Genomic DNA, 72,089 nt, shown 5'->3' with positions numbered 1-72,089 from the left:
TCTGCGCAGGAGTTCTAGGTTATCCCCATGCCTGGTACTTGATTGGAGTATGGGTCTCTGGGAAGACCCCTGTGTTCAACTCTTCTAGTTCTGTTGCTCTCCTTGTGGGGTTCCTCTCCTCTCCAGATCTTACTATTTCCCACTTCTTACATAAGATTCCATGCACTCTGCCCAACAGTTGGCCATAAAGTGTCAGCATCTGCTTTGATAGTCTGCAAGGCAGAGGCTTTCAGAGGCCCTCTGTGGCAGGTTCCTAGGTTGTTTCCTAATTTCTTCTTTTTCTGATATCCATCCTCTTTGCCTTTCGGGATGGGGATTGAGCATTTTAGTCAGGATCCTCTCTCTTGATTAGTTTCTTTAGATGGACAGATTTTAGGTTTATCCTATTAGTCTATATGAGTGAGTATGTACCGTGTGTGTCTTTCTGCTTCTGGGACAGCTCACTCAGGATGATCCTTTCCAGGTCCCAACATTTACCTGCAAATTGCATGATTTGCTTGTTTTTCATTGCAAAGCAATACTCCATTGTGTAGAGGAACCACAATTTCTTCATCCACTCTTCAGTTGAGGGGCATCTGGGCTGTTTCCAGCTTCTGACTATTACAAATAAGGCTGCTACAAACATGGTTGAGCAAATGTCCTTGTTGTGTACTTGAGCCTCTTTTGGATATATGCCTAGGAGTGGTATGGCTGGATCTTGAGGAAGCACTATTCCTAGTTGTCTGAGAAAGCACCAAATTGATTTCCAGAGTGGTTGTACAAGTTTACATTCCCACCAGCAGTGGAGGAGGGTTCCCCTTTCTCCACAACCTCTCCAACATGTATTGTCACTTGAGTTTTTCATCTTGGCCATTCTGATGGGTGTAAGGTGAAATCTCAGGGTTGTTTTGATTTGCATTTCCCTAATGGCTAATGAGGTTGAACATTTCTTCAAGTGTTTCTCTGCCATTCGATTAGAAACAAATAAAACAATTCAAAGAATCAATGAAATCAAGAGCTGGTTCTATGAGAAAATCAACAAGATGGACAAACCCTTAGCAAAGCTAACTATAAAGGCAGAGAGACACCACCCAAATCAACAAAATCAGAAATGAAAAGGGGAACATAACTATAGACACTGAGGAAATCCAAACAATCATTAGGACTTCAAAAGTCTATATGCCAAAAAATTTGAAAATCTAAATGAAATGGACAATTTTCTTGATCGATTTGAATTACCAAAGCTGAATCAGGACCAGGTAAATTAATTAAATAGTCCTATATCCCCCAAGGAAATAGAAGCAGTCATCAAAAATCTCCCATCCAAAAAAAGCCCAGGACCAGATGGTTTCAGCACAGAATTCTACCAAACATTCAAAAAAGAGCTAATTCCAGTTCTCTTCAAACTATTCCACAAAATAGAAACAGATGGAACTCATTCTATGAAGCCACAGTCACCTTGGTACCTAAACCTCACAAAGACTCAACAAAGAAAGAGAATTTCAAGCCAATCTCCCTTATGAACATTGATGTAAAAATACTCAACAAAATACTTGCAAACCGAATCCAAGAACACATCAAAGATATTATCCACTATGACCAAGTAGGCTTCATCCCAGGTATGCAGGGGTGGTTCAATATATGGAAATCCATCAATGTGATCCACCATATTAACAAACTGAAAGAAAAAAACATATGATATTTTCTTTAGATGCTGAAAAAAACATTTGACAAAATCCAACATCCATTCATGTTTAAAGTATTGGAGAGATCAGGGATACAAGGCACATATCTAAACATAGTAAAAGCAATATACAGCAAGCCTATAGTCAACATCAAACTGAATGGGGAGAAACTTAAAGCAATCCCACTGAAATCAGGAACAAGACAAGGCTTCCCACTCTCTCCATATCTCTTCAACATAGTGCTGGAAGTCCTTGCTAGAGCAATAAGACAGTTGAAGTAGATCAAGGGGATACAGATTGGAAAGGAAGAAGTCAAATTATCACTATTTGCAGATGATATGATAGTATACCTGAGTGACCCCAAAAACTCTACCAGGGAACTCCTACAGCTGATAAATACCTTCAGCAAAGTGGCCGGATACAAAATTAACTCAAAAAAATCAGTAGCCCTCCTATATACAAAAGACAAAAGGGCTGAGAAAGAAATTAGAAAAACAACACTCTTCACAATAGCCACAAAGGACATAAAGTACCTTGGTGTAACCCTAACCAAGCAAGTCAAAGACTTGTATGAAAAAAATTTCAAGTCTCTGAAGAAAGAATTAGAAGAAGATATGAGAAGATGGAAAGATCTCCCATGCTCATGGCTTGGCAGGATTAACATAGTAAAAATGGCCATCTTACTAAAGCAATCTACAGATTTAATGCAATTCCCATCAAATTGCCAACACAATTCTTTACAGACCTGGAAAGAAAAATTCTCAACTTCATGTGGAATAACAAGAAACCCAGAATTGCTAAAACAATCCTCTGCAATAAAAGATCTTCTGGAGGTATCTCCATCCCTGATCTTAAGCTGTACTATAGAGCAACAGTTTTAAAAACTGCATGGTACTGGCACTGAAATAGAATGGTGGATCAATGGAACAGAACAGAAGACCCAGAAATAAACCCACACACTTATGGACACCTGATTTTTGACAAAGATGCCAAAACCATACAGGGGAAAAATATTATCTTCAACAAATGGTGCTGGTCCAACTGGATGTCTACATGTAGAAAAATAAAAATAGATCCATACTTATCACCCTGCACAAAACTGGAAAAGGTTCCATGCGGTGCTGAAAAGAAGGTGTACTCTTTTGAGTTTGGGTGAAATGATCTGTAGACGTCTATTAGGTCCATTTGATTTAGGGATTCTGTGAGTGCTTTTATTTCCCTATTTGGTGTCTGTCTAGTTGATCTGTCCCTTGGTGAGAGTGGAGTGTTGAAGTCTCCCACTATTAAGGTATTAGGATCAATGTATGATTTAAGCTTTAATAATGTTTCATTTACGAATGTCGGTGCTCTTGTATTTGGGGCATAGATATTCAAGATTGTGATGTCCTCTTGGTGGATTTTTCCTTTGATGAGAATATAGTGGCCCTCCTTATCTTTTTTGATTAACTTGGGTTGAAAGTCTATTTTATTAGATATTAGGATGGCTGCTCCAGCTTGTTTTCTGGAACCGTTTGCTTGAAAAACAGTTTTCCAGCCCTTTACTCTGAGGTAGTGTTTGTCTTTGTTGCATAGGTGTGTTTCTTGGATGCAACAGAATGTTGGATCCTGTTTCCTTAACCATTCTGTTAGCCTGTGTCTTTTTATTGGTGAGTTGAGTCCATTGATATTGATAGATAATAGTGACCAATGCATGTTAGTTCCTTTTGTAATGGAGTCGATGATCTAACCCTGATTCATTGCTTGTTTTCTTTTCATTTTTGTTGGGACATTATCTGTATGCCCTGTTTTCTTGGGTGAATTTGTTTTCATTGGATTGGAGTTTTCCTTCTATTATCTTCTGTAGGGATGGTTTGCTGTGTAGATATTGTATAAATTTAGTTTTGTCATGGAATATTTTGTTTTCTCCATCTATGTTGATTGAAAGCTTTGCAGGGTATAGTAGTCTGGGTTGACATTTGTGATCTCTTAGAGTCTCCATGATACTTGCCCAGGCCCTTCTGGCTTTCATAGTTTCTGATGAGAAGTCCGGCGTGATTCTGATAGGTCTACCTTCATATGTTACTTGGCCTTTTTCCCTTGCTGCTTTTAATATCTTTTCTTTGTTCTGTAGATTTAGTGTTTTGACTATGATGTGAAGTGATGTGTTTCTTTTCTGGTCTAGTCTATTTGGAGTTCTGTAGGCCTCTTGTATATTTATGGAATGGACATCTCTTTCTTTAAGTTGGGAAAATTTTCTTCTATGATTTTCTTGAAAATATTTTCTGGACCTTGGAGTCTGGAGTCTTCTTTTTCGTGAATTCCTATTATTCTTAGATTTTGTCTTTTCATAGCATCCTTGATTTCTTGGATATTTTGTGATTGGAACTTTTCTGATTTTACTTTTTCTTTGAGAGAAGTATCCATTTCTGCAAGTGTGTCTTCAGCTCCAGAGATTCTCTCTTCCATCTCTTGTATTCTGTTGGTGATGCTTACTTTTGTGGTTCCTGATCTTTTCTCCAAGTTCTCCAGCTCAAGGGTTTTCTCATTTTGTGTTTTCTTTATTGATTCTAATTCTGTTTTCATGCCTTGCACCATTTCTTTCATGTGTTTGAATTTGGATTCCTGTCTCTCTACGATGGCCTCTATTTCTTTTTTCATTTCCTTCTTATATGCCACTAATTTTTCCTCTACTTGTGTATCTATTTGTTTGGCTATGTTTGCCTGTGTTTCTTTAAGGATATTGTCTATTTCTTCTTTCTTTGCCTCCAATTGACTGGCCATCTCTTTGAAAGACTTGTTCATTTCCTCCTTATGAGCCTCAAATAATTGGGCAAGCATGGCTTTAAAATCATTTTCCTGTGCTTCTGCTGAATTGGTGTATCCATCGATTTTGGGGTTTGCTGGTGAAGTCATGATGTCCTGATTTATGTTGGAAGTGTTCTTTCGCCTACCTCTGGCCATTGGCTTATCTGAAACCTTCCCTGTTTGTTTTTGGATTCTGCAGATCAGACTGGTGCTGTCTCTCTCTGGTGTCTGGAGAGTTCTTCAGGAAGCTGAGCACTCTCAGCGTGTGCTGAGGACTAGCTGTACCTGTGGGAGGAAAGTACGCAGGCGCAAACGGGGCAAATGCAAGCGTGTGTGTGTGTGTGCGCGCGCGCGCGCGTGTGTGTCTGTGTGTGTAAGTGTGCGTGGATGAGTTTCTCGAGGGACAGAGTGATGGCTAATGTTGAACCCTTGAGTGTGTGGGAGGGGCTCTGCACTGTATATGTCGCAGGCACTAATGATGATCGCAGCGCAATTTCTGGCATTAACTGTCTTAGCTCCTCAATCAGGCCCACAGGGCAGGAACTTCAATGTCCCTAGTGCCCCTCTGTTTCCCAAAGTGGGTATGTGGGTGGGAGGGGGGTTCGATGCCTGGCTTCTGATTTAGAAGGACCCAGGATCTGGGGAACTGCAGATTCTCAAGGGTGCACTCACTTACAGGCAGGTCTCTTGGCCGAGATCGTGGTATCCGGGGCTCTCTGCTCTCTGGTTTGGCCCTGCTTCTTTGATGTGTTCCGCCAGTTCTGTGCTGCTGTCACTGCCAGGTTCTGAGGTCTTGCTGCAGCTGGAGATTTCAGGGTGTTCACTTCAGCAGGGATGGGGTAACCAGGCTCTCTGTTCTCTGGTTTGGCCCTGGTTAGTCTTAAACTGGAGGGCTGTGGTGCCCCGCCAGTTCAGTGCTGCTCCGCTGCCATGTCCCGCTGTAACTGGAGACTGGGTTGTTAGTCCCAATGCTTTCTGGGAAGTCCTGGGATCTCTTCGTTGTGCTCTCCAAGCTTGGGAGGCCCAGCGCCTGGTGTGTCCAGGTTGTATGACATTTCTGCCTGGTTTCGGTGAGTATATAGCGTATTCTCTGTCACTGTGGGATTGGGCGGGCCGTACCGTCAGTGATGGTGATCCTGCGGAGCTAGTATGGTGTCTAGCAGATTCCCGCCCTGGGAGGATGGTGCAGCCGCTGCGCGAATCTGGGACTCCAGGGCACGTACTGCTGGCTTTTGTCTGCCGCTAAAGTGCTTGGGGCTCCGTCTCAGCGGCTGTATACCCCAGGCAGTTAGGTCTGCACTGAGAAAGATGAGTCCGCTGTGCCGCTGTGCCGAGGAGGAAGGAGGTCTGGGGGAAGGGAGTGCCACAAGATCAAAGGATCGTTTCTCTCCTTCCCCAAGCAAGTCTCCGGGTGACCGGAGGCCGAAGTTTTCACCTCCTGTGATGTTCTCTGGTGTTCAGAAAGCCTCGCTGTGGTTTTCCTGGGTTGGGGGTCCTTCCATTCTCCAACTCAGAAGATCAGGTATCCCACCACTCAGAAACTGTGTGTGCTAGTCGCCATCTTGGCTCCCCTGCACAAAACTGAAGTCCAAGTGGATCAAAGACCTCAACATAAAACCAGACACATTAAATCAGCTAGAAAAAAAAGTGGGGAATACCCTAGAACTCATTGATTTATCATGTGTAACAGGGAGATATCTAAACTATACAGAGTAATTAAATTCTTACCTGTAATCTTTGAAAACACTAATACAGAGGCAGTTAAACTTGTTCCACAGTTTTATGTTCATAGAGAGATTGTGTCAACATTAAATCAGAGGCCGTGATTCTAAAAGAATACAAGGAGTAGTATATGGAAAGGTTTAAAGGGAGGCAAGAGAAGGGGGAAATGTTGAAATTATATTTTTATCTCAAATTATTTAGAAATAAAAATTTATATATAAAAAAGAAACAAAGCCAGTTGCATGCCTATACTCCCATCAGTCAGGGAGGCAGAGGAAGGCAGATCTCTGTGAGTTCAAGTCCAGCCTGGTCTAAAAAGCAAGTTCATGACAGCCAAGGCTACACAGAGAAACCCTCTCTCAGAAACTCACCCCCACCCCAAAAGAAAGAAAGAGAGGAAGGTAGGAAAGAAGGAAGGGAAAGAGGGAGGAAGGGAGGGAGGGAGGGAGAAAGGAAGGAATGAGGAAGAAGGAAGAAATGAGGAAGGAAGGAAGGAAGGCAGGAAGGAAGGAAGGCAGGAAGGAAGGAAGGAAGGAAGGAAGGAAGGAAGGAAGGAAGGAAGGAAGGAAGGAATTTCAGAAAGAAGGTTAAACATCAGTTCTGGCCTTCTGAAGCAACTCAAGATTCTAACAGTATGTTCTGATGAATTCTTTTTTTTCTGCATTTTTAACATATTTATTATTATTACAGTTTATTCACTTCGCATCACAGCTGTAGCCCCACCCTCTTTCCCTCTCAGTCCTACCCTCCCTCCCTCCCTCCCTCATCTTCTCCCATGCCCCTTCCCCAGTACACTAATAAGGGGGACCTCCTCCCGTTCCATCTGATCCTAGCCTATCAGGTCTCATCAGGACTATCTTTCATAGTCTTCCTCTATGGCCTGGTCAGGCTGTTCCTTCCTCAGGGTGAGGTGATCAAAGAGCCAGCAACTGAGTTCATGTCTGAGACAGCCCCTGCTCCCCTTATTAGGGATCCCATTTGGAGACTGAGTTACCGTGGGCTACCTCTGTGCAGGGGTTCCAAGTTCTCTTCATGAATGGTCCTTGGTCGGAGTATCAGTCTCAGAAAAGACCATGAACAAAGAGCAAGAGATTGACTGTTTCTGAGAACTCTATAACTTTGCATATGTACACACAAAATCTTTATGTGATTTGCAGATGAATAAAAGTAAAGTTCAGGTGTGATATGTGTGTGTGTATGTGTGCACGCTATTTTGCTTATGAAAGTTGAAAGTTGATAGGCATACTAACCTATTTTAAGAATAATTAAAGCATATATTTTCTTGTTTAATGGCAAAGTATTATCTGCTTTGGGGACAGAGTATAACTTACTTCTAAAAATCCTGCGCTTTTAGTCTAATTCTGGTTCTTGAAATTTCAGTATGAAAGTGAAAGCTTTTATTTTATAATTCGGTATTATTAAAAGCACAGACTTGACAGCATTTTTGTAGACCTTTTGACTAATACTGATTTGTTTGACATTTTTCTCTTACTGGTGTTTTGCTTATATAATACAGTTTCCAATATTGTGTTTTTATGCTGTGTGTTTCTTGTTTTTTCTTTATTCTTCAAAAATCTGTTTTCTTTTGTTTTTTCATTGTTTGCCTATTTGTTCTGTAAAGAGAGAAAAAAGAAATAGAATGGTGTGGAAAGGAAGATGACAATAATGTTGGAGGAGTTGGAGAAGAAACCATGTAAAACTTTTTCTTAATAAAAAAGCAACTATTTTTATGTGGATGGCTTTATTCACTAAGAATATATCAAATAGTAGAGGGAATTTAAATAGTGTTTCATTGAAAATCTGAATGTGAATACCATCAAGTCTCCTTTTAGTTGAGCATTAATTTCTTTTTGTACATCTAAAGCATGAGCTACATTGGCTAAAAGATTATTTAGGGTCTGAGCAGTCTGCATAGTATGACTCATGGCTAATGCCGCAGTGGTAGCTCCAACAGCCGCCAATGAGATGGCAGTAACAATGGCGGCTGTAATTCCAAGATCCCTTTTCTGTCTGAAGAGAGTCATAGCGTGAGGGGCATCAACGGGCACAGGCACCCAGCGAGGCATGCAAGTAACCAGAGATCAGACCTCTACTCTTGCCTGATGCATCTAAAACAAAAAGGGGGAACTGTAGAGAGCTGCGTAATGCCGCGCCTTAAAGCGCATTGGAGCTGGTTTTACGCCTTCCACCTTCCCGATGGTGAGTGCTGTCACAAACAACTCCGTATTTGGCTAAGGCTGAGGATCTGGCTTGCTTCCATGTATGTGGACCTATCTGCATTGCCCACGAGGCATGCTGGGGTTTGCTACCTAGAGGCTATTTTAAGCTGTGGGCTTGCTTTCCCCAGGGTCAGAAGATTGTTCAAGGTTCCTGAATAAACTTCATTGAGAAGAACAAAAAAAAAAAAAAAAAAAAGATCAGAAAGAAGGAGAGGAGGACCTCCCTATCAGTGGACTTGGAGAGAGGCATGCATGCAGAAAGGGGGGGAGGGTGGGATCTGGAGGGGAGGAGGGAGGGGCTTATGGGGGGATACAAAAGGAATAAAGTGTAATTAATAAAAGTAAAATAAAAAATTAAAAAAAAAGAAAATCTGAATGTGAGATTGGAGCTGAAAATGCAAGTTTAAGGAAACAATTTGAGAATATTGGATAAATATTGATTTTAAGATTCTTAATTTAGAAGTTTGAAAATTATATGTTCAGTCTTTTTATTTTTAATTTTTATTTTTTACAATTTATTTACCTTCTATTCCAATTGTAGCTCCTAGTCTCATGTCTTCCCATTCCCTTCCTCTCTCCTTATTTTCCCCCTTATCGCCTTCCTCTAGTTCACTGAAACACTATCTGACCCTAGCTTATTAAATCTTATCAGCCTATCTTTTTGTTTCTGGGTTACCACTCAGGATGATCTCTTCCAGTTCCATCCATTTCCCTGCAAATTTCCTGATTTACTTGTTTTTAATTGCTGAGTAGTATTCCATTGTGTAAAGGTATCACAATTTCTGTATCCACTCCTCTGTTGAGGGATATCTAGGTTGTTTCCAGATTCTGGCTATTACGAATAAAGCTGCTATGAACATGGATGAACAAATATCCTTATTGAATGGTGGGGCATCTTTTGGATTTATGCCCAAGAGTGGTATAGCTCGATCTTCAGGCAGTGCTATTCCCGATTTTCTGAGAAAGAGCCAGAATGATTTCCAAAATGGTATACAAGTTTACACTCCTACCTGCAATGGAGGAGGGCTCCCCTTCTTCACATCCTTTCCAGCATATATTGTCACTTGAAGTTTTTATCTTAGCCATTCTGATATGTGTAAGATGGAATCTCAGAGTTGTTTTGAGTGAGATAACCCAGAAACAGAAAGACAGGCATGATACCTACTCACTTACAAGCGGATATTAGCAATATAATACAGGATAGCCATCTACAGACCTAAAGAAGCTAAACAACAAGAAGCAACCTAGTGAGGTTGCTTAAATCTCATTCAAAATGGCAAACAGTATAGACACCAGGATCTGTGGAAGAGAGGAAACAAGATGGAGGCCTACTATAGAGGGTCCGCTGAAAGGATCCACCCAACAGGGGATCAAAGCAGATGCTGAGATTAACAGCCAAACTTTGAACAAAGTGCAGGGAGTCTTATGGAGGAAGAGAGGGGTTGGTATAGAGAGGCATGGAGGAGACAGGAGACCAACAAAGCTAAAGGTTCTGAGCCCAGGGAGTCCTGCAAGATTGATGCAGCATCGGAAAACCATGCATGGAGAGGACCTAGATCCCCTGTTCAGATGTGGTCAAATGTCAGCTCAGTCTCCATGTGGATCTCTGAGTGAGGGGAGCAGGGCTACCTCTATCATGAACTCAGCTGACTGCTCTTTGATCACTTGCTCTTGATGATGCAGGCTTGTCAGGCCACCAAGGTAGAGGACCCAAGCAATCTTGATGTGACTTACAAGCTAAGAGCAGATGGTGATAGTGGAGAATTCTCTTTCAGTGAACTAGGGGTGAGAGAAAGAGGGTGGGAGAGTGGCATGGGAGGGGGGAGTTGAGAGAGGGGAAATATTAAAAAAAATAAATCCATGAATAAAAAATTAAAAAAAAAAAAGAAAAAGAAAAGAAAAGTCTCATCAGGACCACCTAAATCCTCTTCCTCTGAGGCCTAGCAAGGCCACACCACCAGGGGGAAGTGATAGCGCAGGCAACTAAGTTCATGGCAGAGAGGGCCCCAACACCATTTACTCGCAGACCCACATGGAGACTGAGCTGCTTATGGGCTATATCTGAGTAGGGGGTTCACATCCTCTCCATGTAAGTTTTTTTGGTTGGTGCATCAGTCTCTGCAGGACCCCTGGGCCCAGATTTTTGGCTTTCTTGATCTCCTTGTGTAGCTCCTGTCTCCTCTGGATCCTTCTATACTCGCTTTACCATAAGACTGCCTGCTCTCTGCCAGAAGTTTACCTGTGAGTCTCTGCATCTGCTTTGATCCCTTGTTGGGTGGAGTCTTTCAGAGAACTATGTTAGGCACCCATCCTGTTTTCTCACTTCCACAGCTCTGGTGTCTATCCTGTTTGCCACTCTGAATGAGAATTAAGCATCCTCTGTAGGGTCCTCCTTGTTGTTTAGCTTCGGTTACTCCACTCAGGATGATCTTTTCTAGTTCCAGCCATTTGTCTGCAAATTTCAAGATTTCATTGTTTTTAATAGCTGAGTAATATTCCATTTTTTAAATGTCCATAATTTCTGTATCCATTCTTCTGTTGTAGGACATCTACGTTGTTTCCATATTCTGGCTATTATGACTAAAGCTGCTGGGAACATAGATGAGCAAATGTCTTTGTTGAATGGTAGAGCATCTTTCTGGAATATGCCCAGAAAGAGTGGTATAGCTGGATCTTGAGGTAGCACTATTCCAAATTTTCTGAGATAGCACCAAATTGATTTCCAAAGTGGTTGTGCAATTTTGCACTCCCACCCACAATGGAGGAGGGTTATCCTTTCTCCATATCCTTTCTCAACTCTTGATGATTCAGCCTTGTTCAAAATTCTAACAGCCTAACACTATGTATTGTCACCACCTACTACAATTTTTTACAGTTCGTGTAGCAGCAAAATCTTTCAAGTTTTATCATTTTTATTGACTGATAAATCACACTGCTCATACATTTTCTATGGGTTAAAATTAAAATCTTCCTTTGTTAAGGAAGACAATTGGGAAGTTGACTGCAAAACACTAGTCTCAAAATAGTTTAACATTCTCAAATGCTATTGTATATTTCTGACTTAAGTGTACAAAATTATCCGTTGTCATACTTAACTAATGATATCTATGTTAATGACTCTAGAACTTACAAATAAATTCACTGTATTGTTCTGTGAATTCTAGAAGCCTATTATTAAAGAAGGTCATATTTTATACTCTATTTAAAATCACTTGAAGATGTTCTAAATTTAAAGGCATATCATAGAAAAATAAAAAGAATACAGCCATGGGCTAGAAAGATGGCTCAGAGGTTAAGAACACTGGCTGCTCTTCCAGAGGTCCTGAGTTCAATTCTTAGCAAACACAAAACCATCTATAATGAGATTTGGTGCCCTCTTCTGGTGTGTAGGTGTACATGCAGACAGAATGGTATACATAATATACCATTATGTATACAGAATGGTATACATAATCTAAAATATATTCTTATAAAAATAAATTTAAAAAAAGAGCACATATGACATTGAAACTGCTTATATGTTAACCAGAGTTGTTTGTGATTTTTCACTACTTAGAGAATATATAGATTCAGATCAAAGATTGTATTGGACTTTTATAGAATACAAATCTCAATTTGATTCAAGATTTTTTGAAAACCACGTTACATTTTCACAGAATCTTGAAATCTATTACAACTGAACACCATATTTTTATTACTTGAATTATTTGCCTGAAGTAAGTTAAGCCTAGTTAGCACATCAGAATGCATATGGTCAAGAAACTGGTAAAAGATACATCAAAATATAAACTCTTTAATTGTGTCATTTCAGGTGATTTGCATTTTCTTCCTACAGTGAACCATGGGAAAAAGTGGTAACATCACAGCCTTTATTTTGTTGGGACTGTCCCCAAATAAGAATATTGAGGTCCTCTGCTTTGTTTTCTTTTTCTTTTGCTGCATTGCTATTTGGTTGGGCAATGAACTCATAATGGTTTCTATAACATGCACACAGCTCATTGACCAACCCATGTATTTCTTCCTCAACTATCTCTCACTCTCTGACCTCTGCTACACATCCACGGTGACCCCTAAATTAATGAGTGACTTACTGGCAGAAAGGAAAGTCATTTCATATAATAATTGCATGACACAGCTCTTCACAACTCACTTATTTGGAGGAATTGAAATCTTTATTCTCACAGGGATGGCTATGACCGGTATGTGGCTCTCTGCAGATCCCTGCATTACAACGTCATCATGAGCAGGCATAGGTGTAATATAATCATCCTGACTTGTTGTACTGGGGGATCTGTGCATTCAGCCAGGCAGGTTCTTCTCACTGTCTTCTTACCATTTTGTGGCCCAAATGAGACAGATCATTATTTCTGTGATGTGTACCCTTTGTTGAAACTGGGCTGTTCCGATACATACATAATAGGACTCTTAGTCATTGCCAACTATGGCCTAATTGCTTTGGTGACTTTTGTTGTTTTGATGTTGTCTTATTTTTTCATATTATATACCATAAGGATGTACTCTGCAGAAAGCCGGAGCAAAGTTCTTTCTACTTGGAGTTCCCACTTAATGGTTGTAGTCCCGTTTTTTGCACCTGCGCTATTCATTTACATCAGACCAGCCACCACATTCCCAGAAGACAAATTATTTGCTCTTTTCCACACTATCATAGCTCCCATGTTCAACCCTCTGATCCACACACTGAGAAACAGAGATGAAGAATGCACTACGGAAAGTTTGGAGTTATCGAGTGCTTCTAAAACGGAGGTAAATATCTAAACTGTTTCTGCTCTCCACGACTAGTTATAAGAGTCAATACATCTAAGATCCTCCAGTCATTTCTTTTGTTCTTTGGAAATGTAATTGGACAGATGGATATCTGCTCCCTTGAATTATGTTTCTACATGGAGCCTTCATCAATATACTGAGCATTATTCTAATTATTCTAACGTTAAGTCCTCTTGTAAGTTACTTAATCATCAGGACTGTACTCTGTCAATGAAATAAGCTTCTTTTAGATATAATATAATAAATATAATAATATAATATATTTTAATGATTCTTAAATAATTTCATAGAACGTATCTTCACTGTGTCCGAATTTTTCTCTCAAATTCAAAGACCAAATCTCTGGCCTTCTTCCCTATTTATATTTTTTTGATTGTTTGTTTGTTTTAAGAAGAGATTTTCTCACATTGTTTTAGTCATCTGGCTCTTTTAATCTTTCTACACTGTCTTTGTGATGTTCCATGAGATGTAAGTGTTGATGCTGTGCAGGAAATGTATTAGTTGGGGAAGGCACTCCAAGATCTGCTGATTTCTATCATTTCACCATTTATGTCTCTGTAATGGTCTCTCTCTGCTCAAAATAGAAGCTTGCTGGATGAGGGGTGAGAGATACCCTCATTTGTGGATAAAATGATCAGTATTAATAATTCAGTGAGAAATTTACTGATCTAGTAGACCGATAGTAGTGGGTTCTCATCTAGTTTCCATGGTCTCTTGATCTATGAATGGTTGCTAAATTTTCAGTGTCACACATCAGTTCCTCCACTGAGTGGGCCTTAAGTCTACATAGGTGACTGTTAGTTACTGTTAGTGACAGGTGGCACTATTGGAGCTTTCAGAACATCTGGCCATGCTGTCATTTTTGTGGTTCATAGGTATCACAGAAGAAAAGGACTATTTATTGCTGTTTGATGTTGGTAAACTGCATGGCTCTTCCTAAAACTATGAAAGCTAGCCTTGAGTAAGGAGGTTGCCAGGTCAGATACAAATCAATTCCTCCAAATACTGTATAACTATAACGAGTGTAGTGTCTTCAGAAATAGAGTTTTTATCTTCTTTTTCTGGAAATCACCAAGGACAAAAGCAGTAGCCTATATAGTCTTTGGTTTCTTAGACACTCTTGGCCAAAAATTCATTCGGAGATTTTCTATTCCTGGTACTGGGATTTTGTGAAATTGTGTATAGTTTGATGAGGAACATTCTCACACTATCTAGCATACCTTCAAACATTTTATATCTATATAAAATGTAATTTTAAGTAGCCATAAAACATAGTCAGTGGCCAGCTCTTTGATCATCCCCTCCCCCCGGGTTATGCAGCCTTCCAGACCACAGAGGAAGTTGATGTAACCAGCCTTGATGAGACCTGATAAGGTAGGGTCAGATAGAAGGGGAGGGGGTCCTCCCCTATCAGGGGACTAGGGAAAGGGCATAGAGGGTGAAGACAGAGGGTGGGTAGGACTGGGAGGAGATGAATGAGGGGGGCTGCTGAGGTGATACAAAGTAAATAAATTGTAATAAATAAATAAATGAATGAATAAAATTTTAAAAATAAAATAATTTATTTTAAATCATGAAAAGTTTTACATAACATTTTTTGAATGTAATTTTTTATTGTTTATTATTATTAGTTACATTTTATTAACTCTGTATCCCAGCTGTATTCTGCTCCCTCATTCCCTCCCAATCCCACCCTCCCTCCCTCGGCCTCTCCCTACCCCTTTCCAAGTCCACAGATTGGGGAGGACCTCCTCCCCTTTCATCTGGCCCTGTTTTATCAGGTATCTTCGGGGCTGGCTGCAAAGTCCTCCTCTTTAAAAGTTCATTAAAACATATTTTTCGTGTTGTGATAATAACACAAAAAATGATAAATGTAATGTAGTATGATTACTTTTGTTTGGCAATTTATTCTACTGTTCACCTGGGGAAAGGAACCACAGTTGAGAAATTTCCTCCATCAAACTGTCCTGTGCATGTCAAAGAAACATTTTCTTCCATAGTGACTGATGTGATGCCATCCCTATTCAGGTGGCCATGGCTGGTGTGGAAACAGCAAACTGTATACACCTTGGAGAACAACTAAGTAAGCATCATCCCTGTCCATGGTCCCTGCTTCAGTTTCCTCCCTGCTCTCTGACAGATTTCCTGTTCTGGTTCCCTCAAGATGGGCTCTAACCCATAAGATGTAATAAATCTTTCTTTCCAGAATTGCCCTTAGTCATTGTGTCTTTATCACAGCAACACAAAACAAGTTAAAGCAAAAACTTTCACATTTAGAAGGCTATTGAAGACATTAAAGCTATGGAATATAGCACATAAAAATTCATGTGCTGCTTATGAATTTATATACACTGAGTGTAGGTATATAACTGATAAGTAAATTAAGAAACAGGTTACATAAGAAAACTTCTTTCTTCCTCACAACCATTGGTATATTCCAAATGTAATCACTAATTTCATCTACAAAACCAATCTATTTAACATGTTCTTATACATTTCAGACTAAAAATAGCAAAAATTATACTAATTGGATTCTATTATATTATTATAAGATAGTATATGAGAATCATGCCACACAAGTTAGATTTTATCACATTTTTGTTTGATAGTCTGTGAGAATCATTCCATGTGTGTGAATTATCCGTTTGGCTTTCTCACTAATGGATACTAACTTATGATATAAATCCACAATGTCTAATCTTTCCAGTCTCTTGTTACTTGCTATTTGTGCAGTACTCCATTTAGGAATGGTAGATATTATGTATATTAATACTCTTTCTTGATATATCACTGGTGTAAGGTATAATGTATTCAATTAAAAAGACTGAATAATTTGTATAAAAACCTTAGAATGACTAAAGTAGGAGGTTTATACAGATGTAAAGAAATTACCATGTCTATATTTCAGGCAAATGTGTATGGTATATATTAATGAATTAAAACATTGCTGACAAATCTGTGGGGGGTAAAGTAAAGAACTCTAGAAATAGGCACATGTGCATTGGAGATAATAACAAATAAAAAAAAACCCATCCTATCCATAATACAATATACGGCAATGTTTAAAATAATTAACATCTAGATAATCATCACTGGGTAATTTTTATCAAATGCTGTCTTCTCTGCAGCAGAAGTGATCTCTTGTTGGCACAGCAAACCTAGGAAGAGAGCGAGTGAGAAAGAAAGAGTCATGAAGCTAGCACAGCTGTAGGACACAGTCTACCACAATGCTGTTTTGCTATTGTCCTGAAGTTCACTTACGGTTTATGATCTCTGCATGTTGCATTTGTGGGGGACTTTTTATATGTGTTTGTTTATGTTTTTTCTTCTTTTTTATTGTTTGTTATTATTATTTACATTTTATCAACTCTGTATCCCAGCTGCATCCCGCTCCCTCATTCCCTCCCAATCCAACCCTACCTCAACTCAGCTTCTTCCTGCCTCTTTCCAAGTCCACGGACTGGGGAGGACCTCCTCCCCTTTCCTCTGGCCCTCTTTTATCAGGTATCTTCAGGGCTGGCTGCAAAGTCCTCCTTTGTGGCCTAGCAGAACTGCTCCTCCCTTAGGGGGTGGGGGTGGGGGTCAAAGAGCCTACCATTGAGTTCCTGTCAGAGATAGTCCCTTTTCCCCCTACTATAGGAAACCAATTGGTTATTGAGCTACCATGAGCTTTGTCTGAGTAAAGGTTCTAGGTTATATCCATACATGGTCCTTGGTTGGAGAAACAGTTTCAGAAAAAAACCCTGTGCCCAGATATACTTGGTCCTTGTGGGGCTCCTATCCTTTCCCTGTCATATTAACTCCCCTTCTGCCGAAGGTTTGGTTATGAGTCTTAGTGTCTGTTTTGAAACGCTGCTTGGTAGGATCTTTCAGATGCCTTCTGCGGTAGACTCCTGTCATATGTCCTATGCACATCTCATTTGTCTTTCTAAGTGAGGATTGATCATCTTACCTTGTGTCTGCTTTCTTGATTATCTCCTTTAGGTGTATAGACATCATTATGTTTATTATAACTAGTAGGTCTATATAAGTGAGTATATACCATTTGTCTTTCTACTTCTGGTATACTTCACTCAGAATGATCTTTTCTAGATCCCACCATTTGCCTGCAAATTTTATGGTTTCCTCATTTTTGATTGCTGAGTAGTATTCTATTGTGTAAAAATACCACAACTTCTGTATCCATTCCTCCGTTGATGGACATCTGGGTTGTTTCCAGGTTCTGGCTATTACAAATAAAGCTGCTACAAACATGGTTGAGCAAATGTCCTTGTTGTGTACTTGAGCAAATTTTGGGTATATACCTAGCAGTGGTATAGCTGGGTCTTGAGGAAGCTTTATTCCTAATTGTCTGAGTAAATGCCAGATTGACTTCCAAAGTAGTTGTACCAGTTTACATTGCCAAAAGCAATGGAGTAGGGGTCCCCTTTCTCCACAACCTCTCCAGCACTGTTGTCACTTGAGTTTTTCATCTTGGCCATTCTGATGGGTGTAAGGTGAAATCTCAGGGTCGTTTTGATTTGCATTTCCCTGATGGCTAATGAGGTTGAGCATTTCTTTAAGTGTTTCTCTGCCATTCGATATTCCTCTACAGAGAATTCTCTGTTTAGGTCTGTTCCCCATTTGTTAATTGGATTACTTGATTTGTTGCTTTTCAGCATCTTTAGTTCTTTGTATATACTGGATATTAGCCCTCTGTCAGATAAGGGTTGGTGAAGATTTTTTCCCAATCTGTAGGCAGTCGTTTTGTTTTGATGACAGTGTCTTGCTTTACAGAAGCTTTTCAGTTTCATGAGGTCCTATTTATTGATTGTTGCTCTTAGAGCCTGTGCTGTTGGTGTTCTGTTCAGGAAGTTGTCTCCTGTGCCAATGAGTTCTAGGCTGTCCCCACTTTTTTTTCTAACCGATTTAGAGTATCTGGTTTAATGTTGAGGTCTTTGATCCACTTGGACTTTAGTTTTGTGCAGGGTGATAAATATGGATCTATTTTCATTTTCCTGCATGTAGATATCCAGTTGGACCAGCACCATTTGTTGAAGATGCTGTCTTTTTTCCATTGAATGGATTTGTCTCCTTTGTCAAAAAATCAAGTATTCTTAGGTGTGTGGGTTTATTTCTGGATCTTCTATTTGGTTACATTGATCCTCCTTTCTGTTTCTATGCCAATACTATGCAGATTTTATTACTATTGCTCTGTAGTACAGCTTGAGATCGGACATGGAGATACCTCCAGATGATCTGTTGTTATACAGGATTGTTTTGGAGATTCTGGGTTTTTTGTTTCTCCATATGAAGTTGAGAATTTTTTTTTCAAGGTCCATAAAGAATTGAGTTGGTATTTTGATGGGAATTGCATTGACTCTGTAGATTCCTTTTGGCAGGATAGCCATTTTCACAGTGTTAATCCTACCAATCCATGAGCATGGGAGATCTTTCCATCTTCTGATATCTACTTCAATTTCTTTCTTCAGAGGCTTGAAGTTTTTCTCCAACAGGTCTTTCCCTTGCTTGGTTAGTGTCACCCCAGGGTACTTTATGTGGTTAGTGGCTATTGTGAAGGGCGTTGTTTCCCTTATTGCTTTCCTGGACCTTTTGTCTTTGGTATACAGGAGGGCTTCTGATTGTTTTGAGTTGATTTTGTATCCTGCCACTTTGCTGAAGGTGTTTATCAGCTGAAGGAGTTCTCTGGTTGAATTTTTGGGGTCGCTCATGTATACTATCATATCATCTGCAAATAGTGACACTTTGACCTCTTCCTTTCTGATTTGTATCCCCTTGATCTCCTTTAGTTGTCTTATTGCTCTGGCTAGGACTTCAAGTACTATGTTGAAGAGGTATGGAGAGAGTGGGCAGCCTTGTCCCTGAATTCAGTGGGATTGATTTAAGTTTCTCTCCATTGAGTTTGATGTTGGCTATATGTTTGCTGTATATTGCCTTTACTGTGTTTTGATAGGTGCCTTGTATCCCTGATATCTCCAAGACTTTAAACATGAATGGGTGTTGAACTTTGTCAAATGCTTTTTCTGCATCTAAGGAGATTATCATGTGGTTTTTCTCCTTCAATTTGTTTATATGGTGGATTATATTGATGGATTTTCATATGTTGAACCACCCTTGCATGCCTGGGATAAAGCCTACTTGGTCATGGTGGAAGATATCTTTGATGTGTTCTTGGATTTGGTTTGCAAGTGTTTTATTGAGTATTTTTGCATCAATGTTCATTAAAGAGATAGGTCTCAAGTTCTCTTTTTTTGTTGGGTCTTTTTGTAGTTCAGGTATTAAGGTGACTGTGGCTTCATAGAATGAATTTGGTAATGTTCCTTCTGTTTCTATTTTATGGAGTAGTTTGGAGAGAATTGGAGTTAGCCCATCTTTGAAGGCCTCCTAGAATTCTGCACTGAAACCATCTGGCCCAGGACTTTTTTTTGGAAGGGAGACTGTTGGTGACTGCTTTTATTTCCTTGGGGGAAATAGGACTATTCAATCTTTCTACCTGATCTTGACTTAATTTTGGTAAATGGAATCTATCAAGAAAATTGTCCATTTCTTTTAGATTTTTGAATTTTGTGGCATGTAGGCTTTTGTAGTACGACCTCATGATTGTGTGGATTTCCTCAGTGTCTGTAGTTATGTCCACCTTTTCATTTCTGATTTTGCTGATTTGGATAGTTTTTCTCTGCCTTTTGGTTAGTTTGACTAAAGGTTTGTCTATCTTGTTGATTTTTTTCAAAGAACCAGCTCTTGGTTTTATTGATTCTTTGAATAGTTTTATTTGTTTCTAGTTGATTGATTTCTGCCCTGAGTTTGATTATTTCCAGCCATTTGCTCCTCTTGGGTGCATTTGCTTCTTTTTTTTCTAGGGCTTTCAGTTGGGCCATTAAGTTGCTTGTATGAGATGTCACAAATTTTTTCCTGAAAGCATTTAGTGCTATTAATTTTCCTCTGAGCGTTGCTTTCATTGTGTCCCATAAATTAGGGTGTGTTGTACCTTAATTTTCATTGAATTCTAGGAAGTCTTTAATTTCTTTCTTTATTTCTTCCTTAACCCAGCTATCATTGAGCAGCAAGTTGTTCAGTCTCCATGTGCTTGTAGGCTTTTTTCTAATTCCATTGTTGTTGATGTCCTGCTTTATTCCATGGTGGTTAGATAGAATACAGGGGATTATTTCAATCTTCTTGTATCTGTTGAGGCTTGCTTGTGACCAACTATATGGTCTATTTTGGAGAAGGTTCCATGAGGTGCTGAAAAGAGGGTATATTCTTTTACGTTTGGGTGGAAAGTTCTGTAGACATCTATTAGGTCCATTTGATTTAGTACCTCTGTAAGTGCCTTTCTTTCCTTACTTGGTTTCTGTCTAGATGATCTGTCCCTTGGTGAATGTGGAGTGTTGAAGTCTCCCACTATCAAGGTTTTGTGATCGATGTGTGATTTAAGTTTTAGTAATGTTTCGTTTATGAATGTAGGCGCTCTTGTATTTGGGGAGTAGATGTTCAGAATTGTGATATCCCCTTGGTGTATTTTTCCTTTGATAGGAATGAAGTGTCCCTACTCATCTTTTTTGATTAATTTTGGTTGAAAGTCTATTTTATTAGATATTAGGATAGCTACCCCAGCTTGTTTTCTGGGTCCATTTGCTTGAAAGACATTTTTCCAGCCTTTTACTCTGAGGTAGTGTTTATCTTTGTTGCAGAGGTACGTTTCTTGGATGCAGCAGAATGTTGGATCCTGTTTTTGCACCCATTCTGTTAGTCTGTGTCTTTTTATTGGCGAGTTGAGTCCATTGATGTTGATAGATAATATTGACCAATAAATGTTACTTTCTTTTGTATTGGAGTCGGTGATCTTACTGTGTTTCATTGCTTGTTTTCTTTTCATTTTTGTTGGGATATTATCTGTATGCCATGTTTTCTTGGGTGAAGTTGTTTTCATTGGATTGGAGTTTTCCTTCTAGTATCTTCTGTAGGGCTGGTTTGCTGTGTAGATATTGCATAAATTTAGTTTTGTCATGGAATATTTTGTTTTCTCCATCTATGTTGATTGAAAGCTTTGCAGGGTATAGTAATCTGGGTTGGCATTTGTGATCTCTTAGTGTCTCCATGACATGTGCCCAGGCCCTTCTAGCTTTCATAGTTTCTGATGAGACATCCGGTGTGATTCTGATAGGTCTACCTTCATATGTTACTTGGCCTTTTTCCCTTGCTACTTTTAATATCTTTTCTTTGTTCTGTAGATTTAGTGTTTTGACTATGATGTGACATGATGTGTTTCTTTTCTGGTCTAGTCTATTTGGTGTTCGGTAGGCCTCTTGTATATTTATGGACATCTTTTTCTTTAAGTTGGGAAAATTTTCTTCTACGATTTTCTTGAAAATGTTTTCTGGACCTTGGAGCCTGGAGTCTTGCTTTTCATCAATTCCTATTATTCTTAGATTTTTGTCATTTCATGGCGTCCTTGATTTCTTGGATATTTTGTGTTCGGAACTTTTCTGATTTTACTTTCTTTTTGAGAGAAGTATCAATTTCTGCGAGTATATCTTCAGCTCCAGAGATTCTCTCTTCTATCTCTTGTATTCTCTTGGTGATGCTTATCTTTGTGGTTCCTGATCTTTTCTCCAAGTTCTCCAGCTCAAAGGTTTTCTCAGTTTGTGTTTTCTTTATTGAGTCTAATTCCGTTTTCATGCCTTGCACCATTTCCTTCATCTGTTTGATTGTGGATTCCTGTCTCTCTATGGCGGTCTCTATTTTTTTGTTCATTTCCTTTCTATATGCCACTAATTTTATCTCTACATGTGCCTCTATTTTTTTGGCTATGTTTGCCTGTGTTTCTTTAAGAATTTTGTCTATTTCTTCTTTCTTTATCTCCAATTGACTGGCCAAGTCTTTGAAAGATTTGTTCATTTCCTCTTTAACTGACTGAATTTGCATGGCTATTGTTCTGAGAGAGCTGCTTGTTTCCTCTTTATGAGCCTCAAATAGTTGGGTAAGCATAGCTTTAAAGTCATTTTCCTGTGCTTCTGTTGAATTGGAGTATCCATCAATTTTGGGGGTTGCTGGTGAAGTCATGGTGTCCTGCTTTATGTTGGAAGTGTTCTTTCACCTACCCCTGGCCATTGGCTTATCTGAAACCTTCCATGTTTGTTTTTGGGTTCTGCAGTTCACACTGGTACTGTCTCTCTCTGGCGTCTGGAGAGTTCTTTAGGAAGCTGAGAGAGGTTCTGTGTCCTCAGTGTGTGCTGAGGACTAGCTGTACCTGTGGGAGAAAAGTACGCAGGCGCAAAGGGGGCAAATGCATGCGTGCACATGTGTGTGTGTGTGTGTGTGTGTGTGTGTGAAGTGTGCGTGGAAGTTTGTTTATGTTTTTTACCCAGAAAATTATTTCCACTGTCAAAGAATTAATTTTTTCTTACCTTACTCAAGAGTTTTCCTTGCCATGGTGATTGGAAAAAAGCACAAAAAGTTGGATAGTGCCAGAGTTCTTTTGGCACACCTTCCCCTAAGCAAACTCAGAAACAACAGATTTGCCAACAGATCAGATGGCAGGCTCCCTCCTATATGTAGTCCATAGGACTTTGCCAGTAGAAAATAAAGTTCGTTTGCCTAAAACAACTTTTGATACATATATATGACGTAAAATTAATATAAAAGAAATATAAAAAAATTGCCAAGTCATAAGGAGACTGGCTTACATTAAGTCACAGTGAGGTCTTTTAACAAAAGGAAACAAACAAGAAAACAAATGAATAGAACAAGTTAGTCTGCAGCCTGGGAAAACTTTCAAACTTTTAGCTAGGCTAACTCACAAGGTGTATTTTAACCACTATGCTCTGTTCAAGGCTTGAGAGTTATTTAGACCAACTCAGACATTTTCCTATCTGTTTAATGTTTCACTTTTCTGAAGAATAGAATGAAAAAAGTAAAAAATGCTTATTTAGTCTAAAATAATCTAAGATTGATAAGACCTATTCTCTCTGTAACACTTGTCCAGGGACAAAAATGATATGATCTGTATTATTTTTTAAATCATAAGTTTGCCTGCTTTGTGGAACCTTTATGAATAAAGAAGCCTCCTGGTTGCTAGTCAGTCAGAGATGCAAGATTCCCACACTTTTGGTCTCTGATGTATTCTTCCATTACTCCCCTTTGCCTGTTCCTTATATCCTCTGCTAGAACCTGTCTGAATGCTGGGATGCCCCTGGCAGCTTGTGATATTAAAAAACTAAGTCAATTCTGACACAACTCTAAAGAAACCTTTCGTAAGGCTTCCAGTAACAGAAGGAATGAGTCATTATGAAAGCAAACTGAAGGTTCACAATGGTGGTAGACTCACACAGACTCAAATAAGCAAGTGTAACAATGATACCTCAGGACTGAAGGGATGACACAGTGGGTAAAAGTAGCAACCACCAAGTCTATTGACCTGAGTTCTTTTTCTAGACCCCTAGAGTAGAGACATGCAGTTCTCAAAGTTGTCCAATCACGTCTATTTGTACACCCTGACAAGTGCAAATGTTCATACAAACAAGCATACACAACACATCAAACAAATACAGTAAAGTATTCTTTAAAAGTGGAGACAGGACTGTCTCTGACATGGACTCAGTGGCTGGCTCTTTGATCATCTCCCCCTGAAGGGGGGCCAGCCTTACCAGGAAGACAATGCAGACAGTCCTGATGAGACCTGATAGGCTAGGGTCAGAGGGATAGATAATCCTCTATCAGTAGACTGGGGGAGGGGCATGGGAGGAGATGAGGGAGGGAAAGTGGGATTGGGAGGAGATGAGGAAGGGGGCTACAGAGGGGATACAAAGTGAATAAACTGTAATTTATAAAAACAAACAAATTGAAAAAATATATATAATTTTAAAAAATTAAAATGGCATAAGTACCTGGGTGTGGCTCTAATCAAGCATGTGATATACCTGTATGAAAAAAAATCAGGAGCCCAAGATGGCGGCAAAGAGCATGCACTGTATCTGAGGGTCACAGAATCTGAAACTCCGAAATTAGTGCGGAGGTGGGGGGCAGCAAAAGCCACAACATTGACATTGAGGCTTCCTGGGTGAGAGGGGACAACCCGTGAGCTGGGCCAGTTTGAATCCAGGTCACCCATAAATGTCTCCAGGGACTGGGAGTGGCAAATATTCACCCCGCTCCCGCACTTTCCCTTGCCCTAAGCACTGGCCTCCCAGCTCTGCTGAGGAAGCAGTAGTTGCCCCAAGCATAAGTCTCCCTGCTTGGTGACTGAGAGGACAGAGGCAGCAGCAGTGTGGGCTTCCCAGCTGCAGCGGCAGCAGTGTGGGCCTCCCAGGTCTGCAGCTGTGGCTGGAGGAGGCTGCCCCAAGCAGAAGCCTCCATGCTCAGTGAATGAGACAGCAGAGGCAGCTGTCACAAGGATAGATCACCTATACTTTCATTTGCCCCTGCTGGCCAAAATCTGAGACTAGAGAACAGGGGAAACCCCTGTGCTTTCCAATTAGGCCTAATAGCAAGTGAGTGAGCCTTCAAGTGAGTGTGTGCAGAGCTCCACTTCCAAGCACATGCCCGTGCTTGAACACATTCACCTGTGACCTTCCTCCCTTAGCTACAGCTGAAACACCAACGTCCACTCTCAAACTGGTGGTCCTCTCATCTTCCTGAAGAATACTCCAGACACCAGAGACAGATGGGCCCATTATGAAGTACAGACTCCAAGAACAAACAGCAAAGGTTACCAATAAGCAGATGGATAAAGGTCAGCATAAGAACTTATCAAACAAAAAACAGAACATCATGGCTTCACCAGCAACACCAAAATGTAATGGATATTTTAATTCACTGGAAACACAGAAAAATTATCTCAAATCTATGTTTATCCAGTTCTTAGGGGCACATAAAGAGAAAACAAACAAAGCTTTCAAAGAAATACAGACAAACAGAGGCAAAAGTAGAGGCATATAGAGAGGAAACAAACAAAAAAAAAATAGAGGCCATCATGTGAAGACAGGAATACACATTCAAACAGACAAAGGAAATGAAGCAAGGCATGAAGACAGAATTAGAACCAATAAAGAAAACACAGACAGAGAAAACCTTGGAGCTCAAAAACTTATAGAAAAGATCAGGAACCACAAAGGTAAGCATCACCAATAGAATATAAGAGATGGAAGAGAGAATCTCATGTGCTGTAGATACAACTGCAGAAATTGATACATGTAGTAAGGGGATCAGGAAATATTTCTGACATGACCTCAAAGACTTGTTCCTTTACCTCCCCACTCCCCTGAGGGAGGAACAGCCTTGCTAGGCCACAGAGGAGGATATTGCAGCCAGTACTGCAGATACCAGATAAGCTAGGGTCAGATGGAAGGGGAGGAGGACCTCCCTTAGCAGTGGACTTGGAAAGGGACAGGGAGGAGATGAGGGAGGAAGGATGGGATTGGGAGGAAATGAGGGAGGGGGCTACAGCTGGGATATAAAGTAAATAACCTGTGATTAATATTAAAAAAATAAAAGTTAAAAAAAAATAAATGGGACCTCTTAAAAGTGAAAATCTTCTGTAAAGCCAAAACCAGTGTCATCAGAATAAAACAACAGCCTACAGATTGGGAAAGTATCTTTACCAACCCTAGATCTGACAGAAGGCTAATTTCCTAAATATATAAAGAATTAAGAAGTTAAACAACAAACCAAGTAATCCAATTAAAAATGAGGTACAGAGGTAAACAGAGAACCCTCAATAGGGGAACATAGAATGGTAGAGAAACACTTAAATGTTCATTGTCATTAGTCATCAGATAGATGCAAATAAAAACAACTCTGAGATTCCACCTTACACACATCAGAATGACTAAAATAAAAAACTCAAGTGACAATACATTCTTTGGAGGATGTAGAGAAAGGGAAACCCACCTCCATTGCTGGTGGGAATGTAAACTTGCACAACCACTTTGGAAATCAGTCTGGCACTTTCTTAGGAAATTGGGAATAGTACTTTCTCAAGATCCAGCTATACCACTCATAGACATATATCCAAAATATGCTCAACTATTCATCAAGGACATTTGCTGAACTATGATCTTAGCAGTTCTGTTCATAACAGTCAGAAGCTGGAAGCAACCTAGATGTCCCTCAACAGAGGAATGGTTACAGAAATTGTGGTACATTTATGCATGGACTACTACTCAAAAATTGAAAACACGAAAATCATAAAATTTTCAGGAAAGTTGTGGGAACTAGAAAACATCATTGCGAGCAGAAAAACACACATGGTATATACTCACTCCTAAGTGGATATTAGCCATTAAATATAGGATAAACATACTAAAATCTATACTCCTAAAGAAGGTAAACAACAAGGAAGACGATAGGGAATTTGCTAAATATTCATTCAGAAGGCAAATGGGGTAGACATCAGAAGTAGGAGAAGACAGGAAAAGGACAGGATCCTACCACAGACAGTCTATAAAAGACTCTACTGATCAAGGTATCGAAGCAGAAGCCAAGACTCATAGCTAAACTTTGGGCAGAGTGCACAGAATCTTGTGGAAGAAGAGGGAGATAGAAAGACCTGGAGGGGATAAACGCTCCAAAAGGAGACAACAGAGCCATAAAAACAGTGCTGGGGGCCCTGAAGAGAATGATACCCCAACTAAGGACAATGTATAGAGAGGACCTAAAACCCTGCCTCAGATGTTGTCCATAGAGTCAGTCTCCAATGGGGTCCCCAGTAAAGTGACCAAGGATTTTCTCTGGCATGAACTCAGTGGCAGGCTGTCTGATTGCCTCCCCCTATGGGGTGCAGTCTTACCAGGCCACAGAGGAAGAAAATGCAAACAGTTTGGATGAGACCTAAGCTAGGGTCAAATAGAAGGCGAGGAGGAAATCTTCTATTAGTGCACTAGGTGAGGGGCATAGTGGAAGGAGGGTGGGATTTCTGGGAGATGAGGAAGGGGGCCACAGCCAGGAAACAAGTCGAATAAATTTTAGTAAATGATAATAAAAAAGTATGGTCTTATGAAACTTTTTTCTGATTATATATATATATGTGTGTGTGTGTGTGTGTGTGTGTGTGTGTGTGTGTGTGAAATACATGAAGAGTTACATAGCACTTCCTTAGATCCGATAGAAATGAAAGGTATTATAAGGGAGTAGCATAAACAGCTAGACACTATACTGAGAGAATGGTGATACCATGTTTGAGGTTGCTGTAAACAATGGTACAATTTTTTTCACAGTATGAGAATTCTTTAAAAATGAAAGAAAAAAGTATGCAGTTAAAATAAGATGATCAATCCTCACTTAGAAAGACAAATGGTATGGACATTGGATGTAGGAGAAAACAAGTAACAGGACAGGAGCCTACCACAGAGGGCCTCTGAAAGACTCTACCTAGCAGGGTATCAAAGCAGATGCTGCGACTCATAACCAAATCTTCAGAAGAGTGCAGGGAATCATATGAAAGAAGGGAGAGATGGTAAGACCTGGAGAGGACAGGAGTTACACAAGGAGCAAACATATCAGGGTACAGGGGTCTTTCATGAGACTGTTTCTCCAACCAAGGACCATGTATGGATATAATCTAGAATGTCTGCTCAGATGTGGCCCATGGTAGCTCAGTATGCAAGTGGGTGCTCTAGTAAGGGGAACAAGGACTATTTCTAACATGAACTCAATGGCAGGCTCTTCGACACCCCCTTCCCCCTGAGGGAGGAGCAGCCTTGCTAGGCCACAGAAGAGGTCATTGCAGCCAGTCCTGAAGAGACCTGATAAGCTAGGGTCAGGTGGAAGGGGAGGAGGTCCTCCCCTATCAGTGGACTTGGAAAGGGGCATGGAGGAGATGAGGGAGGGAAGTTGGGATTGGGAGGGAATGAGGGAGAGAGCTATGGCTGGGATACAAAGTAAATAACCTGTGATTAATATAAAAATAAGAAAAAATTAAATAAAGAAAAAAACAGAAAAAATAAAATGTAAAGAAAAATAAATAAATAAAATAAGACCCAATATTATATGGCTAATATTCACTCATGCGAGTATATAGCAAGCATATCTTTCTGCTTATGGGTTATGATCTTTTCTAGTTCTGTTCATGATTTTCTTTTTTTAAATACCTGCATAATATTCCATTGCGTAATTAGATAAACATACCAAGATCTACAGACCTAAAGAAGCTAAACAACAAGGATGACCCTAGGGAATATGCTTAGCTCTCATTCAGAAGGGAAAACAGGATAGACACTGGAAGTGGTAGAAAAGAGAGAACAGGACAGGCACCTATCAGAGATCTCCTCTGTTGTAGTAAATTTGAAAAGATGAGTTTGGGGCTATATATTATTTATTATTAGCCCTAAGATTGTCATGTCACTCTTATCTAATCCACTATCACAAGTAGTAAGACACAGACACCTTTTAGATTTTATAGTTGCCTTGTTTACCTTAGGCTGGGCAGATATTCCTACCTATGCTGTCAGAATCATCTCACCATTCATCTCCCAGTCCCCATTCAAAGCCATTCTCCTTAATTATCCTAACTTCCATCCATAATCTTATAAATACTTGCTTTTATTCTTTATCTGGTCCTTTGCATGCCTTTATTAGAGTCCTTCCTTCAGACCCCACATGTTTTTTTCCAGGATAATCCATGATGAAGTCCTCCTTCCTCTCTCTTCCAATTTGTCTCATTCCCATGATTCTCTGTTCTCTACAAGCTATGAGACCTTAGCCACACCTACTCCATTCTTCCCTGCTCAGGTATAGGCGCTTTAATTAACCAATCAGGTATGTTTACATATACATGTTTACACAATACAAATATGTGTTTCCAGATCCTGAGGGCATGTAATATGCATCAGATCAACCTCCAACACTGCTCTAGAAGACTCCACCCAGCAGTGGATAGAATCAGATGCAGAGACTCACAGCCAAACTTTGGACAGAGCACAGGGAGTCTTATAGAAGATGGAAGAAATGAAAGAACATGGAGGGGACATCAACCCCACAACGAGAACAACAAAGCAAAAAATCTGGACTCAGGGACTGCTATAGAGACTGATGCATCAACTAAAGACCATGCATAGAAAGGATTCAGATCCTCTGCTCAGATGTGGCCCATAGACTGCTCAGTGTGTTCCCTAGTAAGGAGAGAAGAGACAGTCTCTGACATGAACTCGGCTGCCTGCTCTTTGATTACTTCTCCCTGGTGGAGTGACCTAGTCATCCCACAGAGGAAAAGGATCCAGACATTTCTGATGGGACCTGATGGGCTGGGGTCAAACAGTAGTCCCTATTAGTGGACTAGGGGAGGAGAGGAGGAAGGAGGGTAGGTGGGACCAGTAGGTGATGAGGAAAGGGTCTACTACTGGGATAAATAGTGCATAAATTGTAAATACAATAGTAATACCCATCAAGAATTATGTCAGTTAAAATTTTTAGTTAATATAGAAAATAGTGAGCTTTAGATGCTGGTGTGATGGCACTGCTTTCAAGATTGAAGACCTGTGTTTCCCAGGACCCAAGTAACAGGAGAGAACCTACTCCTGCAAATTTCACACTGACTCTCACTCTCCTATTGTGCCTTCTTTCACCCTATGCCACTCTAACACAAATTAATGTAATATAATTAAAAGTAAAGAATGGTCTTTTTATGACATTCGCAGATGCATGTATGTATGTATGTATGTATGTATGTGTGATGTATGATTTTACCTTGATCATATAATTCCACCATTATTCTTTCACTATCCCCTCTGCGCTATCTCCCCTTTCTCTTTCAGACATATATATGTGTGTGTGTGTGTGTGTATGTGTATATATATATATGTATGTGTGTGTGTGTATATATATATATATATATATATATATATATATGGTTTTGTGTACAGAGCTAAATCCATAGTATAGATATGTTGACAATGTTTGATATTTTATTTTTCTTCGTTCTATAACTCTATTTTGTTCAATTCTCTCATATCTCTTTAGAGTCTTCCTATGCATAGTTACTTTTCTAGACAGATATATAAGTATATAGATAGATAATAGGTAGGTAGATAGGTAGAGAAAATGTGATTTTTTTCCTCTGTCTGGCTCATTTTTTTTCTTATAATGACAAATAGGAATAGTGCTTCCTCCAGACCCAGCTATACCACTGCTAGGTATATACCCAAAGTTTGTTCAAGTACACAAAAAGGACACTTGCTCAACCATGTTTATAGCAGCTCTATTTGTAATAGCCAGAACCTGGAAACAACCCAGATGTCCATAAACGGTGGAATGGGTACAGAAATTGTGGTATTTTTATACAATGGAATACTACTCAGCAATCAAAAAGGAGGAAGTCATGAAATTTGCAGGCAAATGGTGGGATCTAGAAAAGATCATTCTGAGTGAAATATCCCAGAAGGAGAAAGACAAACATGGGATATACTCACTTATATAGACCTATAAGATATGATAAACATAATGAAATCTATACACCTAAAAAAGATAATCAATTGAGCGGACATGGGGTAAGATGATCAATCCTCATTTAGAATGACAGATGGGATGTGCATTGAACGTATGACAGGAGTCTACTGAGCGCATCTGAAAGACTCTAACTAGCAGTGTTTTCAAAGCAAAGACTCATGACCAAACCTTTGGCAGAGTACAGGGAATCATAAGAAAGAAGGGGAGTTAGTCTGATGGGGAAAGGATAGGAGCTCCACAAGGACCAAATATATCTGGGCACAGGGTCTTTTCTGAGACATTCAACCAAGGACCATGTATGGATATAACCTAGAACCTAGAACCTCCACTCAGATGTAGCCTGTGGTAGCTCAGTGACCAACTGGTTTCCCAAAGTGAGGGGAACAGGGACTATTTCTAACAGGAACTCAAGGACTGGCTCTTTGGTCTCCCCACCCCCGAAGGGAGGAGCAGTCCTGTTAGGCCACAGAGGAGGGCTTTGCAGCCAGTCCTGAAGATACCTGATAAAACAGGGTCAGATGAATGGGGAGGAGGTCCCCCCTATCAGTGGACTTGGAAAGGGGCACGGTGGAGATGAGGAAGGGAGGGAGGGACTGGGAGGGAATGAGGGATCGGGACACGGCTGGGATACAGAGTTAATAAAATGTAACTGATAAAAAAAAACAAAATAAAATTAAAAAAAATAATGATATCCAACATTGTTCCTGCAAATGACACAATTTCATTCTTTTTGTGCTTACATTTCTAGGTTCCTGTGCAAGCGAAGTGGAAATGTATGTGTGCATGAATTGATTATAAATGTTCATGGAAGCATTGTTTATTATAGCCGTAGACTGGGAATACAAGTATCCAAATATCCGCTAGGGAATGACTACAGAACAGAATACTATCCAGTAATAAGCAAGAGCAACTCGCCAATTATGCAGTTCAATGGTAAATTTTCAAAACATTACATTACATTAATAAAATAGACACATAAAACATATCATCTTATTCCAGAAACTTTATTTTATCTTTCTTTATTATTTTTTATTTTGATTTTCTGTCAATGATTTTAATGAACCTTGGATTCTCAACTGTCTGTGGGTACATATGTTCATACGTTTTGGGATGAATTAGCTGCAGCTCATCTCAGTTCAGCTCCAAATCTATCTCCCACCTCCAGGCTTCTTTGTTGTTGTTGTCTTTGTTTGTGTGTGTGTTTGTTTGCTATTTAATGAGAGATAGGATCTCACTATGTAATCTGGCCTGAAACTTTATGTGGAGAGTAGACTGGCCTTAAATTCATAGAGAATCTCATGCCTCTGTCTCCCAAGTGCTAAAATTAAAAGCTTGCACTATAATGCTTGGCCAAGTACTTTTAGAGTGAATATTTCTCTATTTGTTATTTTTTTTTTCATATCTAGATTTTCTAGTTTGTTATAAGGACAGCAATTCAAACCTAGAAAATGAGATAAATCATGTAATGTAATTTAATACTGTAAACACATTATTTAGTATATGAATCAAAGTACATTATTTCAGTAATAAAGTTGTAATGAAAATATTACCTTTATTTTCTTATTTTTTCTAGATTATGGTCATGATATGAGAATTGCTTAACTTTTAAATTTAAAATATTTATTTAGTTTTAAGTTCAAAAGACACTAGAATTATTTTATTTTAGTTTATTTTTTAATTATTAGTTACATTTTGTTAACTCTGTATCCCATCTGTATCTGCTCCCTTATTCCCTCCCAAACCCTCCCTCCCTTCCTCATCTCCTCCCTGCCATTTTCCAAGTCCACTGATTGGGGAAGACCTCCTCCCGTTCATCTGATCCTGTTTTATCAGGTATCTTCAGAACTGGCTGCAAAGTCCTTCTCTGTGGCCAAGCACAGTGCAGGGAATCATATGAAAGAAGGGGGAGTTAGTATGACGTGGAAAGAATAGGCGCTCCACAAGGGCCAAATATATCTGGGCACAGGGGTCTTTTCTGAGACTGACACTCCACCAAGGACCATGTATGGATATAACCTAGAACCTCTGTGCGGATGAAGTCTGTAGTAGGTCAGTAACCAATTGTTTTCCCATAGTAAGGGGAACAGGGACTATTTTTGACAGGAACTGAATGGCAGGCTCTTTGACCTTCCCACCCCCCAAGGGAGGAGCAGTCCTGCTAGGACACAGAGAAGACACTAGAATTTAAAGTTCATTTTAGGCCTGTAATTTTATTTTGACCGTGGAGAAAGATTCTGGGAATACATTTTCCCTAAGGTCATTACCATTTTCTTTCCTCTCCTTAACCAGACTACATAAGAAGTAAAAGAAGCAGCACTTATTGCCAAAGACACAATGACCTGACAGATTTTAGCCGATGAGAGGATGGATGAGAGGATGTGGAACAAGGAAGATTCAGTTCTGCTGCCCTGTGTTTGGGAGACCAAGGATTCTCTGGTATTGGTTATTCATAATTATCTAGGATTTCTACACTATATAAGGAGATGCTAAAAAAATAATTTGAGTTCAAACCCATTTGAAAAATATTGCAGATCTGTTCTTCTCAAACTAAGAAAAGAATGTTGTGGAAATGAGGAGGTGTCTTTTTTTTTCATTTATAATAAAATTTAAATTCCCTGGTTTTCTTAAGAAAAGAAAGTATGGGATTACAAAGACAATGATATGAAGATAAGTTATATATACTATATATAGTATAACTTATGTATACTACCTTGGAGATAGTGAGTCATAAGGGGGAATAAAAAATGCTAGTCATTGGAAAGAACATCATTAAGTCTGAAGTGCTGAAAAAGTAGATGAAGGCTTTTAGATGCACACTGTCTTAGGTGAACACTGTCTTCTGTGCTTTAGATCCTAGAGGAATACTATCAAATGTGTGTGTGAGTATCTTTCTGCTCTAGAAAAACAAATCACATAAGAAATGCTCTAAACTTCTCTGATATGATTTCACTATTGTTCAATAATTTATAATTTAAAAATCAGTAGGGGGCCAAAAGAGTACAAGTTCATAGAGCTATGGGATTGATCTTGATTGAAAATGTGATTAGACTACTGCTGCTTTCTTGGACATTTCCCTATTAATCTGTGATACACAAAAGGAGACAGATCTATTCTGACTTTTATAGAATGCTGGGATACAGACCTGAAATCTCACAACATACATGACTTTCCAGAAGTTCATATTTGGACCCTTCTTTTTTTGGAAAAGACTACCAAAATATAGGATTGTGTGGCTTCAAGAACTAAACACAATAGACCTTGAGAGATGTGTTCCCAAAAGAACAGCCTGCCACTGCAGGGATCATTTATACCCATGTGTTGATTTGGAAAAGAATTTTGAAACCTCTATTTATAATACCTTATCCAAATCTGTTCTCCTATATCAATGACTCCTGAGAATGCCTGAAATTCTACCACTAAAGATACTTCTAGTGAAATTAAACTTGATCCTCTCTTTAGAGTCATTCCCACCCAGTTGAATGATAACCTCTCCCAGAGATATGGAACTCAAAGTTTCCCACACTGTGGTGTGGTGTAGCTAACATGAAGCAGGAAATATGAAAACACATAAAGAAAACATTGCTGTTAAAGTGCAGAGCACTTCCTCTTTTGTTTTGTTTTTCTTTGTTTCATGTGGTCATATTGCTGCATATTCTCTTATCTTTGCCTTTTCTCGGGATTGTGTGGCTATTCTATGCTTATGCAGTGATTTAATTGAATTGTAGAAAGGATATTTAATGACAAACAATACTGACTTAAAACTTTATTATATCACAATTTAAGTAAGAGAGGTCTCATAAAGTTAGATAATTCATTTGAGTTTCAGTGAGATTATTACACAATCAAATATGTCTAATTTAAATCTCTTTCTATAGTACCCCATAGTGATATTGAACCTTTGAGATCAGATGAGAGGCCAGAATTTCACTTCAAGAAGATCCAAGTTTTAGAAGAAGAGAAACCTGCAGAAGTCACTGGGGCTGTGCTGCCTAAGAATTCTGAGCAGATGTGACATCCAGGAAGGAGAGTTTGAAGCGGGGCAAATCTGAACAAATATTCTCATTTCTATATGAAAATGCAGCAATCATTTGCAGATATATAAGTATTAGCATAGCTTTGAACAGGGAAGGCTTTTTGAAATGTAATAGAAATCTTACACAAAATAAAAGTACATTCTTCAAATTTCACAAGACATTGCAAAAATTTTTCTTAAGTCTTTGGACTTCACTTCTCACCTGAATTGAAAAAAATCACACGATATAACATTGAGGTAAGTTGCTCAGAATAAATGCACTTAAACTGAAACCTGAGTATGAAAAATATAAGTGCTCAACTTCAGCCACCAGCCACTATAATTATTTATTTGTTTTAAAATAGAAATGAATGCTAGTGGCTTATTTATTTATTTTTTTAATTTGTTCTGATAGTTTAATGTCCTCTTGGGAATATGGCCTCAAGTACTTTTTCCATGGAAGGAGTAAACAATGTCACTGAATTCATTTTTTGGGGTCTTTCTCAGAACCCAGAGGTTGAAAAAGTATGCTTTGTTGTGTTTACCTTCTTTTACATGGTCATTGTGCTAGGAAACCTCCTCATTATGCTGACAGTTTGCTTTAGCAATCTTTTCAAGTCTCCCATGTATTTTTTCCTCAACTTTCTATCTTTTGTGGACATTTGCTACTCCTCAGCCACAGCACCCAAGATGATTGCTGACCTGCTAGTGAAGAAAAAAACTATTTCCTATGTGGGGTGCATGTTACAACTCTTTGTTGTTCATTTCTTTGGTTGCACTGAGATCTTCATCCTTACTGTCATGGCGTATGATCGATATGTGGCCATCTGTAAACCTCTCCACTACATGACTATCATGGACCGGGAAAGATGCAATAAGATGTTGCTGGGGACATGGGTGGGTGGTTCATACATTCTATTATCCAAGTGGCTCTGGTGGTGCAGCTCCCCTTTTGTGGACCCAATGAAATTGATCACTACTTCTGTGATGTACACCCTGTGCTGAAACTCGCCTGCACTGACACCTACATTATTGGTGTTGTTGTGACGGCCAACAGTGGTACCATTACACTGATAAGTTTTGTCATCTTGCTATTCTCATACACAGTCATTCTCGTATCTCTAAGAAAGCAATCATCCGAAGGAAGACGCAAAGCTCTCTCCACATGTGGATCCCACATTGCCGTGGTCATCATCTTTTTTGGTCCCTGTACTTTCATGTATATGCGGCCTGACACCACCTTTTCAGAGGACAAGATGGTTGCTGTATTTTACACCATTATCACTCCAATGCTGAATCCTCTAATTTACACTCTAAGAAATGCAGAAGTGAAAAATGCAATGAGGAAGCTGTGGACTAGAAAGGTTTCCTGGGAGACTACTGGGAAATAGCAGAACGTAACCACTTAAGTAATAAATCTTCAATTCCTTTAGCCTTGACTAATGACATTTGGAGAAACACTAGAAGCAACATCACAGGATTCAGGTGACAAGTGATGGGGCACTGTGTTATACAGAAGTAAGGTACGATGATCATGGTCATGCAATAATCTATTATGTTCAGGTAATTTTGTGAAATATGAATGACAAATATTTTTCATATAAAAGTCATTACTGTCTCCTCTTCCTTTGTAACTATTGTGAGAACGTACTATTGAAATGCTTAAGGCCATTTCTATTATTTAGGAATATGGTACTTATCTATTAAACTCGATGTACACATATTGCATAAATGATTGCATACATGCAAAGCTCCATATCCATGCTAATGTCTTCTTAACTGAATTTCAGAAAACAAAGTTTATTAAGCCTCATAATGTTAAAACTGGGATAAAACTGGCAAAGAATATTAAAAAAATAATGTATTTTGGAGACAAAAGGTTAGTTTTCATTGCTTGGTTTTGGTAAATAATATTTCCATTCTTTGTTTCACATTTTCTTTTACTCCGGCAATTAAAAGATCAGACTGGCTGAACTGTGAGAATACATCCCATTCATTCTATTCTCATTTATTTATTTAAATATTTATGTATTTATTTATTTTTATTTATTTATTATAATTTATTCATTTTGTATCCAGGTTATAGCACCCCCATGGACTCCTCCTAGTCCCACCTCATTTTGGACATAAATTTCTGAGTCTATTATTTCCCTTAACTGGGATCCATAAGCTGAAATTTCTTGGGTACAAATGTATCTTTATCATTGTTTTATTATGTTTTGTCAAAATCTAATTACCCATGCTACTATTTCTACCTATACTTAGGTTTTGATTATATGAGAGTAAAATATAAGTATTACTTCTGGGAAGGCCTATATTGCCTAAAAATAACACTTTTGCAACCTCATGATTAAATGTTAAAAAAAAACAAACAAAAAAACAAATATTTATTGGATATGACTGAAACCACAGCACTGAAAAGAAGTTTATATGGGTTGGGGATGGTCAGAATGATTTTATAGTCAGCCTTAGTCATATCATAAATCCCAGGGTAGCCTAGAAGAATGAGACCTTGTCTCATCTGTTTCCCTTCACCTTCCTGAATTAGATAATCCTATGAGAAGTTTCTTTCCATGGAAATAAAATTTGAAATGACTAGATCTATCTACTTTCCATTATTCTTTAATCAATATTCTTCTTATAATTTTTAAATTCAATGTATTTTTCAAATAGGGCACATGTATATGTAACTAAGAAATTTAAAAATTCTACTAAAAATTTCTGTATCATTTTTGCAAATGTGTTCCTGTCCTTTAAATGTGGCATCTTTTAAAAAAGAGATGGAGATACATGAAGAGCTTTCAACCCATTTTTCTTTTAGAGTGAGCTGTCCCAGATAATGGGCATCACAAATATCATGTTTGAAAGTCTTAAGATCTTCTACTTAGTATCTGGGCTCTGGTTCATCATCTATTTAGCACAGTGAACCCAGAGATCCTGCTCAGTGCAGCAAAATTCTATGGAGAAATGAAATGAGCTCTATTAGTGTCCTGAAAATTATATTAGCCTACATTCCAGAATAAGTTACTTTCACCTGCTTTATTTTCCTTTCCAATTTTGTTGTATTAATAAAATTATTTTATTTGATGTGTATATATGGTTCAGCATGTGTACAGTATAAAATGCATACTAAAAGCAAATAAATTAGGACATCCATCACCATAGTCATTTTGTGTTCACAATGTGTATAGTTATATTGCCACACGGTCTTCTTTACTCCGTTAAACAGGATAAACCTGTGTGTAGAAAACATTGAAACACCTTAAGAAGCCCAGCAAAAACCTTATTGTTTTCTATGTTCCATGTTCAATAAAGATTAACTAATTGTACCTAAAGAATTGTCATTTCTTCATCTTTTACATTTTCTTAATTTTAGCATATACCACACTGAAGATAACCTATCTGTACATTTTATATTGAAAATAGTTTTTTTAATTTCTATTTTTGTTCTTCACAATTTATTCATTATATATCTCAAGTGAAGCCCCCTCCCTCGACTCCACCAGTCCCACATTCCCTCTCATTTACCTTTATCCTAGTCTACTGAAATGGGGAGTTCTCCACTATTACCATCTACCCATAGCTTGTTAAGTCTCATTAGGACTGCCTGGATCCTCTTCTTCCATGGCGTGGCAAGGCTGCATCACCATGGGCAAGTGATCAAAGAGCAGGCAACTGAGTTCATGATAGAGGCATCCCATGCTTTCCTCACTCAGAGATCCATGTGGAGACTGAGCTGCCCATTGGCCACATCTGAGCAGGTGGTCTAGGACCTCTCCTTGCATGGTACATTTTTAAAAAAGGCAAGACAAACTATGTTTCTTGATTCTTCAACGGTACTATCATTTACAAATCAAGATACAAATATTAATAAATAGAAGTATATCAATAAAAATTAAATATATAGAAGGCATAAACAACAATGTTCATGTTCAAAGATTTTTTTCCTGTGTGCATTACTGGTAAAATAATTGCCTGTAGGTATAAAATTTTGACTTTGAAAGCAGCATATTCTCTGTAGCATTTATAGCTTCTTGTTAAATGAGCTCTTGTTAAAGTTTTTTTTGCTTTTGATTTCTATCAATATAAAAATGTTCATCAGTACTTTTAAAGAATAAAAGAGCACAAAGTTCTCATTGAATTCAGACTATTCAATTTTATTTTATTTTTTTTCAATGCGACTATTCAATTTTAATCTTTATTATTTTTGCATTAAAAAATCTACAGTTTGAAAGACAAATTACTTTGCATGCAGTAATAAAGTTCTGTGCCATTGCTAAATTACAAAGTCTGATGCAGTAAAATCAGGATCATTGAAGTGTCCTAAAACTTGTAACAATCCTCATTAAAATTTTAGGTCATTATTAGTTCTCAACATTTTGTATTTTTTTATGTAAAATATTTATTTTAAATATTTATTTATTTTACTAAATCATAGGCTACATAGCTAGTGTCTGTGCTCAAAATAACAAAGTATATGGAGTAAAAACAATAACATGAATATACACTTAAGCACTCTTGAGGACTTTTAAAATGGGGTTAGGAATAGTCTCCTTTATAAACTTTTAAAAAAGAGTTGTTCATCATCTGATTTGAAATGTTTAATTAGTGGATACATCACTATTAGGGAACTTATAATTAGATACAGTATATTTCAGAGATAATATATGAGTAGGGCAGTTCACATGGAATTACAACTTCAGAAGTATACTTTATTTGTAAAGATTATCATCTGAAACATTCATATTTAAAAAACATAATGCAAGCCTCAAATGAAAGTGCTTGAAACCTCTCTATGTCCGTGGCCAATAATTCAGTAAATATACATGTGCAAGACACAGCTTCATATGTTTTACATTTTGCTTGGTAAGAACATCATTGTGCTCACCGTGCATGGGACCATGAAGGAGCTGAAGCTCAAGGGTGTCAGTGCGAGGTTGAAGATCCTCTAGCATAATTTTCCTGTGTGCAGTCATAAAGAATTAAAGTAATATGACAGTCCATGCTAGATAGCTCCTATCTTCAATAATTACAAGTGGAAAGCTTACCACTATTCTGTGTCAATGCATGGTAGACACTGACTTATTTGCTAGAACAAGATACAGCAAAAAGCTCCGGCAATTTTTCTTGACACTACCCATATTACATGGCATTCATCATGTCTGTATTTCCCAGAGGTTAATTAGGAGTCAGAGCAGGGATAATCATGATATAAGAAAAAGCAAGTGCTTTGTTGTCACAGACAGAACTGACCATAAGGACATAAATGAAGACGGTGGGTAAGAAGAACATAAATGGAGTAATGATGTATGAATCACAGCCGAAGAGAGATTTGAGGAAGACCTCAGACATGCATGTCCTTGGGGTGAACAAGATGATTTAAGAAGTTCTCAGGTCAGCAAAAGTCAGTCTCTCTTACAATGCCTGTATGTCTAATATATATCATGTCTTCTTTGATGCCTCTGGATTATGGCTATAAATGCTTAGTCATGGTTATAAATGCTATACAGTATTTGCAGACCCTTTCTGTATGTGGTCTTCATGAATATGCAGCTGTGATACAAATGATGTACACTGTGTTTGTGCATGGTAACAAAAATAAACTATTTTCATTTCTGCTCCAGACACTCTTTCCTAGTTGCACTGAGAACTCTAAAATACTTCATATCTATGATATAACTATTTCTGTGTTAATAGTAAGAATAGTATGCCATATGCTTATATTGATCTGTTATTATTTTCAAATCTCCTAACAGAGTTTTTCCACTATTAATTTCTAGTCTTCATAAATATTTATATCCGGATAAGAAACACATATATTAGCAATGTTTACCATTATTTTGACACAATGTTGACAGACGAATCGTGAGAAGGAAAAATAATTTTGGTTGATGTATTCAGAACTCTTTCAGTCCAATATATGAGGGAAGGCATGATAACAGAAGCAACTCTATTTTTGGTGTCAGGAGCATTACCCTGCACTTTCACATGGTGTCAGGTAGAGCACATGATTTTGGGGACAGAACCAGAAATGGACATGAACTCAAAGTCTATATATAACCTAATAACATCCTTCCAACAATAAATCAGTTTTGAAACTTTTCAAGAAAGTACTGTATGCTGAAGACTGAGCATTCAATCATGAGCCTGTGGGAGACATTGCACATTCAAAGGATCATTGAGCTACAGAGTTGTCTCAGCAATTATGAACACTCACTGATCATACAAAGGTTTGATTCCCAGCAGTCATGTGATGGTACACAGCCACTCTTAACTCAAAATTAAACCTTAGTATCCCATAATCATATTAATCTTGCATTAAAAAATGATTATAATGCTTATTTTTCAAGATGAAACAATGTTCCCTAAAGTTCAAAAGTTATTATTAAATTTAAAATATGATGTTAGTAAAACATTAAGTAGTAATATTCCTAACCTCAGATGGATTCTGCCAATTCATTATTATGGGGTCTGAGTAATGAAAGACATACACAGTAACCTGTAGAGCATAATCTTAAGACGGTATGGTAAATTATGTAGTATATATATATATATATATTCACATATATTGATGCAAATAATAGGTATTCACACATATCTTTTAGTCATAGCAACAACCACAATAACAATTAATTTTAAAGGTGTTTCCTGGTTAGTTGTTAGTAATAAGAAGTATGTGAAGAAGAACATGTTTATACGTGCCCACAGACACAAACACATACAACACACTTGCTGCACCTTAAAACTTCTATAAATGTGTGAATATGGTACATTCCTTTGATTAAAGAAGAGCAGAATGAAGGCATTATAAAGAAACACAATCACAATCAGAAAGAAAGAAATCAATAATAAAATAGACAGGAGGCCCTACTTACTGATTGTTGATCTTAGAGCTTGTGCTGTTGGTGTTCTCTTCAGGAAGTTGTCTCCTGTGCCAATGAGTTCAAGGCTCTTCCCCACTTTTTCTTCTGACAGGTTTAATGTGTCTGGTTTTATGTTGAGGTCTTTGATCCACTTGGATTTTGTTTTGTGCAGGATGGGAAATATGGATCAATTTGCATTTTCTACTTGTAGACATCCAATTTAAACCAGCACCATTTGTTGAAGATGTTGTCTTTTTTTTCTATTGTATGGTTTTGGTTCTTCTCCACATTCTTTTCCAAAAGAATAATTTGATATATTACTTTAGAATATATTTTTTTGCCCATTCTCTAGAATCAACCAATCTTCCCTTCCTAAGACAGTGCTATCATAAACAAAATTGAAAACTAACATTTTCTTTATTAACATCAACATAAACTTTGATTCCTTATTTATCATCTAAGATTCTTTTGATCCACAACTTTCTCATGGCATTTTTCACCTCTGCATTCCTCAATGTGTAAATCAGAGGGTTTAGAAAAGGTGTACAAATTGTATAAAACACTGATATCATCTTGTCCATAGGGAAGGTGGTTGCAGGGCGTGTATATATGAATATACAAGGCACAAAAAACAAAATGACTACTATGATGTGGGAGACACAAGTGAACAGTGCTTTTCTTCTCCCTTCAGCACTGTGGTTTCTCAAGGAATACAAGATGATGACATAGGAGACCATCAGCATGAGGAAACTCAGTGTACATAGGGTCCCACTATTGGAAACCAGAAGCAGGTTGATCATGTATGTGTCTGAACAGGCAAGTTTCAACAGTGGCTGCAAGTCACAAAAGTAGTGATCAATCTCATTGGGACCACAGAAGGGTAAACTCAAGGCTAGAAATATCTGAACTAAAGAATGAACACAGGATCCTACACAGACTACAGCTACGAGCACTCCACAGACCCGGTGGTTCATTATGGTCATATAGTGCAGGGGCTTACAGATGGCCACGTAGCGGTCAACAGCCATTAAAACGAGGATAAAAATCTCCAGGGAGCCAAATAAATGGAATGTAAAGACTTGGATTATGCACTCATTGAAGGTGATAGAGGCCTCCTTCAGCAGAGAATCCGCAATTGTTCTGGGAGCTACGGTTGTAGAGAAGCAGGTGTCAGACAAGGATAAGTAGAACAGGAAGAAGTACATGGGACTCCCAAGGGCCTGGCTTGTTTTGATGGTAGCAATGATCAGCAGGTTACCTGCTAATGTTCCTATGTAAAAGAACAGGAAAATGGCAAACACTATGTTCTTCCTACTGGGGTCCTGTGTCAAGCCGAGAAAAATGAACTCAGTCACATTGATATTCAGCTTCATGGTTCATGAATCAGAAGGAAAGAGTATGAAATGTGTCATCTGCAAGAGATTAAAAAACCTATTTTACCACATGGTATGATGAATTATTTTAGAAAAAATATTTATTTATCTTAAAAAATTTTCTACTTCTTGATTATTTAACTCTTGTTCCCACTCTCTGCTTGAATTTGAAGATCTTTTTCAGTGTCAAGGAAGTTGATGAAATTGACAACTTCTCCATAGCAATCTCCACCACAACCTATGGTGTTAATTAATTTTGTACATCAATTAGTATAAAATGAAATGTACACTTTTATTATTTACCTTATTTTTTCATGGTAAAAAAATTGGTGGCAATGACTGACTATTGTATTTTTTTCTATTAAAAAAAAATGTAAGTAGCCTTGCCAGTGATGATGTAAATTTGCCTAGCCCTTACATTCTATAAAATTCCTATTTTCCATTTATGTTAGCATATTTATTCCATACATTTAAATTAATACAACACTCATTTCTAGGCATTGTTTCTTGAAAAGAAGAAGAAATGCCAGTAACCTCCAAAAGCCAGTAGTGTCTCCAATCATTCTTCATCATATTTTGTAAATGGTGTGCATAGACAGAAAAAAAATAGTTCCTTGATAGTAACTATTAAAAATCTCAATGGCTAGGTTTCTTCTACTTTTAAAGACCCTCGCTCGCAGTCCCTTCACCACCATGCCAATGTTCCCTGTGAAAACCAATGTTCCCCGCTCCTCCGTGCCAGAGGGTTTCACCCAGCAGCTGGCACAGGCCATCATCAAGACAGCAGAGTACATCTCAATGCACGTGGTCCCTGACCAGCTAATGACTTTCAGCAGCTTGAGCCACCTCTGAGCCTTATGCAGCCTGCACAGCACAGGCAAGAACAGCTGCGCCCAGAACTGCACCTAGAGCAAGCTGCTGTGGGCCTTCTGGTTGATGGCCTTCTGGTTGATGGCCTGCTGGTCAGCTGGACCAGATGTACATCAACTATTACAACATGAATGCAGCCAACGTGGGCTGAACAGTTCCACCTTCACTTGAGTGCTGGTCTGACTTACCTGCGCCTCTGTTCTTGGAGCCTTACTGCACAAAGTGTTCTGTGTTCATCTGCCTGCAATGATGTCCAACTTCCGCTTGGAAGAATTAATGGTTTGAGAGAGAGAGAGAGAGAGAGAGAGAGGGGGGGGAGAATAACTTAGACTATTTATACTGTCTGAGCTTACATTCAAATAAATGGGTATTTTATTATCTACAAGTACATCATTACACAATAAATACCTTCATATCTAGCATAATTTGTTATAGGAGCAGGTGATGGTTGTCATCCCAGTAAAGTAATTTACTATTCAAAAAATCTAAAAATTCTACAGTCTCAGGTCACAGGAATGTTGGAAAAGAAAGGTAAGTATAGCTTTAGAGATGCGGATGGATAGTAGTTTATAATTGGTTTTTCTGTTATTGTTCAACTTATTTTTAGATCTGAAAATTTTTATGATCATATTCAAGCATGAAATATCACTTTTTTCAATAATGTCCTTTTTATAATGATAAAATTTTATAATAGACTTTCAAAGCCAAAACTTTCCTAGCTTTTGCTTATGAAAATATCATCAACACATAGGGACATTTTATGAAAGTAAACTTACAAACAAAACTGTAATTTGTTTATACATATTCTGGAAGGCCCACTAATCCACTGTACTCTTTCTAATCCCGCAGTGGTAAGAGCTGTGAACTGGTTCTTCCAAGTGAAATATTTTATATTACATTTTTAATTCAATAATGCTTATATAATATTGTTAATGTCAGTTATATTATAAATATATTTTCTCATAATTAATTTGTTGTGATTTTTGTCTATCATGTATAGTAATAGCAACTACATTCATAATTTAGAAAGCTAAGACAAAAACCCAACCTTAAAAATAAAACTAGCAGGCCAATCAGTTCATGTCAGAGACAGTCCCTGTTCCTATTACAATGGAACCCACTTGGATACTGAACTGCCATGGGCTACATCTGTGCAGGGGTCTTAGGTTATCTCCATGCATAGTCCTTGGTTGGATTGGCCTGCTCTTTAATTACCTCTCCCCCTGAGGGGGAAGCAGCATTACCAGGCCACAGAAGAAGACAACGCAGCCACTCCTGATGAGACCTAATTGACTAGGATCAGAAGGAAGGAAAAAAAGTCCTCCCCTATCAGTGGACTGGGGGAGGGGCATGCATGCAGAGGGATTGGGGAGAAAGGGAGGGATTGGGATGGGAGGAGGGAGAGAACAACAGGGGGGATACAAAGTGAATAAAGTGTAATCAATAAAGAAAAAAATAAAAAATAAGTAAAAAATAAAATAAAACTGGCATTCTTCAAAATATTTTAATGTGTTTACCATTACTCAGAATAAAAGATCCCATGCTCTGTACAGCATCGTATAACATGAGATGTTGACTTCCATAAGAATGGCTACCTTAGCATTAAAAACTGAGATGTGAATCTTTGATTTTTAAGGCATGCAAAGAGAATATTAAATTTGCCTGTTCTATGAGATTTTGTTTGTTTTGGTTTGGGATTTTTGTTGTTGTTTTGGTTTGGCTTTTATTTCTTATTATTTCTTTTCTTTTAGTTAAGTCTGTAAACCATAGTTCTCCCTGCACCTTTCCAAAAGTTATAATAAATACAATTCTTCAGGTTTTCAACAGGTATTAAAATGTTCTTCAATGTCCTTAAGACAAACAGCACCATAATACAGTGTATCTTCTAGAAACAACTGTACTTACCTTAACCTTTCAAACAAAATGTAGCCACCTTAGGTTGGCTATGTTGGTCAGAAAAATGGTAAAACACACACAGTGTAGGTATTGGAGGTGATGGAGATCTTAATAATAGCAAACCAGTAAAGGCAGAGTTCAGAGGGTGAAAATGAGTATCTGATGGCTCTTTTCAAGAACTGCTGGTGGGAAGAATCTTCTTCTTCTCCAGGATGCTACCTTAAAGAATTGCCTGCTCTGAATTCAGTGAAACTAGCTTTGTTGCTGTTATTTATAGCTTAGCATATTCTGGGAATACTAACCAGTTTCTTTCACCCCAATTTCTTTAGCCTGCAAGAGCTTAAATTAAAGCATTACATAATAAGCCCTCCCCAAGCCTCTCAGACTATGTAACTTAATCTCATGATTAATGCTATCTCAACCAAAAGAGCACTGGAAAATTGCCTGAGCAGAGAAACAGAATCTCACTCAATTTAATACCAGTTAGGTCTACTCTCTGTATCTAGTTTCATCAACTGTCAGGAAGTATGTAATCATTCTTTCTGAGTCTTACTAGACAGAAAGCAGGTACATTGTGAAGGCCTTAAGGCTGATAAGATAATAGCTAACATTTGTGAAGAAGTAGCTACTTGGTGAGATATCAGCAACACCCCATAAAAGTGATTTTTCCTTCAACTTCTTTACATATATTTTACACATCCTCAGTGTCATGGTTGGCCTGAACTTTATATAGGAAGTAGTTTGCAAGTTCTTAAAGTAAATCTCAGATGCAAGTAAAAGATATGTAACATCATTTCAGAAGTATGTAAAGAGTATATACTGTAATATATACTAATCTACACAAGTATTGCTCTTACTCATAAAAAAGCCAACACTTCGCACAAGCTTTGTCAAGATCATTATTCCCGTTTACCCTTTCTCCAAGTTTTACCTAGACACAAAATCTTTTAAGGGTTGGGTGCACATAGATAGTTTTTGCTTAGCTTAATCTTATTTAGCCACTTCGCACGATAATATTTGGATAATGTTTCCATAGTTTGGCACCACCTGAAATAATAAACTTTAATATATTAAATGCATCCTTTTCTTCCCACACAATAATGATGGCCATTTACATATCTATTTCTTAAAAGGAATTCATTGATCTTAGAGAATTGATTTACTCCAAAGATAGTATTTCATATTTACCATAGCAGTAAATCTTTAAAAGTATAGTAGGCTATTAAATTTATACTCTTTATCCAATGGCTAGTAGAGTATTTTAGTCATATACTCACAAAAGTATATGTATCAAATACATTTATCAAATATGTAATGATGTATCTTTTAACTCACAAATAATGTGAATATGATAGTTCTCACCTGCCAGAGGACCAGCTTCATGAGTTGCATCTGTCCAGAACCTTTTGAAAGCAGCTTTCCCACAGGGTACTGAAAGAAAAAAAATATTTCTTTCCTCCAGAGGGACTATGTTCACACATAATGGTACAAGACACTGATGTTGTGGGCAGCATTATCACCTAGAGTTTCCCTTCTTCAGCTAATCAAAAATATTTCAGAGGCTATGATCCATCTAAATTGAGGTCTCTGATTAGACTATAACAATATTAAATGAATCATCCTTGAATTCAGTAACAAAATTAGGTTGTTGTCATTTGTATCAAAGCTGCCAGAAGATAAAAAATAAATGTATAGAAATATAATTAATAAAAGAGATTTCAGATCATGAATCCCTGCTTCAATGAACTACCGTAAATTAGCTATGCTATGTTAAGGAAGGGAGCAGGCAGGGAAGAAGATATTGTAATTCCCATAGAGAACTTGCAAGGTGTTTGTAAATATTACTACGGAGGGAAGTGTTGAATGATGAAACCAAAAGTCTGTTCTAAGAACTATAGAAGATTCCTTTCAAGATTTCAAAATTGTTAATTTTGCTGAGGATTGAAATAAATACCTAGTTTTGAATCCCACATTAAGAAAAAATTATTTCCATTTTTTTTTTTTACTAAAATGTCATTGGAAACAGATGGTCCCTTCCTTTTTCAAGGTTAATCAGTCTTAGATTCTTAGGTAAATTTACTTTTCAATATTTATTTTAAAGTAGATCCATCAAAAATGACAATAAATCAAGTTTGGATCATCCTGCAAACATTCTGACTAATAAACTCAAGGTTTATGTAGAGAGATCCTGTAAGTTGCATAGAAGGTGGGAATGTCATGGGTATTGCAAGGGAGTCACAAAGTCATTACATCCACTATAAAATCATTCACTCTTCCCATCCCTTTCTTACTCAGTATACACCCTGACCTTAAAGGAGAGTCCCTAACCTAACCTAATATTGTTTCTTCTCAGCTAACCTTCACATTTTGACTGTCTGCCTAAGCTCTGATTCTAGTACCCCAGACTTCAGTAGAATTCAGTATGGATAAGCCAATAAAAAGAAATTGAAGTGTGTGGAAACTTACAAGCAAGGAAATAACATTTAAGCTAACCTGGGACTTAAAGCATTAAAGAGAAATGATATTCCATCAGAAATGTTTTGGCTGTCACAATAATTGATGAATGCTGCATTTAGAATCAGGAAAGAGACATCCTGCAGCTTTTGGGACAGTCACAAATAATTCTGAATTAACCTCTTTCTGTCTGATCTTGTAATGTCCTACTGGATTCTCTCCAGAATGTACAGCTTATCAGCTAAGTTGGTGTCTGGCCTCAATAACTTTCAAACCTACTAATTATTTTTTAAAAATATTTTAAATTAATTTTATTTATATATTTATTACAATTTATTCATTTCGTTTCCACCTGAAGCCTGCTCTCTTGTCTCCTTCTGGTCCCACTCACCCACCCTTTTCTCCCCCTAAGCCCTTTCCTTAATCCCCTGATAAGGGAGGTAATCATCCCCTTCTATCTGACCTTGGCTATCAGGTCTCATCAATGCTTGCTGTATCATCTTTCTCTGTGGTCTGGCAAGACTGCACCCCACAGTGGGAAGTGATCAAAGAGGTTGCCACTGAGTTCATGTCAGAGTCAGCCCCTGTTCCCCTTACTAGCAAATCCACTTGGAAACTGAGCAGCCAATGGGATTCCTTTGAACAGGGGTCTAGGTCCTCTCCATGCATGGTCCTTAGTTGGAATATAGGTCTCTACAGCCTTCCTGGGCCTAGGTGTTTGGGTTCTGTTGTTCTCCTTGTTGAGTCCATGTCCCCTATAGTTCTTTCTCTTCTTCCATAAGGATTCCGGCACTCTGCCCAAAGTTTGTCTATGAGTCTCAGTATCTTCTTTGATATCTTGGTGGGTAGAGTTTTTGGAGGTCCTCTGTGGAAGGCTCTGTTCTTTTCTTTGTTTTCTCCTACTTCCAATGTCTATCCTATTTGCCCTTCTGAATAAGGATTAAGCATCTTCCCTAGGGTCTTCCTTGTTCTTTACACAATGGAATACTACACAGAAATTAAAAAAATGAAATCATAAAATTTGTGGGCAAAAAATGGTAACTAGAAAAGATCATCCTGAGTGAGGTAACCCAGAAGCAGAAAGACACAAATGATAGACACTCACTTATAAGTGAATATAATACAGGATAAACATAATAAAATTTATATTCCTAACGAAGCTAAACCTACTAATTTTTAACTAGATATCAGACAATTTCAGTGAAAATACATAAAACTAGCTATGTAGCAATTTCAGTAAAAAGACATTGAAAAACATACTTTTCTTAAAATAACATCCAAAATTTTAAAGTCCTCATACAATAATTGCCCATTTAAATACATTTATCTTTTCACCCATATTGCTAGTCCATGATGACAAAATGACATTTCATTTATTTATTTTTATTTTTATTTTTTAATATTAATCACAGGTTATTTACTTTGTATCCATGCTGTATCCCCCTCCCTCATTCCCTCCCAATCCCACCCTTCTTCCCTCATTTCCTCCTTGTCCCTTTCCAAGTCCACTGCTAGGGGAGGTCCTCCTCCCCTTCCATCTGACCCTATTTTATCAGGTATCTGCAGTACTGGCTGCAATGTCCTCCTCTGTGGCCTAGCAAGGCTGTTCCTCCCTCGGGGGTAGGGGGAGGTAAAGGAGCCTGTCCTTGAGTTCATGTAAGAAATAGTTCCTGTTCCCCTTTCTAGGGAAATCCACTTGGATACTGAGCTACCATGGGCTACATCCAAGAAGGGGATCTAGATTATGTCCATTCATGGTCCTTGGTTACAAAAACAGTCTCATAGAGGCCCCCCGTGCCCTGATATATTTAGTCCTTGTGGAGTTCCTATCCTTTCCCGGTCATATTAACTCCCCTTTTTATCATATGATTCCTTGCACTCTGCTGAAGGTTGGTTGTGAGTCTCAGCATTTGCTTTGATACACGGCAAGGTAGAGTCTTTCAGAGGCCCTCTGTGGTAGGCTCCTGGACAAAGGGATGGACATGAGAAGTAAGAAAAGACATTTCATTTAAAAGAGCCTGAAACTAGGAAAGTTATGGAGATTTTTGTTGAGATACAACTAATCTATTGTCATGTGTAGATGAACACCAGATCACCTGCCACTAAGACAAAAGTTGTAATAACCTATAGTATGCTTGGCCTTTAGCCAAGACAATGAACTAACAATAATACATAGTGATCTCAAGTTCTTGGTAATAGTAATATGTTTCTTTAACATTCTCCAGTGAAAGGAAGGTAGAAACTATCCTTCACAGTACATGCTGGTAGACTATTTTCTGAAGAAAATCAGGTAGAAATTATAAGGAAAGAAATGGGCATGGAAAAGGTGGTGCTAGTCCCTATAGGTTACTGGTCTAGATATAACTTTATTTACTAAACAATAAAGAGGAAGACTTATTAACCCCAAAAGTGAGAGGAGAAAGACTACCAACTCAATATAATCATGGCCAAATTAATTAAAGCAAACTTTTTTAGTTTTGAACATTGGCTGTCTCCCCCAAAGACTTTGGCTATGATTTGTCTTTATCATAAGATGCCTTTAAAGAATAAGAATGAGACAAGATAGTTTATCAGACTATGCTTAGCATGATGATGTATATGGCCCTATATATGTAGGTCTCCTGGATAAAACACCCTGCTTTCTCTTCTCAGAAAAAAAAAAACATTGCATTTGGCATGTGGGGTGGGAGAGAAAGGGATCCTGATCAACTTTACTGATCCCCATAATAGGGTGTTATCTTTACAAAGAAAGAAGGTGATGGATCTGAGGTACTTATGATGACATGTAAATCATGTTAGGTAATGTGCTAAAGCATCAACAGGAGAGAGTGTAGAAGTGAAAGCATAAAACTTATTTATCTAGCTCACTCAAAGGTAAATCTGGCAGTACTTTTGAGTGTGGAGATTAGTGATTAAAAGTCAAATACTACATTCAGGAAATACAAGAAGAACCAATGCTTAAGAAAAAGTTCACTCAATAGCAGGCTCTTTGACCTCCCTATCCCCCAAGGGAGGAGCAGCCCACTAGGGCACAGAAGGTTGCAGCCAGTCCTGAAGATACCTGATAAAACAGGGTCAGATGAAAGGGGAGGAGGTCCTCCCCAATCCTTGGACTTGGAAAGGGGCAGGGAAGAGATGAGGGAGGGAGGGTGGGATTGGGAGGGAATGAGGGAGCGGGATACAGCTGGGATACAGAGTTAGAGTTAATAAAATATAACTAATAATAAAAATAAAAATAAAGAAAAAGTTCAAAAAAGAAGTGAACTGCAGGAATAGTTGGTAATTTCTGAGACATAATAAAAATTTGGAGAAAATTAAGGGATCCCAAGAAGGCAAAAAGGTTTTCATCTTGGTGTTTGTTTGAAGTATCTCACAGCTAGGTACTGAAAATTGTGACACAACTAATAAAATTCATAGTGAAGATTGCCTAAATGTGGATAATATTCTTAGAAATATTTCTAACGGTAAAATAAGATGAGTAACTGTAGTGCAACTATTGTCCTTGGGTTTCTTGAATTCCTTGAGAGCCTTACTCCTCTTCTAACTGTAATCCTGTAGTTTCCTGAGCACATCACAACCACGAGTATGAGCTGAATTAGTTACAGTGTATATCCAGGCTTTCTTTTAGCTTCCCTACAGTAAGCATTTGTGACTGAGCAAGGCAAGCACCTTCAGGAGTACACTTGTCTGTGTATAACATATCCTTTCCTTTAGTTCAAGGTTAAATTTTATGGTATAAGCTGAGCATGTTCAGGGGAATTTCTGTATATCACATGAATATTTACTGATGTGCTCCATGACTTTGAGCTAAGCAAGCAACCCCACTTCATGTGTCTACTATGATTTTTCTTTAAATTATGACCAACTGTACATGCTTAAAAGTATAGTTTTTAAATGAGCATGCTTAGGAGTATATTCATCATGTTGGTTAAGAAGGGCCTAAAATATCACAGTAGAGGCTATTGGTGTGTTAGATATTCGTGACTAAAGACCGCACGTGTTTTTATTTATTCATCACCATGTGAAATGCAACATTCCCCCACTGGTGAGATAATGTCATGATTCTGTTTTTTTTTTTTTTTTTTGACTCAGAAATCTCACTAGTATGTACAAATCCAAAAAAGGAATGTGAGTTGTACTTTAAGTTTTTTTTTTATTAAATTTTTATTTTTATATTAATTACAGTTTATTTACTTTATATCTCAGCTGTAGTCCCCTCTCTCATTCCCTCCCAATCCTACCCTCCCTCATCTCCTCCCTGCCCCACTCTAAGTCCACTGATAGGGGAGGTTTTCCTCCTCTTCCATCTGACCCTAGCTTATCAGGTCTCATCAGTACTAGCTGCAATGTCCTCCTCTGTGGCCTAGCTAGGCTGCTCCTCCCACAGGGGCTGGAGTGGTCAAAGAGCCAGCCACTGAGTTCATGTCAGACACAGTCCCTGTTCCCCTAACTAGGGAAACCCACTTAGATACTTGGCTGCAATGGGCTACATCTGGGCAGGTGTTCTAGATTATATCCATGTTTGGTCCTTGGTTGGATAATCAGTCTCAGACAAACCCCTGTGCCCAGATATATTTGGTCCTTGTGGAACTCTTGCCCTCTCCAGGTCTTACTATCTCCCTGTTCTTTTTTAAGATTCCCTGCACTTTTCCCAAAGTTTGTTTATGAATCTCAGTATCTACTAGTATGGAGTTGTCATAGGTCCGAGCAAGGAGTCAACTTCTATTGTTGTGTTGAATGAGTATGGTATATGTTAAATGTCTTCTTAAGGTCTGTTTTTATGTCAGTCAACTACTGTTGTAATCAATTTTGTTCATGGAAAAATGTATTTAGATAATTGGAGGCAGGCAATTACAATATAGAATCAGAACTGAATTAAAAAAAAAAGACTAAAATAGATGAATCTTGCTCTGGCCCTAAGCTAAGTGTTCAGAAATAGTTCATACAGATATCAACTTTTTTTGATACACTGCTAGGTAGAGTCTTTCAGGGGCCCTCTGAAGTAGGCTCATATCCTGTAACTTGTTTTCTCCTACGTCCAATGCACATCTCATTTGTCTTTCTAAGTGAGGATTGATCATCTTACCCCAGGTCCTCTTTCTTGTTTATCTTCTTTAGGTGTATAGATTTTATTATGTTTATCATATCTTATAGGACTATATGAGTGACTATATACCATGTGTGTCTTTCTCCTTCTGGGATACCTCACTCAAAATGATCTTTCCTAGATCCCACCATTTGCCTGCAAATTTCATGATTTCCTCGTTTGTGATTGCTGAGTAGTATTCCATTGTGTAAAAATACCACAAGTTCTGTATCAATTCCTCCATTGAGGGACATCTGGGTTGTTTCCAGGTTCTGGCTATTACAAATAAAGCTGCTACAAACATGATTGAGCAAATGCCCTTGTTGTGTAAAGATACTAAGACTCATAACCAAACCTTCGGCAGAGTACAGGGAGAGTTTGTATGACATGGAAAAGATAGGAGCTCCACAAGGACCAAATATATCTGGGAACAGGGGTCTTTTCTGAGACTGACACTCCACCAAGGACCATGTTTGTATATAACCTAGAACCTCTGCTTGGATGAAGCCCGTAGTAGCTCAGTAACCAATTGTTTTCCCATAGTAAAGGGAACAGGGACTATTTTTGACAGGAACTCAATGGCAGGCTCTTTGACACCTCCCCACCCAAGAGAGGAGACCCAATCCTGCTAGGCCACAGAGGAGAACTTTGCAGCCAGCTCTAAAGATACCTGATAAAACAGGGTCAGATGAAAGGGGAGGAGGTTCTCCCCAATCAGTGGACTTGGAAAAGGGCAGGGAGGAGAGGAGGGAAGGAGAGAGGGCTTGGGAGGGAATGTGGGAGTGGCATACATCTGGGATACAGAGTTAATAAAATGTAACTAATATTAAAAAATATAATTAAAAAATAAAACCTGGAATAAATTAGTGTATGTGAACAACATTTTAGGACTCTAATAATTTCTAATAAATTGTGATGCCATAACTTAAAATAAATTAGAAAATAATTACTGTGAAAATAAATAAATAAATAAAAAACAGATATCAACTTTTCTAGGGCTCAAGGAACATCTTCAAAGAGGTTAAGGAAAAATGTAAGAGCTTTAAGAGTGAGAGGAAAACAGAGTACTGACTAGTAACATTTGGGTAAGGATATAAGCATTGGTTATCATAAATAGATGTTGCTATGGTGGCACAGAGAATGATTACCCGTATTTATGGCAATAAGAGGACAATACTTCCATGGATTTCGGTACCATTATTATCATTAACAAATAAATCAACATCTGAAAATAAATTTATCAGAAAATACATTTTATAAAGAATACAGAAAAGTAGAAAAGGAATTCCAGTACAATAGCATTTTTTATCTAATATTATAACATCATATCCCCCTAGATTTTATATCTGAGAAAGGAAAAAAAATCACTGCATGATGTTTTTTCTTGTGCTTTGTCTTTCAGATAGTATAGACTCTTCTCATGACTCCTCTTCTAAGTCATCAAATGTCCCAAGTAGGAAAGGCACGTGCAGATTCATCATTCAAACACATATCTACACATTCTTCTTTATCACTCAAAATCCCAATGTTCCAAGGAAAGATGTCACACTGTGTCAAACAAAAATCATATGCATAAATAATGCAGAGCTAATTTAATTTTGGAAGGGGAAAATGTTCCTCTTTAATATTATAGACTTTTGAACAGTTACTATTTGAAGGAATGATTTAGATGAATGACAAACTGTGTTGACTTAATTATTTTCTCCTTTCCTAATTCCTATATGACTCTAAGAGAAGAATATTTCAGTGAGGGAATCATGTACAGAGTGAATTGAGTAGAGGGAAATTTCTAAACAAAGGGAATTAAAACACTGAATTGAGATAGAGAATGCTTAGTGGCAATACTATATAAATCACAGGAAAAACTGTTAGTACAGTTGCAATTTCCGTGCAGAAAAAAAAGTGAGTTTTTGAAAGGAAATGTGCAAAGGCAGGATTTATTCTCTCTTCGATAAGTAACTGGAGATATTTGCTGATGGTTTTCATTTTTTCTAAAAATTATTTCTCATATATAACTTTAGGTGATCAAAGAGCCAGATTGAGTTCCTGTCAAAGACACTTCCTCTTCCCCTTACTAGGACACTTACTTGGAGACTGAGCTGCCATGGGCTACATCTGTGCAGGGGTTCTAGGTAATCTCCATGGATGGTCCTTGGTTGGAGTATCAGTCCCAGAAAAGACCTCTGTGCCCAGATTTCTTGGCTCTGTTGCTCTCCTTGTAGAGCTCCTGTCCCTTCCAGGTCTTTCTATCTCCCCCTTCTTTCATAAGATTCCCTGAACTCTGCCCAAAGTTTGGTTATGAGCCTTAGCATCTACTTTGAATCCCTGCTGGGTAGAGTCTTTCAGGAGCCCTCTGTGGTAAGCTATTGTCCTGTTGCCAGTTTTCTCCCTCTTCTGATGTCCATCCCATTTGCCTTTCTGAATGAGGACTGCTCATCTTACCCAGAGTCCTCCTTCTTGCTTAGCTTCTTTAAATGTACTGATTTTAGTATGTTTACCCTATATTATATGTCTAATAGCCACTTGTAAGTGAGTATATACCATGTGTGTCTTTCTTCTTCTGCAATACCTCATTTAGGATGGTCTTTTATAGATCCCACCATTTGCCTGCAAATTTCATAATTTCCTTGTTTTTAATTGCTGAGTAAAAATAAATTCTGGAGAGCATGTGGAGAAAGGGGAACCCTCCTCTATTGTTAGTGGGAATGTAAACTTGTACAGCCACTTTGGAAATCAATCTAGAGCTTTCTTAGACAATTAGGAATAGTGCTTCTTCAAGATCCAGCTATACCACTCCTAGGCATATATCCAAAACATGCTCAAGTAAAGAAAAAGGACATTTGCTCAAACATGTTAGTAGCAACTTTATTTGTAATAGCCAGAACATGAAAACAACCCAGATGTCCCTCAACTGAGCAATGCATGTAGCAATTGTGGTACATTTACACAATGGAGTAGCTATTCTGATATCTAAAAAAAGGACTTTCAATCAAAATTAATCATGTGGGGAAGGGAACTTCATACTCATTAAAGGAAAAGTTGAAAAAGATGATGCTGTAATATGTCACAAGGGCATCCACATTTGTAAAAGAAATATTACTAGAGCTTAAATCACAGTGAACCCCATAACAGATATCTACAGAACATTCCATCCAAAAGAATTTACAAAAGAATTTACCTTCTTCTCAGCACCTTAGGGAACCTTCTCCAAAACTGACCACATACTTGGGCACAAAGCAAGCCTCAACAAATACAAAAAATAATGGAAACAACACCTGTTTTAAACTTTTATTAATTACCTTTATTCACTTTGTATCCTCCCATAAATGCCTCCCTCCTCCCCTCCCAATCCCATATTTCCTCCCCCTTCTTCACACATACCCTTACCAAAGTCCACTGATAAGGGAGGTCTCCCTCTCTTTCCTTCTGATCTTAGTCTATCAGATCTCATCTGGAATGGCTGCATTGTCATTCTCTGTGGCCTTGTAAGGCTGCTCCCCCCTCAGCGGGAGGTGATCAAAGAGCAGGCCAATTAGTTCATGTCAGAGGCAGTCCCTCTTCCCATTACTATGGAAGCTACTTGGACACTGAACTTCCATAGGCTACATCTGTGCAGGGATTCTAGGTTATCTCCATGCATGGTACTTGGTTGGAGTATGAGACTCTGGAAAGACCTCTGTGTTCAAATTTTCTGGTTCTGTTGTTCTTCATGTGGCATTCCTGTCCTCTCCAGATCTTACTATTTCCCACTTCTTTCATAAGATTCCATGCACTCTGCCCAACAGTTGGCCATAAGTCTCAGCATTTGCTTTGATAGTCTGCAGAGCAGAGCCTTTCAGAGGCCCTCTGTGGCAGGTTCTTAGGTTGTTTCCTGTTTTCTTTTTCTTCTGATGTTCATTCTCTTTGCCTTTCAGGATGGGGATTGAGCATTTTAGTCAGAGTCCTCCCTCTTGATGAGTTTCTTTAGATGTACAGATTTTAGTAGATTTATCCTATATTATATATCTATATGAGTGAGTATATACCGTGTGTATCTTTCTGCTTCTGGGACAGCTCACTCAGGATGATCCTTTCCAGTTATCACCATTTACCTGCAAATTTCATGATTTTCTTGTTTTTCATTGCTGAGTAATATTCCATTCTGTAGATGTACCACAATTTCTGTATCCATTGAGGGGCATTTAGGTTGTTTCCAGCTTCTGGTTATTACAAATAAACCTGCTTCAAACATGGTCGAGCAAATGTTCTTATTGTGTACTTGAGCCTCTTTTGAATATATGCCTAGGAGTGGTATGGCTGGTCTTGAGAAAGCACAATTTCTATTGTCTGAGAAAGTGCCAGATTAATTTCCAGAGTGGTTGTACAAGTTTACATTCCCACCAGTAGTGGAGGAGGGTTCCCCTTTCTCCACAACCTCTCCAGCATTTGTTGTCACTTGAGTTTTTGATCTTGGCCATTCTGATGGGTGTAAGGTTCTCAGGGTTGTTTTGATTTGCATTTCCCTGATGGCTAATGAGTTTGAGCATTTCTTTAAGTGTTCTCTGCCATTCGATATTCCTCTATTGAGAATTCTCTGTTTAGCTCTGTACCCCATTTTTTAATTGGATTACTTTGTTTTTTGCTTTTCAGTCTTTACTTCTTTATATATACTGGATATTAGCTCTCTATCAGATAAAGGGTTGGTGAAGATTCTTTCCCAATCTGTAGGCATTCGTTTTGTTTTGATGATGGTGTCCTTTGCTTTAAAGAAGATTTTCAGTTTCATGAGGTTCCATTTATTGATTGTTGGTCTTAGAACCTGTGCTGTTGGTGTTCTGTTCAAGAAGTTGTATCCTGTACCAATGAGTTCTAATGTCTACCCCACTTTTTCTTCTAACCAATTTCATGTGTCCAGTTTAATGTTTAGGTCTTTGATCCACTTGGCTTTAGTTTTGTGCAGGGTGATAAGTATGGATCTATTTGCATTTTTCTACATGTAGATATCCAGTTGGACCAGCACCATTTGTTGAAGATGCTATCTTTTTTCCATTGTATGGTTTTGGCATCTTTGCCAAAGGTCAGGAGAGAAACTTAAATCAATCTCACTGAAATCAGGGACAAGGCATGGCTGCCCACTCTCTCCATATCTCTTCAACATAGTTCTGGAAGTCCTTGCTAGAGCAATAAGACAGTTGAAGGAGACCAAGGGATACAAATTGGAAAGGAAGAAGTCAAATTATCACTTTTTACAGATGACATGATAGTATACCTGAGTGACCCCAAAAATTCTACCGGGGAACTCCTACAGCTAATAAAAACCTTCAGCAAGGTGGCCAGATACAAAATTAACTGAAAAAAATCAGTAGCCCTGCTGTATACAAAAGACAAATGAGCTGAGAAAGAAATTAGGGAAACAACACCGTTCACAATAGCCAGTATTATAACATAAAGTACCTTGGTGTAACCCTAACCAAGCAATTCGAAGACTTGTATGAAAAAAAATTCAAGTTTCTGAAGAAAGAATTAGAAGAAGATATGAGAAGATGGAAAGATCTCCCATGCTCATGGCTTGGTAGGATTAACATAGTAAAAATGGCCGTTTTATCAAAGTAATCTGCAGATTCAATGCAGTTCCCATCAAATTACCAACACAATTCTTTACAGACCTGGAAAGAAAATTCTCACCTTCATATGGAATAACAAGAATTCCAGAATTGCTAAATCAATCCTCTATAATAAAATATCTTCTGTAGTTATCTCCATCCCTGATCTTAAGCTATACTGTAGAGCAATAGTAATAAAAACTGTATGGCATAGAAACAGAATGGTGAATCAATGGAACCGAACAAAAGACCCAGAAATAAACCCACACGCTTATGGAAACAACACCTTTTATTCTATCAGATCACCATGGATTAAAACTAGGCTTCAACAACAACAGACACAATAGAATACCTACAAATTCATGAAAAATAAACAATTCTATACTTAATGACCACTGCTCAGTGAGGAAATAAAGAAAGAGTTTAAAGACTTTCTAGAATTCAATGAAAATGAAGGCACAAATTACCCAAACTTATGGGACACAATGAAAACAGTGCTAAGAGGAAAGTTCATAGATCGAAGTAACTTCATAAAGAAAATAAAGAAAGCTCATACTAGCAACTTAACAGCTCACCTGAAAACTCTAGGGAAAAAAAAAAGAGGCAAACACAGTCAAGCAGAGTCTTTGGCAGGAAATAATCTCAGGGCTGAAATCAATAACCTAGAAACAAAGAGAACAATACAGACAATGAACAAAAGCAAAAACTTTGTTTTTGAGAAATCAGTAAGGTAGACAAACCCCAAGCTAAACTAATTAAAAGACAAAGGGAGAATATCCCAATTAATAAAATCAGAAATGCAAGGGGAATATATTAACAGACAATGAGGAAATCCAAAGAATCATTAGATCATAGTTCAAACAACAGCACACTACAAAATTGGAAAATCTAAAAGAAATGGGTGATTTTCTTGATAAATACCACTTACCAAAGTTAAATCAAGATCAGGTTAACAATTTAAATAATCCTATAAACCCAACGAAGTAGAAGTAGTAATGAAAAGCCTCCCAACCCAAAACTGCCCTGGACCAGATTGTTTTAGCACAGAATTCTACCAGACTTTCATAGAAGAAATAATAGCAATAATCCTCAAACTACTCCCTAAAAGAAACAGAGAAACATTGACAAGGTCAGTCTATGAGGCCACAGTTACCCTGATACCTGAACCACACAAAGACATAACAAAGAAACACAATTTCAGACCAATCTCCCTTATGAACATTGATGCAAAAATACTCAATAAAATACATGCAAACTGAATCCAGGAACATATCAAGAATATTATCCACAGTGATCAAGTAGGCTTTATCCCAGGAAGGCAGGTATGGTTCAACATACAAAAATCCATCAACATAATACACCATATAAACAAAACCAAGTGATCATCTCATTAGATGTTAAAAGGGCCATTGACAAAATCCAACAAAAGTTCATCAGGGATTCAAGGCATAGACTTAAATATAATAAAGACAGTATACAGAAAACCAATAGCCCACATCAAGTTAAATGGACAGAAACTTAAAACATTCCTACAAAAATCAAGACTACCCACTCTCACCACATCTCTTCATTATGGTACTTGAAGTTCTAGCTAGAGTAATAAGACAAGTAAAAGAGATCAGTGGGATACAAACTGGAACAGAAGCCAAAGTATCACTATTTGCAAATAATATGATGGTATTCTTAAATGACTTCCAAGATTCTATCAAAGAATTATAAACTATGACTGATAAACACCTTCAGAAAACTGTATGGATACAAAATTAACTAAAACATGTCAATAGCTCTCATTTATACAGCCACAAAAGGGCTGAGAAAGCAACAAATGACATAAAATATCTTGGTGTAACTCTAACCAAGCAAGTGAAAGATTTGTATGACAAGAATGTCAAGTATTCTTTCTTTTGAAGAAAGAAATTGAAGATTTTAGAAGATGGAAAAATCTCCCATGCTTGTGGATTGGTAGTATTAACATAGATTTTCAAATTTTGTTGTATATAGGCTTTTGAAGTAAGACTTAATGATTGTTTGGATTTCTTCAGTGTCTGTCATTATGTCCCCCTTTTCATTTCTGATTTTGTTGATTTGGATAATGTCTCTCTGCCTTTTAGTTAGTTTGGCTAAGGGTTTGTCTATCTTGTTGCTTTTCTCAAAGAACCAGCTCTTGGTTTCATTGATTCTTTGAAAAGTTTTATTTGTTTCTAATTGATTGATTTCAGCCCTGAGTTTGATTATTTCCATCTGTCTACTCCTCTTTGGTGTCTCTGCTTCTTTTTTTCCTAGGGCTTTTAGGTGAGCCATTAAGTTGCTTCAATGAGATGTTTCAAATTTCTTCTTGAAGGCACTTAGAGCTTTTAATTTTTCTCTTAGCATTGCTTTTATTGTGTCCCATAAGTTTGGGTATGTTGTGCCTTCATTTTCATTGAATACTAGGAAGACTTTAATTTATTTCTTTATTTCTTCCCTGACCCAGCTGTCATTTAGTAGCATGTTCTTCAGTTTCCATATGTGTGTAGACTTTTTGCTATTTCTGTTGTTGAGGTCCAGTTTTAGTCCATGGTGATCAGATAGGATACAAGGGATTATTTTGTAGCAGCTTTATTTGTAATAGTCAGAAGCTGGAAACACCCGAGATGCCCCTCAACTGAGGAATGGATACAGAAATTGTGGTACATTATACAATGGAATATTACTCAGCAATAAAAAACAAGGAAATCATGAAATTTGTAAGTAAATGGTGGGAACTGGAGAAGATCATCCTGAGTGAGGAATCTCAGAAGCAAAAAGACCCACAGGGTATTTACTCACTCAAAAATGGATATTAGACACCTACTAAAATCTGTACACCTAAAGAAACTAATCAAGAAGGAAGACTCTGGCTAAATGCTCAAATCCCACACAGGAAGGCAAAGAGGATGAACATCAGAAGAAAGAGAAAACAGGGAACAGTACAGGAGCCTGCCACAAAGGGCCTCTGAAATGCTCTACCCTGCAGGGTATCAAAGCAGATGCTGAGACTTATGGCCAACCTTTGGGCAGAGTGCAGGGAATTTCATGAAAGAAGTAGGAAATAATAAGACCTGGAGAGGAAAGGAGCTCCACAAGGAGAGCAAAAGAAACAAAAAATCTGGGCACAGGGGTCTTTTCTGAGACTGATACTCCAACCGAGGACCATGCATGCAGATTACCTAGAACCCCTGCACAGATGTTGCCCTTGGCAGTTCAGTGTACAAGTGGGTTCCATAGTAACTGGAACAGAGACTCTCTCTGACATGAACTAATTGGCCTGCTCTTTGATCACGTACTCCTAAGGGGGGAGCAACCTTACCAGGCCACAGAGTAAGACAGTGCAGCTACTCCTGATGAGACCTGATAGACTAGAATCAGAAGGAAGGAGTGGGAGACCTCCCCTATCAGTGGACTTGGGGAGAGGCACGTGTGGAGAAGAGGGAGGGAGAGTGGAATTGGGAACTGAAAGAGAGAGGTGGCTATAGGTGGATACAAAGTGAATAAAGTGTAATTAATAAAAATTAAAATAAAAATGAAAAAAAACCCAGTAAAATGACCCTCCTGCCAAAAGCAATCTACGGATTCCAAGAAATTCCCATCAAAATTCCAACACAATTCTTTACTGATCTAGAAAGAGAAACCATTAACTTTATAAGGAAAAATAAGAGACCCGGAATAGCCACAACAGTTCTGTACAATAAAAGAACTTCTGGTGGTATCAACATCACTGATCACAAGCTATACTAAAGAGCAATAGGAATAAATACTTCATGGTATTGGCATAGAAACAGACAGAGTGATCACCGGAACCAAATTGAAGACCCAGAAATAAACTCACACAAGTAAGGGCGCTTAATTTTTGACAAAGAACCAAAACCATACAACGGAGAAAAAGAAAAAAGCATCTTCAACAAATGGTGCTCGTCTAACTGGATGTCTGCATGTAGAAAAATGCAAATAGACCCATATTTATCACCCTTCAAAAAACTCAAGTCCAAGTGGACCAGAGACCTTGACATAAAACAAGAGACTCTAAACCTATTAGAAGAAAAGTGAGGAAAAGCACGGAACTCATTGGCATAGATGACAACTTCCAGCATAGAACACCAATGGCACAGGCTCAGATATCAACAATAAATAATGGGATCTCATGAAACTGAGAAGCTTCTGTAAATCAAAGAACACTGTCAATTGAACAAAATGGCAGCCTACAGGTTGGGAAAAGATATTCACCAACTCTACATGAGTCAAAGGGCTGATATCTAAAGTATACAAAGAACTTAAGAAATTAAACACCAAAAAAACTCCAATAATCTAGTTCAAAATGGGGTAGAGGCATGCAACAGGGTAAGCTCCTGGGGTGATATGGTTTTGACTATAGCTGAGACTCCTTACAGGGGGTGGGGAGGGAATACTGCAGTGACAGCCTCCTAGCCAGGCAGGACTAGTAGAAGGAGGAGCACAACAACCCTCTGACAAAAGTTTACCCTGCCTACAAGAAGTGCAGGGATAATGAGGGAACAAAGATTGAGGAAGAGTCCAAACAATAGTTGGCCCAAATTGAGACCCACCCCATGGTAGAGAGCCAGTCCCTGACACTAATAATGATACTCTTCTATGCTTTCAGACAAGAGCCTAACTTGACTGTCATCTGGGAGGCTCCAGCCAGCAGCAGACTGAGTCAGATTCTGGAACTTGCAGCCAAGCATGGGGCAGAACTCTGTGGGTCCGGTGGAAGTGTTGGGTAAAAGTTGGAAGGACTTGGAGAGGCAGGAACCTCACAAGAAGACCACAGTGACAACTAACCCAGTTCTAGGGAGGTTTTCAGAGACTGAGACATCAACTAATGAGCATTCACCATCTGGACCTAGCCCCCTTGCACACATGTAGCCCAATGAGTGACTTGATCTTCATATGAAGTGCCCGATGAGTGGAGAGGGGGAGCTGTTTCTAACATGAACTCTATTGCCTGCTTTTGGATCGCTTCCTCCTGGTAGCACTACCTTGCCTAGCTTCAGGGGATGAAGATATGCTCAGTCCATTGTATCTGGAGACCAACCAGAAACACCTGGTAATACCTTATCCCTAAAAATACCAAACAGCTTGGTTGTAGGGCATAGAGAAATCAAGTTGGAACTGAACTGTAAGATGCCTCCTTTCTGACTAGTATACAGGAGTCTGGAAAGTGTTATTCAAGCTGGTAGGGCAGAGAATTTTATGCTTTCACCCAGTTGTGTAGGGCAAAAGGTATGCCTGCTTTTGCAATAGTGGCATGGCTACTATGTGGGTAATCATAGTAGGTTTGAAACCTACTTCTTAGGAAAAATGTATGCCTATGTCTGCAAACCAGGTCAAAAATCCAATAATAGTGAGGTCATAAGCCCACTGTTGCTAAATTTAAGTAGAATCAAAGTGATTGTAACTATGTTTACATGCATAAACAAATACTGTTCTAAGCCTTGATAAGAGAGGTTCTCTTTTCATTTAATAGTGGTGAATTTAGTCCTATTGCTATTGCAGATGCTGTGAGATCACTCAAATAAGTGATATTTGAGTTCTTAGCCTATGCAGTATACTCATAGCACATATTAGACCCAGGTAAAATTGCTGAAGAGGAAGTCTAAAGAATGTAAGAGCCATAAGATAAGTAGAAAGCCTATGAAGTCCTATTTTAGAGGATGGCACATCAATTGTGATCATAAACTCAGAATGTCTTAATTTACCTGCATTAGGTTTGTATAAGACAGGCTATGTGAATTCAGTCATGGAGTGGGGAAAGAGTCATTGATCCCCAGCACGCTTGGTGATCTGTAAGCTATTGATGAATGCTGAGTTATTGTCTTCAGTTATATAGTCACTAATGACCCCACCAGATTCCAATGGATATTTTTACTGCCACCTTTACTTGGATAGCCCTGGTTAAATTCAGCGGATCACAAGAAGAAGAGGGAGGAGGAGGATAAGGAGGAGAAAGAAAAGGAGGATGAGGCTGAGAAGGAGGAAGGAGAAAGAAAGAACGGAGAGAAGGACAAAATGACGAAGATAAAAAGGAAGAAGAAACAGGAGGGAGAAAAGGAAGACGAAAAAGAAAAAGGAGAAGGAAGAAGACATACATATGGGAAAGCGGTTAGTGGGAAGTTAGATTTAACATGGGTTTGGGTGAGTGTAAACACAGAGCTGGAGAGATGGCTCTGCCTTTACAGTCTAGGCCCACCACCAAAGACACACCGGTGAAATCAGCATGTATTATATGTGTGTCTTAACTTGTCAAAGGCCTAACTGAAGTAATAAAAACTAACAGGAAAAATTCAGGACTTGGGAGGGAGAGGTGGGAAGATCAGGAGTTCAAAGAACATTCTGCTTCACATTGAGTACAAGGCCAGTCTAAACTACATGAGACTATGTTCTAATAATTACAATAATTCCATAGTAATTAGCCTAATGAATGACAGATGTTAAACAATAACCAGCAATACAAAGGAATAAGCATGAAACCCCTCTTTGCAGTTGTTTGGTTAGTTTTGGTTTGGTTTTCTTTCTTTTGTTATGAAACAGGACCCCGAGAAGTAACCTTAGCTATGAGTATAATATGGACATGAGTATAACATGGAGAGCTGTAGAGATTCCACAAACATCCAAAGCACCCAGGAATATGAGAGAAAGGGGCTAGAAAGTTATTATTTTAAAAATTATTTTAAAATGATATAATGTCACATTAGGAAGAATACATATACTGCCCTTGTCATATGTAGCATAAGAGAAGTTGCATTCATGGTGGACACACTGTTGCTTATGTGGCATTCAGTGTTCTTAACCGAACAGTGTTAGAGAGGAATCTAATACATGCTTTCTCTCAATGCTTGCAGAATTCTACTCCCCACTGAAGAATGAGTGAGTCACACATGTCTTCTAAGAGCTGGATTCTAAGATAGATCATTTCCATCAAAGGAGATAATTAATTCCTGGGAGAGAAAGCACAAATAACAAGATCATTGAAATTCATGGGAACTTCTTTAAATACACTTTCCATACAAGATACAAATGTTCTCTCTTTGTAAGGAACATAACCACAGCAAGGTCACATTCCACTGTGAGTAGAATGGATCCTTTGGAGACTTTTCTGAAATTTTGCAGCCTCTGCCTTTTGGGATGAATGACCAGAATAAGAAATCAAAGATCGTCTCTACATAGTTTATTAAAAGAATGCATTCTAGATCCAAATCTCATACTGTCTGTGAAACACATTTTTTTCACAGAGAAAAAATATTTTTCTTTGGAGAGAAAGAAAGATTTTTCTGTGGAGATACTATTTAATACATGCTGACTGGATATCTGTAAACATGTTATCATTTCATATTGAAAGTTCCTCTCCTGGAGAGGTTTCCTCTGAACAATCACAGCACTCCTGAGTGCAGGAGCTGCTGGGGTATATGTGCTGGGGTATATATATAGTGCTCATGCTTAATAGTTGCTATGACTTTTTCCACAGGAGTTTGATATTTCAAGGTTTATGAATAAAGTCACAGTGTATATCATCTTCACTCTAACTTTTCAAGACATTTGGTAAGTAGTTTGAATTTAATTAATGTCAGAATATAAGAGAACCATAGATGATTACATGGGTTAGATGCATCTGTCACTGTATCACAGTGTGATACCTCTTTTAACAATTATGCTAATCAGAGGTTGAGCACATGGTTTAGCTTGACCACACAGTGAAAATCTTACAAATGAATATTAAGTGAGTAAATATAAACTTTGTAAATAATCTATTTTTTTATAATTTATTCACTTTATATCCAATTGTAGCCCCTCCCTTGTTTCTTCCTGGTCCCATCCTCCTTCTACCTCCCCCTTCCCTCTTCCCCCACAACCACAGAAAGGAGGAGCCTTCCTCCCCTACCATCTGACCCTAGCCTATCAAGTCTCAGCAGGACTGCCTTGATTCTCTTCCTCTGTGGCCTGGCAATAAACACAAATAATTCACTCTGAGGTTATGTACTATGGATATTAAAAATTTCTGCAAGTACATGCTGGGCAGTGGTGGAGCATGCCTTTAATACCAGCACTCAAGAGGAAGAGACAGGCAGATCTCTGAATTGGAGACCAGCTTCATCTACAAAGACAGCCAGAGCTACACAGAGAAACCCCGCCTTAAAAAAAAAATAAATAAAATAAAAACAGAATAAAACAAAACAAGAAGACACATATCTGTGGCTTCTTTGAAAGTATTTTAAGGTGTTTCTTAAGCTTATTGGAAGGTTGGTTGTTTCTCCCCATTGCTGCCCAAATTATCAGTTCTACTTATCTTCATGCGTATAAATAATTTAAGGCCTTGTGTTTGTTCCCAGACCTGTAGTACATGCTTTCCCATCTTAACTAGTTCTCATATCAAATTATGCAATGCCATTCTTGTTCTCATTTTTGAACAGATGATGAAGCAAGTGTGTCAAGTTGCAGAAAATGAAGTCAAGCTGGATCACAAAAGGAATAACAAGAATTTTCCTTTGGTGCCTACAATCCTTGAATTGATGTACTTTCATTGATGCAGCACATTTTCACAGTGTTTTGCAGCCTCTACTTTATAATGATATATGAGAAGGATGACTTAAAGGTGGGCCAAGACGAAAGAGTCCTTCTGAGGATATAGCAACACTCACTGCTTTAGTGATTCAAATATCAAACATATCATTATGATAAGACTATGATACTGCTTGCCTATAAATTTGCCTCGAATGAAGTTATTTCTGAAATAGTATACAAGTAAGTAAATCATTAGGCATATCTAAGGTAGTTTGTGAACCAATAGCTGTTTTACATGGCAATGTGGGTTATACAGTTGGATGATTTGAAGGGCATAATGCTTTAAATTGAGAGATTAAAATAACTAAAAGAATCAAAATACTGTAATACTTCTAATTTTTCTGCTTACCTGAGGCAGGAAAAATAATTTCTCTGTTATCATATTACATAAAAAGACATATGAATATTTATAGGGAAATTATGGCAACCACCTGTTTCATGTATATAAAGAACTATACTAGTGTTTAAAAGAACGCTTAGTACATAGACAGTGTTTAGTAATTTCATTTAATGTTTTTGTTCTTATATATGGATAGTAGTTCTTTTCTTTATATCAATAAAAGAATAACAACAATACAGGTTATTTATAGCAGCATCCATCAAGTACAAAGCACTTAGTAAAACCCAGTGCAAGAACACAGACTTTTGGAGTTAACACACAGACATATATTATACGTTTTTTTTTGTTTTAATTTATTACTATTATTATTATTTATTACAATCCATTCACTTTGTATCACAGTTGTAGCCCCTTCTTATCTCCTCTTGGTCCCATTCTCCCTTCATCTTTGCTCTCTATGCCCCTTCTATAGTCCACTGATAGGGGAGGTCCTCCTCCCCTACTATCTGTACCTAGCCTATCAGGTCTCATCAGTACTGTCTGGATCTTCTTTCTCTGTGGCCTAATAAGGCCACCCCTCCAAGGGAAGATGATGAAAGAGCAGGAAACGGAGTTCATGCCAAAGACTGCCCCTGCTCCTTTTACTAGGGGACACCCATGGAGACTGAACTGCCTATGGACTTCATCACCAGCAGGGTATCCAAGCAGATGCTGAGACTCATGGCCACACTTTGAGCAGAGTACAGGGAATCTTATGTTAGAACGGGGAGGTAGAAAGACTTGGAGGGCACAGGAGCTCCACAAGGAGACCAACAGAGCCAAAAAAATCTGGGCCTATGGGGTTCCTGCAGAGACTGATGAATCAACCAAGGATCATATTATAGATTCTTTTACAATATCACTTGTTCTTTCACCGAATCCTCAGTACTATTTCCCCTGAACACTTCACGTCAGTTCTGTTCCATTTTGTTGTTCAGCGAATGCCAGTCTGTTTCAGCCAAGGCCAAGGCTCAGTTTACAATGTTAGTATCCAAGGTTCTTTATCACTCAAGTTCTATCTGTCCTTCCATTCAGATCATGATTTAGCTTTTCTGGCCGTACATTTCTTATGAATCAAATGCAGAGTAGTCACCTTCACTTTGATGTCTACTGCACTAAACTACTATACATTCTAATAGCCTTTGTGTGTTTACCTGTTTCTATGAATCTGAGCTCTGTTTAGGCTCTGAGTCATCCCAGAAAATTCTGCAGACTTGAGATTGCTTATTATATTTATAAACAAACATTGCTCGTGTACATAATCTTTTCAGCTACCTTCACTGAGGAGACAACTTCATAGTCGTAAACAATCATAAATATCTAGAACTCTTTCTGCAATATTAAAAATAATCTTGGTGTATTTCATTAATTAACATAATCAAAGTACTAATGATTAAAATACAGAAATTACTGAAACATGAGGATATTCATTTTTCCAGGAAATATAATTAACTGTCTCATAAACTAGATGGAATATAGGAACAACGTGACTGAGTTTATTCTACTGGGACTCACACAGAACCCACACATGCAGAAAATTGTATTTGCTGTGGTTTTGGTCATCTATATCTTCTCTGTGGTGGGGAATTTGCTCATTCTGATTACCATTACAAACAGCCAGTTGCTGGGGTGCCCTATGTACTATTTCATGGCCTATCTCTCCTTTATTGATGCCTGCTACTCCTCTGTCAATGCACCTAAACTGATTGTTGACTCACTCTATGAAAGAAAATCTATTCAGTTCAATGGATGCATGACCTAGGTTTTTGGGGAACAATTCTTTGGAGGAGCTGAGGTCATTTTGCTTACTGTGATGGCCTATGACTGCTATGTAGCCATCTGTAAACCACTGTACTATGCAACCATCATGCATCGCCAACTTTGTAACTTACTTGTGGGAGTGTCATGAGCTGGGAGCTGTCTTCATGGAGGTATACAAATTCTTTTCATTATTGGACTACCTTTCTGTGGCCCTAATGTCATAGATCACTTTATGTGTGATCTGAACCCTTGCTTGATCTAGCCTGGGAAGATACTCACATTCCAGGCCTCTCTGTGCTGCCAACAGTGGCTTCATCTGCCTCTTAAACTTCCTCCTGCTGCTCATCTCCTACATGGTCATCTTAAACTCACTAAAGACCCACGGTGCAGAAGGAAGGCGCAAAGCCCTCTCTGCCTGTGTTTCTCACATTACAGTGGTGGCTTTATTTTTGTGCCTTGCATATTTGTGTACATGAGACCTGCAGCTACATTACCCATTGATAAGGCAGTTGCTATATTTTATACTATGATAACTCCCATGCTAAACCCATTAATCTACACCTTGAGAAATGCTCAGATGAAAATGTCATTTGGAAATTGTTTAGTAGAAAAATTCAGTCAGCTGACAAATAAACTCACAATCATGTGACTTCAGATGGACTGGAAAAAGGATGGAATGGACAGTTTAGATGACCTCTATATGAATGTCTTACTTACACAATGAAGAAACAACTGCTACTTATTTGAGTTACACAAGGGGAAGCAGAAATGAGTGCCCCAAATCGGGAAAGCCCAATTTAGGTTGCTTTATGTTCTAACAAACACTACACTACACACACACACACACACACACACACACACACACACACACTGCCTGACAGTTGAATATATTTGCCTTTTTCTAGAAAAATCTCTGATCCAATGAACTAAATTTATAGAGATTTTCATGATAGAAAATTCTGGCTTCTTCCTTCAATGTTTTCTGTTATATAAGGACACAAATAATGCCTTTGGAAGTTAAATTCTGACAATTGACCCTTTGTCATCCCATAATCTAATTAATAACTTAGCATAGATATTTTTCTACTGTGCAACATAATTTTCCCACTGTAAGTAAAGACTGAAGAGACTGACAATTAAAGAACTATTCAGGGCATCTATTTACAGTCTTGACCAAAATTATGTCTTAATTGCTTCCATATTTAGGTGTAGGAGTCAAATGATAAATCATACCAAAATTCCAATTTCCCTAACCAAAAATCCCTTCTTTCTTACTTCTTATTTTCAAATCTTTCAGTTATATTTATTATTATTATTATTATTATTATGCATTGGGCATACTTACAGTGGTGCTTTTGTAGAAGTCAGTGTCTTCTGTGGTGGCAGTTGTCTTCTTTCTTCACCTTTGTGTAGGTTACCAGGCTAGCACAGAAAGCACCTTTCCATGCTGAGCCATTTTGCCCACCCGTATTTTTTTAATTTTTTAAAAATTAAAATATAATTTTCTCCTTTTTTTCCTCTCCTTTTTCTAACTTTTTCATTACGCCACTATCATATGTATTCTATTTTTAAGTGGTTTATACATTCATATTTATAAATTTGTTTATACATTTCCTCCTCACTGTGGACATGCTTTTGATCATGTTGCTGCCACACATTTCAACAGAGCTATCTATCAATGGCTGAGCTGCAGCACTTAATGATGCAAATTATCCTACTGAGTGCACATAAATACAGTTGATCTGATACAACTTGTAATTTTTTCACCATTATCACACCTAATGGTGTGATGGATAAATTAGATTAATCATACAGCCCTTGTAATGAAGTACACCCACTCAGAAATCACATTTTGAATTGAATAAGTCTACCTGTATGTCTAGAAGCTTATCAGGGTGGTGGGAGTGCTCCCTAAGGAAAGTTAGAATTTTCTTGCAGTAAAATATCTTCATAGAAGGCCATTATACTTTTCTCAGAAAATGTAGGATAAATCCTTCTGAGCTGAAACTACCAGTTTTCAATAGAAAGATAGGGTTCTGCTGCATATGGAGACAGTTTTATTAACACTTAAAAATACTCATCTTTTCCTAATGTATTATTTTCTACTCATTGAGAAATGTAATCCAGAACTTGAAATTTGTCTCTTTCTAATTCTGTCTATATAATACGTTGTCTCTATTCTTGCCATCCTATTCCTTTTTTCTTCTTTGTAAAAGAAGCATTTATTCTGTGCATTATTTACATTGAGCACTCTCAAAGTTAGACTAAACACATCTTTTTGCATCATGAGATGGCCATAACCTATGAAGATCAGAAATATATTATTATAGTTTGAATTGGAAATATCTTCCATAATCTCATACTTGATTTTTTGTTTCCTAGCATCTATCTGATGGCTCATAATCAGTAACTCCAGTTCCAGAGGGTACAGTGCTTTCTCTGTCTTCCATGGCACTGCAAACATGCAATACACAGACATATGTGAAGACAAAACAGTTAAACACTTAGGAAAATAAAAATAACTGAAAACTTAATGATTTTTAAAAAGTTTAAGCTACATCCCAAATTAGTATACCTTTAATTATAATTGCATGCCATCAGTTTTTAC

General features: G+C 38.1%; 1 protein-coding gene and 4 pseudogenes across 1 annotated transcript; 4 read left to right on the top strand and 1 right to left on the bottom strand.

The window, feature by feature from the left end:
* The first annotated feature begins 12,230 nt into the window (after nt 1-12,230).
* Nucleotides 12,231-13,157, top strand: LOC110543752 (olfactory receptor 4P4-like; annotated as a pseudogene).
* A 21,903-nt stretch (nt 13,158-35,060) lies between these two features.
* Nucleotides 35,061-36,016, top strand: LOC110544563 (olfactory receptor 4S2-like; annotated as a pseudogene).
* A 5,918-nt stretch (nt 36,017-41,934) lies between these two features.
* Nucleotides 41,935-42,861, bottom strand: LOC110542703 (olfactory receptor 4C16-like). Its single transcript, XM_021629235.1, has one exon. The coding sequence runs from the start codon at nt 42,859-42,861 to the stop codon at nt 41,935-41,937; it is 927 nt and encodes a 308-aa protein (XP_021484910.1).
* A 693-nt stretch (nt 42,862-43,554) lies between these two features.
* Nucleotides 43,555-43,882, top strand: LOC132649080 (macrophage migration inhibitory factor-like; annotated as a pseudogene).
* Nucleotides 43,883-69,188: 25,306 nt separating this feature from the next.
* On the top strand, nt 69,189-70,114 carry LOC110543356 (olfactory receptor 4C46-like; annotated as a pseudogene).
* The last annotated feature ends 1,975 nt before the right edge of the window (nt 70,115-72,089 follow it).

The sequence above is a fragment of the Meriones unguiculatus genome, chromosome 18, assembly GCF_030254825.1.
Source record: "Meriones unguiculatus strain TT.TT164.6M chromosome 18, Bangor_MerUng_6.1, whole genome shotgun sequence".
Taxonomy (NCBI): domain Eukaryota; kingdom Metazoa; phylum Chordata; class Mammalia; order Rodentia; family Muridae; genus Meriones; species Meriones unguiculatus.
Note: the sequence above shows the minus strand (reverse complement) of the source record. Positions and strands in the feature narration are given on the sequence as shown.

What these genes read in the sequence shown, in the direction of transcription:
- LOC110542703 (XM_021629235.1), bottom strand. Translation starts at nt 42,861, where the DNA reads ATGAAGCTGAATATCAATGTGACTGAGTTCATTTTTCTCGGCTTGACA.